The 60948-nt window shown below is 43.6% G+C and overlaps 1 protein-coding gene, 1 long non-coding RNA gene and 1 pseudogene across 2 annotated transcripts in view; all 3 read right to left on the bottom strand.

Annotated features, from left to right (window-relative positions):
* Positions 1–919, bottom strand: part of LOC128439742 (uncharacterized protein K02A2.6-like) — a 2169-nt gene extending 1250 nt beyond the window's left edge. The window contains exon 1 of the mRNA XM_053422131.1: positions 1–919. This exon is cut by the window's left edge and continues 1250 nt beyond it. Within this exon, the coding sequence (XP_053278106.1) occupies positions 1–919 (919 nt within the window).
* Positions 920–23794: 22875 nt separating this feature from the next.
* On the bottom strand, positions 23795–60553 carry LOC128440802 (TRPM8 channel-associated factor homolog; annotated as a pseudogene).
* On the bottom strand, positions 27559–30896 carry LOC128440803 (uncharacterized). The gene is made up of 3 exons (XR_008338579.1): positions 30305–30896; positions 29525–29578; positions 27559–28884 (listed from the first exon to the last, which is right to left on the bottom strand). It is a non-coding gene; the product is annotated as an uncharacterized LOC128440803 (long non-coding RNA).
* Positions 60554–60948: the final 395 nt, after the last annotated feature.

Genomic DNA, 60948 nt, shown 5'->3' on the forward strand with positions numbered 1-60948 from the left:
TTAGTGCAGCGTCGAGGTTTCTCAGGTGCTCCTGTTCGTCTTTACCAGTGATGAGAAGGTCATCGAGGTAACACTGGACACCGGTGAGCCCACTCAGTATCTGGTCCACAGCTCTCTGGAACAAGGCCGGGGCTGAGGTGATCCCAAAGGGAAGCCTCCGGTACCTGAACAGTCCTTTGTGAGTCACTATTGTCAACAGTTCTTGTGATTCTTTGTCAACATGCATTTGAAGATAGGCCTGACATAAGTCTATCTTACTGAATTTCTGTCCTCCAGCTAAACCAGCAAACAGATCATCAATGAGGGGTAATGGATACTGTTCAGCTGTCAGGACAGGGTTAACAGTGACTTTGAAGTCGCCACAAAGTCTGATGGATCCGTCTTTCTTCATGACTGGAACAACTGGTGTAGCCCATTCACTAACACTTACTGGGTCCAGTACTTCACTCTTGACTAGTTTGTCTAGTTCAGCTTCAACTTTTGGCTTTATGGCATATGGAACAGGCCTGGCTTTGAAGCATTTGGGCTTACTGTTTGGTTTCACTGTCAATTTAACTTTTATGTCCTTCATACTACCAAGTTCTCCTTTGAACACTTCAGCATGTTTCCTCAATAGTCCTTGTAGGTTTATGTCCTCAACTTTTGCAACCATATGAATTTCCTGCCAGTTTAATTTGATCTTTTCCAGCCACGTGCGTCCTAGCAAAGCTGGCTGACTGCCCTTCACAATGTAGAGTGGTAGCTTTACCTTCTGTTTGTTGAGCTTCACTGTTACAGTCACAATTCCTCTCACTGGTACAGTCTCACCAGTGTACGTTTTCAGCGTGATCTTCGTTGGCTGTGGTGTGAGGTGATGTAGTTTCTCCTTGTATACAACCTCAGACACCAAGGATACAGCTGCTCCTGTGTCCACTTGCATCTGTACTGCTTTGCCGTCCAGTAGCGGTGTAACCCAGTATCCATGCCCATCATCTGAGAAAGACAAAACATGCACAGACTCTTCCCCTTCCGATGGGGTGTCACTTTGGTCTTCCTCTTAGTGTTCCAGTTTGTGCACTTTCTTTTTGTACTTCCTGAAGTCACTTTTCCTTTGTTCAGTATTTTTGTTTGACTGACCATTTTTAATTTTACACACGCTCAATGTGACCCTTTTTGCCACAACTTCTGCAGTCTAAGTCTTTGCACCAACACTCCTCTGCTTGGTGACCTGGTTTCCCACAGCGATAGCATGGCTTGCCACCTACTGTTTTGTATCTGAAATCCGTAGACACCTTATGCACTTGGGTTGATGCACTTAGCTGCTGAGCATCTTTGTTTGCCATTTCCATTGAAGTACTCACTTCTATTGCCTTCTGCAATGTTAAGTCACTCTCAGTCAATAGACGTTTCTGGATTGTCCCACTGCGCATGCCACACACTAACCTATCACGTATAGTGTCATTTAGAGAACGTCCAAAGTCACAGTGTTCTGATAATTGTTTCAGTACAGCCACAAACTGTGAGATTGACTCCCCCTCCTCTTGATTTCTCTTGTGGAACCTGAACCTCTCAGCAATGATCAGTGGTTTAGGAGAATAATGTGCTCTTAAAGTAGCCACTATTTCATCATAACTTCTGTTACCAGGCTTTTCAGGTGTTACTAGGCTGCGCAGTAGGTTGAACGTTTTTCCTCCCATGACAGTCAAAAACGTTGGCACAATAACGTCCGCTTTGATGCTATTTGCTAACAAAAAGTACTCAAAACGTTCTGTGTATGAACTCCATTGTTCTACAGATTCATCAAATGGTCCTATATTTCCAATCAGTGCAGCCATCGTGTCACTGTTACTCACTGCCCTTATGTCTCAACCTTCGCGAAGAATCTCTTTTCTCCAGCGGCGCACTTTTCCTCTCCTGCTGACGTGCCGTTGGAAGCCGACGTGCCGTTGGAAGCTGATGAGCCGTTGGAAGCTAACAAGCCGTTGGAAGCTAACGGGGACGAGCCGTTGGAAACTTACGAGCCGTTGAAAGCTTCGAGCCGTTGGAAGCTAGTCGGCTTCACTCTTCACCAGCTACCTCTGTTGAGATATCTATGTTTCTCTGTATCTTGTGATTATATTTTACCTATATCCTGTGAACAAATATTAACTGTATAATCCATATAATCAATAATGCTACAACTGTTTCTTATATTTAGAAGGATGTATAATCCTTTTGACTCAGACGCAGGGTCAGGCCCAGAGCACGACCACAGAAAGAGCAGGTGTCAACCTGAATGTCAATCTGACCCAAAATACAATTCGGAGAAAAGTGTGTGATGGAAATTCATCTTGAGATTTGGAATAATGAAAGCACGGATGCTCAGAAAAGAGAGAGGACGTGCCAGAACTAATACAATAAGGTGCTTCATGAAATATGGTGAGAAAAAGATATGAAATCCTCCGGAAAAGTATTATCTGCTGGGTCTCTCCACTGTGGCAGGCTCCCTGTTTGCCAAGGCCACAGTGGTGGGACACCTGGTCAGTTGAAAGTGATGTGCTTGCAAAAAACTGCACTTTGAGGAAACAGTGTACATCTGGCCAATGGCTGAATTCCCTCAGGGAAAAAGAACCGCCTCTGTGCCCACCCTGTGTCTGATTATATATACTGTGGACTTAGGATTGAACGGGGCTTCTTCTCGACATGATCCACTGAACCTGGTGACGTGTCCGGCAGAACCCCAGAGACTCTCTGTAAGTATTTCAGTGAATACAATAAATGTTCAATTTCCAGAACTTCATGTATAAGTGTCTAATTATTCCTTCTCAAATCCTGGATCAACAAACACGCTTGTCCAATCGCCGGAGGCGAGTTCAAGTTTAAAAGCCTGGCGACGACACCTCCTCGTGTCTTCTCCTTATTAAACTCGTACTTTTCACCGAAAATAATAAAACAAACGTGAGAACGTTTCTTCCTCGTCGCCAGTTTTGTTGTATAGTACACTCTATACCGATACAACTTAAGTAGAGATGAGACAGGAGACCGTGATGGAAAAGACGTGCGCACTTTACTGTGAGTTTCACAGGACAGAAAATAATTAATAATAATTATTATAAGCAGTAGGCCTATATAGACCAGTAAGATATACTATGGGCTGCATTTTGAGTGCCAGCAGGGAGCAGAAATCCTATTTCAACTACCTTTCACATGCTTTAGCGCTCAGCGCGACACAAAGATGTTGCCTATAATACAGCATAAAAGTAAAATTATTGCAACAAAGTAAAAAGATTAGACAGACACATAGCTTCACATCAACGTCAACTTCAATACTCTGAATAAAGAGCTTTAGGAGATGTAATGCTACTTTAAACAGCTGCTCAAATGCATATGTGACTTTAAATACTCACGTTTCAGTTGATCACAGTAAATCTCATCCTCATAAACTCTAAGACTTTTCCTTGCTGGCTGGAACGGCGCATTTCGGTTCATGTCGGTTCATGTCGGGTCAATAACTCCATACGGTCCCGTTAGCATCGCCTGCAGGCTAGCGGAGCTAAACCAACAAGCCATGTACAGGTACCTGCTCATCACTACTAACACAATACTAAACTTGAATTACCACAGAAACGGGAGCGCAGACGTCTTTAGCAAGCCGAAGATCAAACCGTATTATTCATCCGATCTGTGAGTGAAACCTATCCACAGATTGACGGGGGATAGCCTGTTAGCCTGTTAGCTCCGGTGAAGCCGAGCAGACAACAGGGTGGGAGCTGGAGTCGCGTTTCGCATTATTAGAGTCGAGTTGCTAGGCAGATTTCGTGGGACACATCTGAAAGGGCCCCATCTCCGCCCATCTCTCAATTTTAACTTCGGCCTCATTGTTGTTTCCATAAGCTTGGGCCGTTGCCCCAGAGCAGAGACGTACGGCAAGAGAGAAGCAATTCACAGAGCAAGCACACAGACAGAAACACACACGAATCAAATGACTCCAAAACAAGAATATAATGCCACAACCTACCTGTGGATTACGATGAAAAGTTGCGTTTTTTTTGCTGTTGGTCTGGTTGGTCTGACTGAGATGTTGATTGTACCGGCTGTGGTGATCGGATCTTGAAATGGTTCCATAGGTCGAATCACAAGGATCTTAGCTTTCCAAAGATACGTCGCATCAGTTGTACGAAGCAGTTTTGTAAATAACCACTGAACCTCTTTCGAAACCAAGTCGGACCCTGCTGAAGCCGCCAGGATTTCTTTAAAACTGGAGCGTTAACTGGAGCCAAAAACGACTGACGTCATGCACGCAGCAATTACGTAGTGATATTGAAGAAGAACATTTGTTATAATGATTTGAAATTAAACGTTTTAGAAATCAAAAAAGGTAAATTCATAAAATTAAAAAAAAGATGCGTCGGTTTAACATTTCAGTGTCGACGTCATCGATGACGTCGACTAATCGCGGCAGCCCTACGTCCAGGCAGTGGCGGAGCTGTGGAACGAGAGAACCGCACACTCAAAACAAAACTTGCAAAGTGCTGTGAAGACACAGGTCTTGCAGGGACAAAGGTCCTGCCTCGGGTGCTGATGTACATGAGGATGAGAAAACGAACCAGGTCTAATCTTTCACCTTATGTGATTCTTTTTGCAACTCCGCCCCGCATTGGTGTGGATTCTACCTATTCTCCGCTTTGATCCACAGACTTGTGTGATCATAACATGTTGTGCTATTGTGCTAACTAAACTTCTTCTCTTTCAGACATCAGGAAACAGGTTGCATCCTCTTTTCCTCATCCAGCTACTGAACCACTTCACAAACTCCAGCCAGGTGACTTAGTGGTGGTCGAAGACTTCCGGAGAAGGAATTGGCGTTCACGCAGGTGGCAAGGGCCTTACCAGATACTGCTCACAACCCACACAGCAGTGAAAGTTGGTGACAGAGCCACCTGGATCCACTCCAGCCAATGGCCACCACCGCCATGGGCGGCCTCAGGTAAGATACTGATTGCACCTAATGCAGCACTTACCTGCTTCAATCGGACCTATGGTAGCATTGTGTTGGTGCAACTTGTCCTATGTTCTAAAATAGGAAGCGTTTAGTTTAAAAAGGCATGGAGGTATTGATGGCTGATCTACTGAGTGGGCCACATGGTTTTCATCGTACTACCATACAAACCTAGCCTGACATTGTCACACTCACAATTCTAGTCAGAATGTGAGTCTGATACCGCTCCATTGGGCTGTGATTATGGGGCGTGTTTCAACCGAACCAGGAAAAAAAAAGCATCTTGTCTCAATTGGATAGACCTACAACCAATCAGAGCAACGTATTATGTGACGTATGTTAAGCGACTCATTGTGAGTTATTTACTAACGCCGGGTTCACACCGGATGCTGAAGTGCAGCGCCAAGCCTTAAATAACAGCTGGCTCCCATCCACTCCCATGTTAAACCTTTGTGCTGGTCACACCGGAGGCTGAAGCACCGCGCTGCGCCAAGGCTGCCTCGCTGCCAATAGACGTTGAGTCTATTTGTTGCGCTTGATGCGAGCGTATCGCGCCAGGAAACACAATGAAAAATGATTTTAAACGATATTGATGACATATTTTATATGATATAAATGATCAAATATGCATCCCATCCTTTGAATTCCCCTTCTGTTGTCCTGGAGTTTTAATTTTACCAATGACGTTATTAAATGTCCCCCTCTGCCCATCCACTACAGCCACACAAGCAGTGATAAAGATAAAAAGAGAGAAGGGGGGGCTACGTATTCTCCACATAGGCTTGAGTGGAGAATACGTAATTTACCCTCGACACCCGACATTTAACGGAGCAAACAGCGGAGAACTTCTTCAACATGGATGACAATAAATGAATAATTGAAGTGGAGAAGTGCAGTGAGTTGTATGATCCTTGGAACATGTTGTATAAAGACAACACCAAGAAAGACAAATGTTGGGATGCTGTTGCTTACTGTTGGAGCAACAAATAAGTATATGCTTTTATACTACTGGATCAACTGGTGATATTATTAGCACTGCCCGGCGGTTCAGCGTCCGGTGTGAACAGCCAAGTGCCGGCGCGATAGGGATTAGCGTGGCGCGGTGCTTTGGCGTCGCCTCCACGTTCTGTGTTCCTCTTTCAAAATGAATGCGCTGTCGATGCGCACTTTGATGACGTGGTTGATTACGTTACCGTTGAGCATCTGTCCCTCATCCCCAACAGAGCGACTCCAGACCGAACTTCCCGACCTCAAATGTTGTGGGCGGGGCTAAGTTCGTCTGGCATCCAGGCTAATACAAACCAGTAGCCAGTCAGATTTACCTTGAGCCTGTTATGGCCAGCCCAGTTTATTAAGTTAAGTTGGCTGGAGATTTATAACTTATTCTTGTTATGTGTTGTTGTTATTGTTTACTCACCTCTCCTCTCGTTTCAGACTCCTCACTCCCTCCCTCGTGTGTGTGTGTGTTCCACCTGGGTGATTGTCAGCTCCTCCCTGATTGTTTGCACCTGGTCCTCATCACCCGGTGTATTTAGTCTGTGCGTTCCTGTGTGGCGTTGCCAGTTCGTCTTTGTTTCTCAATGTTCCTAGCGTTCCAGCAATTCCTCCTGATAGCCTTCCTGTTACCGATCCCTGCCTGCTTAACGGTTTACGTCTCTGCCTTTTCCCTGCCGGATACCCTGCCCTGTGATCAACTGCCCTCCCGTGTACCGACCTTGGACTGGAACGATTACGAACTCTGCCGCTGCCTGTCTCCTGTGGAATTATTGTACCCGTGTTTGGACTGCCGTGACGTGTACCAATATTCTACAGTAAAGCTGGTTAATTGCACCTTCTTGTGTCTCCGAGTCGTGCGATTGGATCCACACACCTGTCTGCACTCGTTACAGTACGAACTGGCCAATAAGATGGATTCAGCCGACTCCGGTTCCGGGCGCACTGTCCTGCCGGCACCATTACTGCAGCAGACGGAGGAACAATTTAATGCAGTTCACCTCGAGATGCAGGGGATGTCGGAGCGCCAGGAGAGCATTCACGGCCAGGTTAGTTTCTTGACTACTCAGGTCCAAAGGCTCATGGATCGTCTGGACACCTTCATCACTCCGAGTGCTGTTCCAGCTCCGGTCCCAGCTCCAGCTCCAGCTCCACTTCCCGCTGCTTCCCCGCCTGCTGTCCCGCCACGTCTCTCACGTCCCGAAAGATTTTCCGGGGACTCTGGCGACTGTCGGTCATTTCTGGTTCAGTGTGGGCTTCATTTCGAGTTGAATGCGCCAGCTTTCCAGACGGAACATTCCAAGGTGGCGTACGTGATTTCGTACCTCTCTGGCAGAGCAGAGAGATGGGCGACAGCTGAATGGTCAAGAAACTCACACATCTGCTCCTCGGTTCAGCTGTTTACAGAAACTCTAAGCAAGATCTTCAACTCCACTAATCCCGGTTGAGAGGCGGCGAGAGCACTGATGGGATTTCGCCAGGGCAATCGGCGTGTCTCGGATTACGCCATTGAATTCCGCACATTGGCAGCCGATAGCGGGTGGAATCAGGAGTCCTTGTTCGATGCGTTCTTATATGGGTTAGCAGAGCCCATTAAAGATCAACTCATCAACTGTGAGTTGCCAGAAGATGTGGACTCGCTCATTGCTTTGGTGGTCAAGATCGATAGACGTCTCCAGGACCGTGGGAGATCCAGACCGGAGTATTCTGCTCCTGTCCAGAGGGGGCAGTCGACTTCCGCTCAGCAGTCCTGGCAAGCTCCGGCGCGGTTCACACCCATGGCCGGCACAACAGCGCCTTATGCTGGAGCGGAGGAGCCAATGCAGCTGGGACGCACAAAGCTCAGTCCAGAGGAGCGTCAGCGTCGACTCCGTGAGGGTAGATGCATTTATTGTGGGCAGAAGGGTCACTACCTCTCAAACTGTCCAGTGAAGGACCAGGCAACGGCAAGATATACACTGGTGAGTCACACTACTGTGTCTTCTGTTCGACCTGTCATGCAAGCCAAGCTCATCACACCTTCTCAGACTGTCAGTTATCCTTTCTTGGTTGACTCTGGGGCTGATGAGAATTTTATGGACTGGAGGTTAGCGAAGAAATTAAATTTAAAATTAATTCCTCTGCCAAAGCAATTGGAGGCTCACGCCCTAGATGGACGTTTATTATGTAAAATAACGCACCGGACTGATCCAATTCAGATGATTATTTCCGGGGAACATTCTGAAGTTTTGAGCTTTTTTCTTTTTGACTCTCCATCACACCCTCTCATTTTGGGTTTTCCATGGCTCTCTAAACACAACCCCCACATGAACTGGGTCACAGGGGAAATAACAAATTGGGACAGAAACTGTTCTGTAACCTGCATTCGTGCTGTGTCTATATCCAAGATATTCCACTCTTCTGATATTTCTTCTCCCAAGTATCTAGAACTTCCTGCGTCTCGATCTGCGGTCAACTCTCCCCGCACGATTTCATCGGACGCTGATTTCCCAGATCTCTCCCGAGTTCCCCCATGTTATCTAGATCTCAAGGAGGTCTTCAACAAGACACGGGCTACCTCTTTACCACCTCATCGACCTTATGACTGCGCCATTAACCTGCTACCAGGTACTTCACCCCCTAGGGGGCGCCTCTATTCCTTATCTTCACCGGAGGTAAAAACTATGACGGAATATATTGACTCCTCCCTGGCGTCAGGACTCATTCGGCCATCTTCATCTCCTGCTGGAGCTGGGTTCTTCTTTGTGGCCAAAAAGGATAAGACGCTCCGTCCATGTATTGATTATCGGGGATTAAATGGGATTACCATCAAGAATCGATATCCTCTGCCCCTCATCTCCTCTGCGTTTGAGCTTTTGAGGAATGCTAAGGTCTTCACCAAGCTGGACCTGAGGAACGCCTTTCACTTGGTGAGGATAAGAGAGGGGGATGAGTGGAAGACAGCCTTTAATACCCCAAGTGGTCACTATGAGTACCTGGTAATGCCATTTGGGTTATGTAATGCACCAGCGGTTTTCCAGGCATTAGTTAACGACGTACTTCGGGATATGTTGAACCAATATGTCTTTGTTTATTTAGACGATATCCTCATCTTCTCCCCAGATGAGGAGACTCATGTCCAGCATGTTCACCAGGTTCTTCAGTGCCTTCTCACCCACCAACTTTTTGTTAAAGCAGAGAAATGCGAATTTCACGTGTCCTCTGTCGCCTTCCTAGGGTTCATCGTCTCTCAAGACAACATCCAGATGGATCCGGCGAAGGTGAGCGCAGTGACAGAGTGGGCTACTCCCACTTCTCGCAAACATCTCCAACGCTTTCTGGGGTTTGCAAATTTTTACAGACGTTTCATTAGGAACTTTAGCACTATTTCATCTCCATTGCATAAACTGACCTCCTCGAACATAAGGTTTCAGTGGTCACTACCGGCTGAGAGAGCCTTTCAAAGATTAAAGGAGAGATTTACTACTGCCCCAATCCTCACGCTCCCGGACCTTAATCTTCAGTTCGTCGTGGAGGTTGATGCCTCAGACGTAGGAGTCGGGGCCATACTCTCGCAAAGGTCAGAAGTGGACAAGAAACTCCATCCCTGCGCTTTTCTGTCTCGGAAACTTTCGCCCGCTGAGCAAAATTATGATGTTGGGAATAGGGAGTTACTAGCTATTAAAGTGGCTCTGGAAGAATGGCGTCATTGGTTGGAGGGGGCAGAACAGCCGTTCCTGGTTTTGACTGATCATAAGAATCTCGAGTACATCCGATCCGCCAAACGACTAAATTCCAGACAGGCCAGGTGGGCCTTATTTTTTAATCGCTTTAATTTTTCACTGTCCTATCGTCCTGGTTCAAAGAATACAAAAGCAGATGCACTGTCTCGTTTGTTTGACCCTGGTTCTGCTCTGAGATCTCCCTCTACTATCTTGCCTCCATCCTGTGTGATAGGGGCCGTTACCTGGGATATTGAACAGAGGGTCAGACAGGCAAATGTTAATGGTCAGGTGCCGGACGGATGTCCCCCGAACCGGTTGTTTGTGTCGATTCTACTTCGTTCCCAGGTCATCCATTGGGCCCATACCTCTCGGGTTTCTTGTCACCCTGGGATACGGCGGACTCTCTTTGTGGTCAAACAACGCTTCTGGTGGCCATCCATGGAGAGAGAGGTCAGGGAATATGTGATGGCCTGTCCTGTTTGTGCTCGGAACAAGAGTTCGCGACGGCCACCCTCTGGTCTCCTGCAGCCACTTCCTGTGCCCCATCGCCCCTGGTCTGACATCTCTCTGGACTTCGTTACCGGGTTGCCTTCTTCGAAAGGTAACACCACTATTTTAACAGTTGTTGATAGATTCTCAAAGATGGTTCATTTTATTCCCTTGCCCAAGCTGCCTTCAGCCAAAGAGACTGCAGAGGCTGTTCTGTTGCATGTTTTTCGCATTCATGGATTTCCGAAGGATGTGGTGTCAGACCGGGGTCCACAGTTTGTTTCTCAGTTCTGGAGGGCGTTCTGTTCCCTCCTCGGTGCCACAGTCAGTCTCTCCTCCGGATACCATCCCCAGTCAAACGGTCAAGCGGAGCGGATGAACCAGGAGTTGGAGACCGGACTACGATGCCTGGTCTCTCAAAACCCGGCCACCTGGAGCAATCATATCATCTGGGTGGAGTATGCACACAACACATTACCCAGTGCATCTACCGGCCTGTCTCCATTTCAGTGTGCCTATGGCTACCAACCTCCACTGTTCCCCGACTTAGAGGAGGAGGTCAATGTTCCCTCTGCCCAGAGGTTCGTCCATCGGTGCCGTAGGATCTGGAGTGGGGTCCGGGAGGTCCTTCTAAGAAGCTCCGTCCGTACAAAGGGGGCGGCGGACCGACGACGGACCCATGCACCCACGTACAAAACAGGCAATAGAGTCTGGCTGTCTACTCGTGACATTCCCCTACGTGTGGAGTCCCGCAAGTTGGCTCCTCGGTTTATTGGTCCGTTCCCCATCTCCAGGATTATCAACCCCTCTGCAGTGCGACTCCAGCTGCCCAGTTCTATGAGGGTGCATCCCACTTTTCACGTGTCCCGGATCAAGCCTGCATTGGAGAGCCCGTTGGTTCCTCCCACCAAGCCTCCTCCTCCTCCCAGGATCATCGATGGAGGGCCGGTGTACACAGTCAAACGCCTCTTGGCTGTTCGCCGCCGCGGTCGCGGTCGCCAATACTTGGTAGACTGGAAGGGGTACGGCCCTGAAGAGAGGAAATGGGTGTCTACAAAGAACATTGTTGACCCGGACCGCATTCTAGACTTCCACCGTCTACATCCTGACGAGCCTGGGACGTCCAGTGCCGTCCCTAGGAGGGGGGGTACTGTTATGGCCAGCCCAGTTTATTAAGTTAAGTTGGCTGGAGATTTATAACTTATTCTTGTTATGTGTTGTTGTTATTGTTTACTCACCTCTCCTCTCGTTTCAGACTCCTCACTCCCTCCCTCGTGTGTGTGTGTGTTCCACCTGGGTGATTGTCAGCTCCTCCCTGATTGTTTGCACCTGGTCCTCATCACCCGGTGTATTTAGTCTGTGCGTTCCTGTGTGGCGTTGCCAGTTCGTCTTTGTTTCTCAATGTTCCTAGCGTTCCAGCAATTCCTCCTGATAGCCTTCCTGTTACCGATCCCTGCCTGCTTAACGGTTTACGTCTCTGCCTTTTCCCTGCCGGATACCCTGCCCTGTGATCAACTGCCCTCCCGTGTACCGACCTTGGACTGGAACGATTACGAACTCTGCCGCTGCCTGTCTCCTGTGGAATTATTGTACCCGTGTTTGGACTGCCGTGACGTGTACCAATATTCTACAGTAAAGCTGGTTAATTGCACCTTCTTGTGTCTCCGAGTCGTGCGATTGGATCCACACACCTGTCTGCACTCGTTACAGAGCCTCAGTGTACCCCCAAGTTTAGCCTGTATCATTGATTACGAGGCAAAAACCCATGATGACGCTAAGACGCAAAGGGAATTTATGACACATGACACACGGAGCTTCTCTTTCAGGCTTGACCTTCCTCTTCTCCATCCTTATCACATCAAAGTAAGTCATATCTCATCAGTACATGTTACTAACTTGACCCCTTCCCCGAGTCACTTTGCTTTATCGCCCGCAGATCCGGGCCCGCTGTGGCCGCACCATGGATTACGATTTGTGGATCACGCATCAGAGGTCGCAATGGTGGATCCACCATGTATGCCATGTAGACTGACTGACGTCGATTCTGGTCTAGCGTATAGTTTCTGACATAGGGGAACCACAACAAATCGCGGGAGTTGTTTTTTTCCAGAGTTTTTTGACATGCCAGATACCCAAATTAATGTGTAGAAGCACTACAAAAGTGGAATTTTCGGGGGCGCTAGTGCGCATGCAAAGGATGTAGACGTGTTTAGTTTGCGCCCCTTTCCGCGACTTACAAAATCATCTTTATACCGCGTCTTTTTTGCCTATAGACCACAAGTGTGTGTGTGTATATCTCCCTAAGAACTCTATCAAACTGAAAATCCAAAATGCCAAAGCCAAACTTCTCCAGCAAAGCCAAATCCACCTACAGTCAAGCTGCCGGAGCTGGAGCCAGGGCCGCCGATAGCTGCAGCCTTGCTGGCGATTCTCCCACCAGGTCGGACATGCCCCCAGATAAAACTTATGAAATGTGTAAGGAGCTGTGCAAAGAGGTATCAGAGTCAGTCCTGCGCTGCACGCAATGAACGTTTCGATGCCTTTAAGGCTAAGTTTCAGTCACTCGCAGCCTCGCAGGCCGAACTGCAAGCCCTTGTAGCTAGCCAGGAGCAAGCTACTAGCGACCTGGACATCCGCATGCTAGCACTTGAGGCTAAATGCACTGAGCTGACGGAACGCAACACTTAGCTTCGAACACTTTCTGCCGAACACTTTCCGCATCCAGTAAAAGTCAACCGGGCGCACCGCTCCCTCCAACCAAAGCCGGCTGCGGGCGCCAGACCGCGTACCATCCTGGCGCGCATCCATCACTTTCAGGAGAAGGTGTTGATTCTTCGCCTCGGCAGACAACAGTCCATGGAGTACAAGGGAGACAAGATCCTTGTCTTCCCGGATTACACCAGCGAGGTCATGGCTCAGCGCCGCGCCTTCAGAGAAGTGCAACAGGCTCTGCGCAACAATGGAATAAAACACACTCTGCGATACCCGGCCAAGCTTTATGTTTACCCCCGGGATGGCGGAGCACCCAAGATCTTCGCGGACCCGAAGGAGGCGGCGAAGTCCCTGGAAAGGAATAATGTACGAGAAGGAGAGTAGATCCATACACTGATATTCTTCATTTAATTCACGGTTGCGCCGAGGTGAGGCAACTATTTGTTCAAAGCAGCTGACCAGCTGCTCACAGCATTGGGACTTTTTGCATATTGTCTTATATACACTATATTGCAACGGTCCACTTTGAACTGCTGCCATGTTTGCACAACTTGAGGTGCTGATACTGTTTATACTTTCACTGCTTTAATTGCTTTATATCGCGGTATCATATAATTAATGTTACAATATTATCGCGGGGAGGGGGCTAGTGGTAACATATTCTAGTTACTTGCCCAGTAGCTCCCTTTGAGATGAACACGGGATGCTACGTACCAGGTTCGGGGAGGCACAAGGCGGGGTGGGAGGGGAGGGATGTTACCGTTCTCTTCTTTTTTGTCTTTTACTGTTTTTCATATGGTCAGTGCTTTACTTTACACTATTTGGTCGTAGGGGACACATTTGTCTTATGGAAGGGGCAATATCTCTGTAGAATGATTTGCTATTGATGAACAGGGTGGTGAAATCTGTGAGCTTCAATGTGAATGGGTTAAACGGACCTATTAAACGGAAGAGGGTACGAACACATTTGAAAAAATTGAAAATAGACATTGCCTTTATACAGGAAACCCATCTGACGCCCCTGGAGCATAGAAAATTGAAAAGGGATTGGATAGGGCATGTAATATCATCATCCTTTAACTCTAAAGCCAGGGGAGTGGCCATCTTGATAAATAAGAACACACCTGTAACAATAGGAGAAACCATTGTTGATACATTGTGGAGATATGTTTAAGTGAATTGTCAGATCTACTCAGAACCCTGGACCCTCTTAAATTTGTATGCACCCAATTATGACAATGAGTCATTTGTACAGGATATATTCCTGAAGGTGTCGGCAGGACGGCAAGACATTCTTATAGGGGGTGACTTTAATTTCTGCCTGGATCCTGTTCTAGATAAGTCAGCTCTATCGGCATCCAAATCTAAAGCAGCCAAAATCACGGTAGAATTCATGAAGGAACTAAACTTAACTGATGTGTGGAGACAAATGCACCCTCAAACCCGAGATTATTCTTTTTACTCTGGTCGCCACAACTCTTTTACTCGGATTGATCTTTTCCTGTTGTCGACACAGCTGATCCACAGAGCAGTAGAATCTGAGTACTTGTTTAGAACATTATCAGATCACTCACCTCTGACCCTGTCGATTTATATGCCTGAGAAAACTACTAATATGTATAGGTGGCGTCTGAACCCTACTCTCCTTCAAAAGCCAGATTTCTGCAAATTTATAAGAGATCAGATTGGGCTATTCTGTGAGACAAATTGTGCTTCTTCTCCCAATAGTTTTATATTATGGGACACACTAAAAGCCTTTTTAAGGGGACAAATAATCTCTTACACCAAAGGTATCAAAAAGAAATACATGGCAGAAATGGAAGATTTGGAAGCAGACATTTTGAAACTGGAAAAGGAGTTTCAACAATCAAGATCTAAAGATGTACACCAGTCTTTGGTAAATAAAAAGCTTAGATACAATACTTTGCATACTTACAAAATTGAAAAAAACATTCTAAGAAGCAAGCAGAGATACTATGAATTGGGAGAGAAGGCGCACAAAATTCTGTCTTGGCAACTGAAAAAAGAAGAAACCTCTAGGACGATTAATTCAATCCAAACTGAAACAGGTTCTGTATCACATAACCCAACAGAAATTAATGATGCATTCAAACAATTTTACACACATTTATACACATCAGAACCACCAGAAAATCTGAGTAACATTGATACATTTTTGTCCATGATTGAGCTGCCCAAACTTGGCCAAGAAGATCAAAATAATCTTGATCTGCCCTTTACACAAAAAGAAATTGAAAAGCTCTGGGCTCATTACAAGCAAACAAATCACCAGGAGAAGATGGGTTCTCTAAGACTCTAAGACTCGAACGCTCCCTGAGTCATTCTCTAGAGCCATAATTACTGTTCACAAAAAAAATAGAGATCCTTTGAAATGCTCGTCATATCGGCCGATTTCATTGTTAAATAGAGATTATAAATTAATTTCCAAGGCCCTGGCTAACAGACTTGGCCAATACCTGACACAACTAATAAATCCAGACCAGTGTGGCTTTATTTCAAAGCGTTCCTCAGCTAATAACCTGTGTAGGCTTTTTTATATTATTCACTTAACAAAATCTGAAACGGAACCCAGTATAGCTGTGGCTTTAGATGCTGAGAAGGCTTTTGATAGGCTAGAGTGGCCATACTTATTCAAAGTGTCGGCCAAGTTTGGGTTCGGTCAATTATTTATTAGCTGGGTTCAAACTCCATATCATAAACCCCATGCAAAAATCAGCACCAATGGACAGATTTCATCTACATTCCCTTTAAGCAGATCAAGTCGACAGGGATGCCCTTTGTCTCCAGCACTTTTTGTCTTAGCAGTTGAGCCTTTGGCTGAAGCAATTAGACAAGATCCTGATATAAAAGGCTTTCAGGTGGGTCAGGCAGTTCATAAAATTAATTTGCTGGCAGATGATGTTATTCTGTACTTAAAAGACCCTGATTACTCTCTTTCCAAATTACAAACTGTATTAAATACTTATAGTAGTGTTTCAGGCTATAAGGTGAATTTGGAAAAAAGTGAAATTATTCAATTGACAAATTTGGATCACTCTGAACTCCAGCGAACAAGTCAATTTAGATGGCCTATGGATGGTATAAAATACCTTGGTATATTTGTAGACAACAACCTCAAAAACCTGTACAAACTGAATTACCTCCCACTGCTCAGTAAGATTGAAGATGATTTACGTAGATGGATGGGCTTGCCTCTCACTTTGATTGGAAGAGTGAATTGTATTAAAATGAATGTACAACCGAGATTGCAATATCTGTTTCAATCCCTACCCATTCCATTGCCACAATCATTCTTCAAAGCTCTCAATAGATACGTCAGGCAATTTTTATGGAATTGTAAAACACCCTGGATATCTTTGGAGAAGCTAACATGGAACTATGGCTCGGGGGGACTTCGACTGCCAAGTTTTAAAAACTACTACCTGGCAGCTCAACTGAGGTTCATCTCAGCCTTTTTTGAGGGCAGTGGCGCCCCTTCATGGACACAAATCAGATTGCACCTCCTGAATGAAAAGGTCCGCAGTGACTTCTTTTATAAGCACAATTCTAGAACTGTAAACAACAGGACAGATAACCCTATATTGAGGCATCTGATAAAAATGTGGTATGAGGTTCACATAAGTCTTAGATTGAGGGTGGGGCTGTCACCTAAAACACCTTTAAAGCTAAATTAACTTATACCCATGACTCTTGATAATAAGATTCTGGACAGATGGCACCATAAGGGAATCCAACACTTGGAAGATTGCTTCGACAGAAGACTTTTCATGCCATTTGAAAACCTGAAGAGGAAATAGAACTTGTCCAATCAAACCTTTTTCTGTTATCTCCAATTAAGATCCTTTCTGAGGGCTAATTTGGGTCCTGAAATGACTCTGCCTGTTATGAATGATGTTGAAAGATTTCTTTGTGATGGGAACACACGTAAATTTATTTCTAAAATGTATTGCCTATTGTTGAATGAAGGCCCAAAACCAGGTGTGCATAAGTCTAGAATTAAGTGGGAGTCAGATCTCAATGTTACAATTGACGAACAATTTTGGACAGAACTATGTCAAAACAGCTTTTCAACTATTATCAATGCCCGCTACAGATTGATTAACTATAATATTCTACATCAATTATATCTTACCCCAGAAAAATTACACTCATTCAAATCTAACCTGTCAGAAATGTGTTTTAGATGTGATACTGAAGTTGGTTCCTTTTTGCTTGTACCTGGCTTTGTATGAAAGTTAGGCCTTTCTGGCATGATATCTGCTCCACTTTAACCAGGATCACGGGAGTAAATGTTCCAGTGGACCCTGAACTTTGTTTATTGGGGAAGTTGCTCTATGTGTGGCTAAGAAGTGAATTGCAGTGTCATGGAAATCATGGAAATCTGACTCCCCTCTTCCTATTGTCAGGTGGTCTGTTGAGATGAATAGTTGCATCCCCATGGAAAAAATCACTTATTGTCTCAGAAAACGATATAACACCTTTTTGAAAATTTGGCAGCCATATTTAGACCATATTGGTACATCTCTTACACCAAATACTCAATGACTTAATGTAGTTGTTTGTATTGACCTTGAACATTGACCTTTTTTTTTTGAGGGGGGCGGGGGGCACTTTGTCCTTTGTTATGTCTCTATACTGTTGGTATTGTCGTGTATTCGTTAAACAGTAAAACATGTTGACATGTGCTTAAAACATAATGATAGGCTTACACTTATGGTGCTTGCCCTCTGGACACTCAGACATTCTCAGAGAGTCCACCAGATGTTTGTCTTATTTACTCTTTACCTTTTGGGATGGCCTTTGACCTAGGGAGTTGTCTTGACCAGCTGATGGATAGAATGTTTTTGACCAATGTGTCTATATGTTCGGACACAAAAACGTGCCCTTACCTGAAGTCAAGGGAGGAACCAATGTCCCTATATAACTGTGTGTAAGACCGCTGCAAGTCAGATTTTCACCATTTGGCTGCGTGATGTCTCCGGGTTTCTAGATGCCCGTCCTGACCTGTGAAACTTCTGTGTAATAAACTTTGTTATACTGAAGGTACTAGGTCCTCGGAGTCCTTTCTTCATCATCAACAACTTCTACAACATCATCGACCTCTCGGCTACATAGAATATACGATAGTATACTGATATGTTTGTTTGTACACATTACATATGAAACTGAAAATAAAATATTTCAAAAAAAATATGTCCTCTTTAAGGAAAGAGGATGTCACACCATGTTAAATCCCTGTGAGACAAAATGGGATTTGTGAATATGGGATATACAAATAAAATTTGATTGATTGATTGACTTCAGTACCGTGTCACAAAATTCACACCATCTATCGACCAGGGTTTCCGCAAGTAATCCCCAGTCCTCCCAGGTTGGCCTGGAAACCAAAGAGGATGGCTGTTTTGGTAGAAGATTGAAACGTGATGCTTTTGATGCTGGTATTAGGCCATATCCTGAGCTGTATTGGATTTGTGATGATATTAGACGTTCCCTCCCTGGTAATAGGAATTGTTTGTGTGCTATAGCCCTGTTAGCTAAGGAGGTCCATTTTATACCGGTTTCAGAGAATGTTGTTAGTGATCTGTCCGTCCTCCCTCCCCGGTCCTGCGACCATTTCACCTGTGCGGTGGTTCCCTTTGGCAGCTTTGATAGCGCCATTACCTAAGATTCCATTGGCATGCCCAGAGGCGTTCCTGATAAATATAAGGCGCATAATGAAATTGCTAGTGGGTTTGTTCACCTGGTTCCGTTCATTGGTGCTTCTTTTGAAATTCAGAAGAACACAGAATGGATTAATTCTATTTACTCTAATCACCAACGCTTCATTAACCACACAACTGACGCGATCAAAGGTCTTGCGGACCAATTGTCCCCAACCTCCCTTGTGTCCTGGCAAAATAGGATGGGACTGGACTGGTTGTTTGCTGAAGAAGGAGGCATATGATTCATGTTCGGAGTTGCTTGTTGCACCTACATCCCTTGTCTCCAGAGCCATTGCTGCCTTAGAATCCCTTAGTAAAGAATGGACAGAGAATTCCGGCGTCGCCCACCCCTTTGATTGGCATTCCATACAGGATTTTTTCAATAACTCAAAGCATTCTTATCTCTGTTTTTCGTTGCAATTGCTCTGTGCCTTGGTATCTTTTCCCTTTGTGGATGTTGTATATGCCTTGCGTTCGTGGCCTCATCACCCGTACAATTGATGCAAGTGTTACCAAGACAATGTTGTCATATCAGCCCGTACCCTCCTCCGTCACGGACATTCCTGACTTATTCCCCATCCCTCCCCACCTGGACAGCACAAATGATTCTGATGACGATACTAAATGTTATTTTCTCCCCTCAGCTTGCTTATGTGATTCTTAGTGATTTCACTAGACAAAAACCGCTACTGCAATTATTCTCTCGACTTCATATTTTATGATGCCTTAATTTAAATCTCATTGAATTTTTAAGGTTGATGTAAGTTGCTTCATGAAGTTTGTACATACTTACATACTTGTACATGCAAGAATTTTAAAAGTTTTTTGCTGGATATTTTCAAGCTTAGATATACTATGTTGTGCAATAATGCTTTCAAAGTGATACCATAAAATGGTGTGCCTTTCGGCATTCAATAAAGTTTGGTTATCAACATAAAATTGGTTAAAGTTTCCTCGGGGCACCACCCTTCAAAGGAAGGGAAAAGATAGCCAATTTATTGATTGAGTCTCATAAAAGTAATAACTACAAATTTGGAACTCTGATTAACAATAAAATGAATAACTGTAATCAAATTTACCATCTAGATAGTTAGCTGGAAGGATATGGAATTCACTTATGCAACATTAATGAAAGAACATTTGCGAAAGAAAAACATTTATTATGAATATAATAAAGTATAAAAACACAAATTACTAACAATGTACTAACTAAACCAAGATGTCTATTTAAGTCAGATGGCTTCCGAAGACGGTGGCTTAATTAAAAGTTCACACCTTCCTTAGCATGCTTTCAAGCTGGTCGCTGGCCACCCGAAAGAAGGAAGAGAGGCTGGCAGCCTTGCTCCTTGGAAGGTTGGTGGAAAGAGAGAGAGGAGGGGGAGACCTGGCCTTATAGTGGCCTGGTGACCTCACAGGTCATGGGGCCAGAGTGACCAATTAGAGCTGAGCCTGGTGGCTTTTTCACACCTCTTGGTGAAGTTGTCCGGACTAAAAGGACATGCAGCATCCTGGGAGATGGAGTTCAGGAGGTTTTCTCAAGAGCAAAGAACATGCTGTTTTCAGGCTTTGACTACCATGTAGGCCGAAGAGAAAGCCTGTGGTTTCACAAAATCCATGTCCCAACAACTATATGTTGACATTTAACGTTTTATTACATTTTAATATGAGTTACTTTTGCCGATCAATACAGCATGTTCAATTTTGATGATGGTTAATGAGATTTCCTTCCATTTTTTCATTTTAAACGCATGCTCTAAAATAACTTGCCATGCATTGATGTTCTAGAATGTCCCCATGGTAGATGTGAGCCTGTACGTACGCAAACTGCGTGGGTTGAAGAATCCTCGATATTCTTCTCTGTTGATCGGAAATTGTTATATTTATTGCTGATTAGAAAACTATTACAGGACAGCATCAGCATTGAGCTTCAGATCAATGATTTTGATCACAATAGCAAACGAACTATTTACAGAACAAGTTTTGCAACAATGAATACAACACATGCTGTTGCAATTATGAAGTGAAATGTAATAACAAGTGTTTTCATACTCAACATAACTTTCTTTTTTAACTTTGACATTTTTTTATGATTTTTTTATTTTTAAATTTATTTCCACACCAGGTGTGTGTGTGTGTGTGTGTGTGTGTGTGTATGAGTGAGTAAGAGAGAGACAGAGAGAGAGAGGGGGAGTGTGTGTGTGTAGCTTAATTTGTAATATTGTATTATACCACTACTACCTAGAAAGTGTCAGACACTCAGTGCGTGAAGTAAAATAAAACTGGTTAGAGCCAACTGACGGTTTAAAAAAAAAAAAAAAACTCCAACGACCGGCAGAGAGAGGGAGAGAGAGAGAGAGAGTAGCCAGACGCTAGAGAGTAGTCAGACACTCAATGCGTGAAATAAAAAAATAAAAACTGTTAATAAAAAAAAAAATTATAATCTCCGACAGGCAGAGACGCAACGCGAGTCGCTTTCTACCAGCACCACGTCTGAACGAACCCACGTTTAACAGAGCTCTACTGGTTAATAAGTAAGTACAAACTGAAATAAAAACAAACTTCAAGCTGAAGAAACCCTAAACGTTAACGGAAAAGACCCGTGAACCTGAGTGACTGAGAGACAGAGAGCTGTTCTGTGAGTGAGTGAGCAGAGCGGTGTGTGAAGGGGAGGAGCGCTGTGACGCTGTGTGAGGATTTTCATTCAGTCCGAGCACAGATATTGTATAACTCGTATAATACTCGTGCTCGGCAAAAGTGCTTTATCCGGCTCATCTCTAATAAAAACCCTCCTTTTTAACTTCTCGTGGTTGCACTTCGAGCCATGTTGCTGACTGTGTAAACCTCTGCAGAGCTAGTAATTAAACCTCTAAAGACAACTCCGGTCTGAGAAATTAATTATTTCAAATCTCATGATAAATTTCCACGACAACACGCTATTAATGCCAGCAATGATCAGACATCAGCACCTGTCTGCTAACATTCTCATGTGTGAATAATAAACTTCATGGTGGTTTTGCATGGGCTGGTTGGACATGCTGAGAAGTTGTTCAGGTTAATTATACCTAGATGTACTGTATGTCCCATCAGGCTGTCCGGTGGGAATACACAGAACGAAAAAGAAAGCACTGATGACTTTGTATAAATGCACATCTTCTTCATTACAATCAAGAAAAAAAAAGGTGATCAGATATTCTCATTAACATATACAGTTTTATTTGCTTACCTGAAGTGAAGGTATTGTTCTGCTTGTATTATCAGACTGGAGCCAAGACAGGCAGTAGTAGCTATATTTGCCCCGACACACCGATATGAGTTAGACCAAGAAAAACAGGAGTATTTCAGGGATGTAACAAAAAGAGGAGGGAATTCAGTGACATAACTCACTGACAGGTTTTCGTCAATCTCTTAACATTCTCAGCATGTCAATACCTGTCTACTACATAGAAATGCATCCTCGCTGAGAATGTATGGCTTTCCTGTTTGGTAAAAGTGAATATATGTAGATCTTGAAAAAATAATATTGTGTAAACAACCACCCGAGGCCCTTGTGTTTTCGTTTTTGAAATAACCCTATGATAATTACACAAAAATGTGATGAGATGAGCATGTTGAAACAACGTATATCATTTGATCCGTTTAACAGAAACCTATATTATAAATAGTTGTCTGGCTTAAATGTGAGAATTACCGGGAGCATTTTGATAATCAGTAATCACGTATCAAGTATTTTTTATCATTGTCATCTGAATATATTTGAGATTTCGACAGTCCACTGTACTAGCTTTATGGTAGCTCTGCAGGCTCCAGTCAGAGAAATGTATGGAATCTGTCCAAAATCTTATCTCAGTCTTCAATCGTAAATTTGTAGCAGTAATTATCTCAGAGGATATTTGCAGTTATACAATTACTTTATGTGTTAAGTCTTTTTGTATATATATATATAACATTTTGAAATAATAATCGAATGTGTATATTAACTAACTTTCTGCCAATTTTGGTAAGAATTTGAGCATGTTAAAGCCCTCAAAAAGCCAATTCATTTGCCTGAATAATAATAATAATAATAATAATAATCCTTACAATTGCAATAGGGTCTCACCTGACCTTTGATCAGTGCTCGGGCCCTAATAAATGTGTAAATAAATACATGAACAAAGTAAAATATATATATAATGTATAAATAAATGTATCAATATACATTTGGTCATTTATTGAGGCATTTAACTATATATTATGTATATCTAATAATTTATCCTTTTATTCATGTATTAAAAAAATATTTATGTATTTATAGAGTTTGTTTTGGCCCAGAAACCCCTACAAACATAATGATTTCGATGAGTGATACTACAAAAAATACCACTACTACAGCCTGTTAACGTTTACATCATAAGAACATTCAGCAAGAAGGCAAATTAAAAGAATAGCTTAAACGCAACAGTTCCATTTTGGAGAAGTTTAGCCACATTTAGCCTTTTATTAACACCAGTAATACATATTATGGTCAACAGTAAACACCTTTCAAATCATCTTTATTTTCATCTCACACCCTCAGTTTGCATAACATTTTAACTTTAGTTAAAACAATAAAGAACAACCAAACTAATGCATCAGCCTGATATTTAATCACAAATTCACAACCTTCAATTAAGGTTATTTTTAAAATATTTCCAGATTTAGTTATTTAGCATACAAATTAGTACAATTGTTCTATCAATAATCAACTGGCACAGCCATTTCACTAATAGCAACATGTGAAGCCAATTATCTGAACTGCATTATAACATTTTGGTTACATAATTGGTGGATGAGTGGAATTATTGGATTTGCACAGATTTGTCTTAATGAAGATGCTTTAGAAGGGCCGGCTTATTATGCATGTGTCTAATTGATCAAAAACATCAGAAATAGATTTTAGTGACCCAGCCATCAATAGACACAGTTGTATGAACTTGAAAGGTTTATTTTTTACATGAAATCCAGTGTGAGAAAAGGACCATCTCATTTAGTCAGACTGACTTATTGTTACTCAGTAAGAGGTTCAGATGAACCAAACTAATTCACCCAAGAGCTACTAAATAAAGAAGCTGTAAATATATTGTCAGCTATAAAACTTCTTTTAAAATAGTATGGAGACATGGTCAATTACATCAAAAGAAAACAGTCAGTTAAAGATATTTCCTCCTAAATACCCAACGATTCATACTCTTAGGACCCATCTCTCTGCACATCAATCAGCATTACACTGCAGCTCAGTCATACTGGACCATTGGGTGGTCGCTCCAAGAGGGCAGGTTGGAGAGTTTCTCTTCTGTGGCTGGTGTGATGGGCCAACCCCAGCTCTTGAAGAATCCAGTCAGGTTCATCTCCACAGTCCGGGAGAAAGTCTCAGCGTACAGGTTCATCTTTCCTTCGTTGTCATTGGGAAAGTCGCTCATCGTGGGGTAGGCAGCAAACACCTTCTTAAAGGCGTCCCAGCCAAACTTACCCTGGAGCTACATGCACGGAGAAAGAAGTAGAGGAAATGTAAGAAAATTGCAGTGTTGATGCCTCAATGTGCTGACTTGGCTTAGAGACTTTCAGTACCATTTACATTTTTGGCCTTTGGCCTGTGTGTGGTTTTGTTCAAATGGTATTTATAAGGGGTAATACAAAAATTATTCTCTTACCTGCATATATGTCTCCAGGGCCACCCACATGTCCCATTTCCTGAGTTGCCTGCCCCCCTTAGCAAACTCCGCTGCTCGATAGTTTCGGTTTGCTAAAGTCATATTTGGGTGAGCCTGCAATGAAAAAGATGATTAAGAAACAATATAATATCCATGGACACCTTAATAATTCTCTAAATATAAGAATATAGAATATAAAAATAGCTGCTTTTAGTCATTTCTATGAATATAAAATATATCATAAATACACTTTAACAAAGCAGATCTACTCCACCTTTGCTCTGTCCATCCCAAGAACCTCTTCATGCACATACACTGACCAGAGGTTGCATGTACACTCAGTGGTGTTGGGTGGGAACTCCCAGCACCCTCTCTGCTGGTTGTGTCCCAGTTCATGGATAGGCCCCCATATTCCTACGTTCCTGATATGGTCAACTTTGACCAGTTCAGCCGCAACAGTGCTGTGTATCATTACAGGGTAACCTGCATGCATCCAACCTGAGCAGGAGAAAATTAAAAAAAGCACAGAGTTTTGTATTAATGCTATGAGGATTACTATCATAGGTATGGTAGAGAAACACTTTACAACTAGGGCTACGTTGTAGCACTTGCGGGCCCGAGCACCCGCACGTTGAAGCCTGTTGCGGTCGGTGGAGAGAGCGATCGATGACCAAGCGCACATCATCGATCGAGCATGCACTTCTCCACGTTAAATGCGTTTTGCGCTCTGCGGCAGTAGGTTTGCCAGTAGGTGGCGCCATCACTATTATTACGCACAGACATATATATCTGTTCATGTAGGCGCTCTGATGTAGCGTGAGCAATTTTGTGTCAATTGGACAATGTTAACACAACTTAATTTTCACACTGATCAGTAGGTGGCGCTATGACCCTGAACTAATATTTATATGTGGAGCTGTTCAGAATAGTATTGTGATCATAGGTCAGTAGTTTGGAGCCGGTTGGATAATGCAGAGTGGATTAACAAAGTACTTCCTGTTTCCTGGCGAATCAGTAGGTGGCGCTATGACACTGAGGAAATATTGACACATAGAGCTGTTCAGGCTTGGACTCTGACCATGTGACAGAAGTTTTGTAGTGATAGGACAATGCACAGTGGAGTTATGATAACATCGTGTCCTTTGGCGAAGGAAAATCCTTCGCCGCACATCAATGTTTACACGGTTTGAGGAAACGTCACAATTCTGACCATGATCTAATGACTTGACTGATCTGATTTGAGCTGTATATTGTAAATCAGCCAGGAGCAGTTCATCAAAGTATAAAACATGTCACTTCCTGTAGCCACCAGGGGGCGCTGTAATTTCAAGTCATAATTTCTGTGTAGATGTCATCAGGATGGCACCCTTGTCTTACATGTCTAGTTTGGACTCGATTGGACAATGTATGTCCGAGATACAGAACCTCGTGTTTTGATGGCGTTTAATCAAACTCAAGACGCCACGCCACGGTCACACGGTGTGACGAAAGGTCAATCTCTTAATCACTTTTTATCTCCATCTTGTTGTGATGGCAATGATCTTAATTTGAAGTCAATCTGATGAAAGCCCTGGGACAAGTGCATCAAGTAAAAATGTGGAATATGGAAAAAAAATGGCCACTTAATCCAAAATGGCGGCCTCCCTGTTTGGTCAAGCATACCTATCCAAGATATTTTTTTGTTTGTTATGAAACGACACATGTCCCGATAGATTTGTATAAATGTCGGCCATCGTAGTGCCGGGGTTGCCCTATAGGGGGCGCTGGTCAGTTTTTTTGCCACGCCCATTTCTTAAAACCATATGAAAATCTTCAGGGGGGGGATGTTGTTGCACACATGTAGTTTGAGTGAGATAGAACCATGAACACTGAAGTTAAAGCAATTTCGTGCTTCACGGCGAGGTGATGAACTTTGATGCAACGCCATTAATATGGCGTTTGACGAAAAGTCACAGTTATCTTATGCCTTCATTATCAATGTCTTGAGACCCATTTGGTACAGTTTGACATGGTTGAGATCAGTGGATGAGGAGGAATACATCCAAGTGTAAGACAAGCAAAAAACAAGACATTTCCTGTTGCCACCAGGGGGCGCTGCGGTTTTAAGTCATCATTTATGCATAGATGTCATCAGGCGGGGACTATTGTCTTACATGTCTAGTTTGGACTTGATTGGAACATGTATGTCCGAGATACAGATGCCCGTGTTTTGATGGCGTGTAACCAATTTTTAACGCCATGCCACGGTCACACGGTGTGATAAAAAAAAAATCCCTCAATCATTTTTTATCTCCATCTTGTTGTGATGACACTCATCTGAATTTGAAGTTGATCTGATGAAAGCCCTGGGACAAGTACGTAAAAGTAAAAATGTGGGATATTGCCAAAATGGCCACTAAAAGCAAAATGGCGGACTTCCTGTTGCGTTTTTCATAATGCTCCATGAGACTTTTTTTCATGACTGGTCACGATACACCTATATCCAGATTTTGATGAAAATCCGTTATGTGGAAACCTAGGGGCTGGTTCCAGGGGGCGCTGTAGAGCCATTTTGCCACGCCCAATTCCAATTACTCCAGAATACTAAAATATCCGCAGACCTTGAATTTCCTGCAAAGTTTCATAACTTTTTGAGCATGTCTAGACCCTGAAAAAGCCCCCCAAAGGGAAATAATAATAACTAGGGCTACGTTGTAGCACTAACGGGCCCGAGCACAGGCAATTTCTATTCTGTTGCGGTCGGTGAAGAGAGAACGTTCAATGACCAAGCGCTCGTCTCAGCGTTGCATGCGTTTGTGCACTGCGGCAAGGATTATTGCTTCACTTCCTGTAGCCAGCAGGAGGCTCTATTAACTAGAGGTAAGTAACCTTGAAACCATACAACCAAACCTATTGCTTTAACTATCACCATATACTTACATGCCTCAAGGCTTTTTTAATATAAAATTGTTATAAAAGTTAGTTTATTTAACACGTCTAATGAACACATTGAAGCAAGTTAACTGCAGAGTCGTATGTTTGGCTGTGACTTTGTTTTATTTTAATAAGTTAATATCAATACGCTACATGTGTAAGTTGCATGTGATAATAACTATGTTTCACCATTATTCTGATACAGGCTGATATATCCACCATTACTATTTTCACATCGTTAGTCAGTTAATTATATAATTATGTTTTCACACTGAGGGAAGTGGAGAGACTTGATGTGGACTGTTATCAACAGCTCTGTGGGAGATCATCACCTTGAATATTACAGATGAGGTAGAAAGACATTTTATCTGTGTACAATGTTGTATTTCTTTCTCACGTTTTATCAAAAGCGATTTAAAGTATGTGCATTTAACCATTAGTATACAAACCCAGACCCCAGTACATCGGTTCTATCTGAAATATGTGGTGCTTCATACACAACACAAAACATTCATAACAGTGCGCTTCTGCTCCTCATTAATGCAGCTCCTGATGTCCTCAGCAGCAACATGGTGGAGATTTGCAGCTTCATGCTGGTCAACTGGAAGACAACTGATTAAGATTAAAAGATTAAGATTAAGATCCATTTATTCGTCCCAAACACATGCACAGACATGCAAAGGCACACTCATGCAGGTAGGGAAATTTAATCTCTGCTTTTTACCCATCTGGTGCAGGACACACAGAGCAGTGAGCGACCATGTACGGCGCTCACGGAGCAGATGTTGGGGGAGTGAGGTGCCTTGCTCAGGGGCACTAGAGAGGGTAGGGAGACTCTTGGATTTTTGGACAGATCAATCCAGGTTTGTCTTTTGTTGTCTCTCCGTGGAGTCGAACCGGAGACGAACCAGAGACCTTCTCTGCCCATAGTCCAAGTTTCTGCCCTTTACACATCACTCCATACGTTGCTCCCTTAACTACAGATGGCCTGCGAATGTCATGGAGTTTTACAGTGAATTAGACAGTTTAGATATGATTTTAATCTCCACACATCAGTGTTGTAAACAGTTCTCAAATTAATTATATAATTATGTTTTCACACTGAGGGAAGTGGAGAGACTTGATGTGGACTGTTATCAATAGCTCTGTGGGAGATTATCACCTTGAATATTACAGATGAGGTAAAAAGACATTTTATCTATTTTTACAATGTTGTATTTCTTTCAGTACTTTTATCAAAAGCGACTTAAAATATGTGCATTTAACCATTAGGATACAAACCCAGACCACAGTACAACGGTTCTATCTGAAATCTGTTGTGCTTCATACACAACTCAAAACATTCTTTAACAGTGCGTTTCTTCTCTTCATAGATGAGGAACTGCAGCACCTGACGTCGTCAGCAGCAACATGGTGGTCAACACGTGGACGACTGCATCATCATCAGAAGCTACACAACACTTCTAAATTCCTCCCTTAAATAAAGATGGCCTGCAACTGTTTGGTGGTGGCAGTCATTGCTAAGTGGCATGGATAAGAATTCATTTCTATCTTCATTATGGTTGGTTAAAATAATAAAAACTTATAACAACAATGTGTATCTTTTGCTTTCTGATTTGATACACTTTAGATAAGAACCCAGTGTTTAATATTTGTGCTTTGCCATAAGAGACAAAACATGGTCAATTGGTCATCACAGCTGTGTCCTTCAGGCTCGTCCGTCCCTAATAAAATGAGAGGAAACATAAAAATACTCAGATCATAATCATTTCATCTTAGGAAATAGGTAGTGTACATCATTTTCAAATTCTCTATGAACACTGTCTGTTCTAGTAAAGTTACAAGGCTATAATGTATTTATATTTAACAAAATAATTCAGGGAAGTCTGCCTGAGATTAACGATGTAAACACTAGTAGACACGGTTATTTTTCACTGTAACACGTGACAGGACATCAACACTGTGACTCTGAATAAAGAGCCTTAGGATACGTAGTGCTCCTTTGCACAGCTGCTCTTACAATGTGTAGCAAGTGCTAAATCTCCATTAGTAAAATAGTAATGAAAATCACCCTTCACATAATTGAACATATATTTTCCATGTGAACCGCTTTAACACAGTTCAATTCCGGAGCAAAATGTAACTTATAAAGTATTTATTAGAGTTACATATGAACAAAGTGTGTATTCTTATTTTCGGTGGATATTCAACTATGTATTTGAATATGCTTTTGGATTAAAACGTGCACTACCATGACAATGAATGTTTAGTATGGAGCTATTTCACATTAAAAGTATTGCATTATAATTTAACACATTATGTATTATGTGCAATACTTTGTAAGTAATGAAAACAGGTCTGTACCTGGAGTCAGTGTTCAGTCTGGTTGGATTCAAGTTGTGTCTCACGCTGGACATCCTAGAGGAACATTGAACACAAATACACAGATATGTTAAGTCATACATGTGCCATGTTATCTGCTTAACAGACTTTTACATGGTAATAATAAAATATTAATTCAAAGTTAATCAGATCATAATCATTTCAGCTTAGGAAATAGGTAGACGTTACAACACTACTCTGAAGAAAGAGCTTTAGGACACGTAATGCTCCTTTGAACACCCGCCATGTAATGCAGATGTGACTTTAAACACTCAGGTTTCTCAGGTTTCAGTTAGCATCGCTAGCCCGCTAGCGAAACTAACTTACAAGCCGACACACAGTCTCCTGTCTCAGAGTCATCCGCATAAAGTAACGCTTATATCTGCTGGGTGGACCCGCTCATGTCGTTTCATGTCGGTGTTTGTCGGTAATAACCCCAATCGAATCGAAGAACAGTTACTGCACCCATTCGAAGATATTGTTAGCTTGCTTGTTAGCGAGCTAGTTAGCCTCCGGCGCTAGTGAAAATGAAGCCGACACACAGTCTCCTGTCTCAGAGTCATCCTTATAAACGAACGCTTATCTCTGCTTGGTGGACCTGGGTTCATGGCGGTTGTTTCGGTAACAGCTGGCATTCGCATCGAACCCGTTGATATACACTGAGCTGGTATGTAGCTCCCGGATTAGCGTCCCGTAGCTATCACGGCTGATTCAAAGGCACCCTGCGAATCACATCGAAATAAAATACTTAACGTGACTTACCACAGAAACGGAGGCGCAGACATCGTTACCGTGACCGTCAGGAGAAGGAGCAGAACATCAAAGTGTGTAATTTACCGGGTATGTGGGTGTAAGCCATTTCATGAGGCGTTCACGTGTAACTGGTGAAAGCCGAACTCACAACACACAGCACAGCTTACACTGTGACGTCACGTGAATTTCAAACATCTATATCGCTTAAACGAGGGAGTTAAAATAAAATACACCCCCCTCAGAGTTGTCATGAAGGAAGAACTTAGCGATTGAGACTAAAACCAAAGTTTGAGCAATGCTGTAAAAGGTTTAATTCTCCTCTAAAGTTGGCCACCCTGTAAACACAGTCTGTTAATGCATAGATAACACAAAGCATGGTCTGACACTGCCATCTAGTGACTAAATATTGCAGCACATCTGCCAGATATAGATGTTTTCATTCCTCAAACTGGAAGCCACACCACGGTCACACAGTATTATGAAAAGTTGCAATTTCGTTAACTTTAGATCTTCATCTTGTTTTGAACACATGCATCAAATTTTTACGTTGATTTAATGAAGGCCCTACGAGTAGTGAATCAAACTGTAACACATAGAAAAACAAGACATTTGCTGTTGCCACCAGGGGACGCTGTGATTTTAAGTCACGATTTCTGTACCGATGTCTTCAGGTCGCGACTCTTGTCTTATGTGTATAGTTTGGACTCGATTGGACAAAATATGTCCAAGATACAGGAGCCCGTGTTTTGATGGCGTTTAATCAAACTTTGAGGCCACACCACGGTCAGACGGTTTTGCTAAAACTTAATCCTTCAATAACTTTAGATCTCCATTTTGTTGTGATGACGATCGTCTAAATTGTAAGTTGATTTGATGAAAGCTGTAGGAGGAGTACTTAAAACAAAAAATATCGAATATGACCAAAATGGCCACTAAAGTCAAACTGGCGGGCTTCCTGTTGCGTTATTCATAATGCACTGATGGACTTTTTTGTGCATCTAGTCATGATACACAATAGTCTTTGTTTTTTTTGAAGATCGGTGAATGCTAAATGAGGGGCTTTTCCGTAGGTGGCGCTCTTGAGCCATTTTGCCACGCCCTTTTCAAAATACTCCAGAATACGTAAATTTTCGCCGCCTTCGAATTTACTGCAAACTCCTACAACTTTTTGAGCACATTAAAGCCCTCAAAAAGCCAATTCATTTAAGCTAAGAAAAATAATAATAATAATAATAATAATAATCATTTCAATTTCAATAGGGCCTCCCACCGATTTCGGTGCTCGGGCCCTAACTAGGGCTACGTTGTAGCACTTGCGGGCCCGAGCAACCGCACGTTGAAGCCTGTTGCGGTCGGTGGAGAGAGCGATCGATGACCAAGCGCACATCATCGATCGAGCATGCACTTCTCCACGTTAAATGCGCTCTGCGGCAGTAGGTTTGCCAGTAGGTGGCGCCATCACTATTATTACGCACAGACATATATATCTGTTCATGTAGGCGCTCTGATACAGCGTGAGCAATTTTGTGTCAATCGGACAATGTTAACACAACTTAATTTTCACACTGATCAGTAGGTGGCGCTCTGACCCTGAACTAATATTTATATGTGGAGCTGTTCAGATCAGTATTGTGATCATAGGTCAGTAGTTTGGAGCCGGTTGGATAATGCAGAGTGGATTAACAAAGTACTTCCTGTTTCCTGGCGAATCAGTAGGTGGCGCTATGACACTGAGGAAATATTGACACATAGAGCTGTTCAGGCTTGTACTCTTATCATGTGACAGAAGTTTGGTAGTGATAGGACAATGCACAGTGGACTTATGAAAACATTGTGTCCTTTGGCGAAGGATGATCCTTCGCCAAACATCAATGTTTACATGGTTTGAGGAAATGTCACAATTCTGACCTTGATCCAATGACTTGACTGAGCTCATTTGAGCTGTATATCTTAAAGCAGCCAGGAGCAGTTCATCAAAGTATAAAACATGTCACTTCCTGTAGCCACCAGGGGGCGCTGTAATTTCAAGTCATAATTTCTGTGTAGATGTCATCAGGATGGCACCCTTGTCTTACATGTCTAGTTTGGACTCGATTGGACAATGTATGTCCGAGATACAGAACCTCGTGTTTTGATGGCGTTTAATCAAACTCAAGACGCCACGCCACGGTCACACGGTGTGACGAAAGGTCAATCTCTTAATCACTTTTTATCTCCATCTTGTTGTGATGGCACTGATCTTAATTTGAAGTTAATCTGATGAAAGCCCTGGGACAAGTGCATCAAGTAAAAATGTGGAATATGGAAAAAAAATGGCCACTTAATCCAAAATGGCGGCCTCCCTGTTTGGTCAAGCATACCTATCCAAGATATTTTTTTGTTTGTTATGAAACGACACATGTCCCGATAGATTTGTATAAATGTCGGCCATCGTAGTGCCGGGGTTGCCCTATAGGGGGCGCTGGTCAGTTTTTTTGCCACGCCCATTTCTTAAAACCATATGAATATCTTCAGGGGGGGGCTGTTGTTACACACATGTAGTTTGAGAGAGATAGAATCATGAACACTGAAGTTACAGCAATTTCGTGTTTCACGGCGAGTTGATGAACTTTAATGCCACGCCATTCATATGGCGTTTGACGAAAAGTCACGGTAATCTTATGTCTTCATTGTCAATGTCTTGGGACCCATTTGATACAGTTTGACATGGTTGAGGTCAGTGGATGAGGAGAAATTCATCCAAGTGTAAGACAAGCAAAAAACAAGACATTTCCTGTTGCCACCAGGGGGCGCTGCGGTTTTAAGTCATCATTTATGCATAGATGTCATCAGGCGGGGACTATTGTCTTACATGTCTAGTTTGGACTTGATTGGAACATGTATGTCCGAGATACAGATGCCCGTGTTTTGATGGCGTGTAACCAATTTTTAACGCCATGCCACGGTCACACGGTGTGATAAAAAAAAAATCCCTCAATCATTTTTTATCTCCATCTTGTTGTGATGACACTCATCTGAATTTGAAGTTGATCTGATGAAAGCCCTGGGACAAGTACGTAAAAGTAAAAATGTGGGATATTGCCAAAATGGCCACTAAAAGCAAAATGGCGGACTTCCTGTTGCGTTTTTCATAATGCTCCATGAGACTTTTTTTCATGACTGGTCACGATACACCTATATCCAGATTTTGATGAAAATCCGTTATGTGGAAACCTAGGGGCTGGTTCCAGGGGGCGCTGTAGAGCCATTTTGCCACGCCCAATTCCAATTACTCCAGAATACTAAAATATCCGCAGACCTTGAATTTCCTGCAAAGTTTCATAACTTTTTGAGCATGTCTAGACCCTGAAAAAGCCCCCCAAAGGGAAATAATAATAATAATAATAATAATAATAATAATAATAATAATAATAATAATAAAAATCCTTACAGATTCAATAGGGCCTCTCACCATTCGGTGCTCGGGCCCTAATAATAAAAATCCTTACAGATTCAATAGGGCCTCTCACCATTCGGTGCTCGGGCCCTAATAACTAGGGCTACGTTGTAGCACTTGCGGGCCCGAGCACCCGCACGTTGAAGCCTGTTGCGGTCGGTGGAGAGAGCGATCGATGACCAAGCGCACATCATCGATCGAGCATGCACTTCTCCACGTTAAATGCGTTTTGCGCTCTGCGGCAGTAGGTTTGCCAGTAGGTGGCGCCATCACTATTATTACGCACAGACATATATATCTGTTCATGTAGGCGCTCTGATGTAGCGTGAGCAATTTTGTGTCAATTGGACAATGTTAACACAACTTAATTTTCACACTGATCAGTAGGTGGCGCTATGACCCTGAACTAATATTTATATGTGGAGCTGTTCAGAATAGTATTGTGATCATAGGTCAGTAGTTTGGAGCCGGTTGGATAATGCAGAGTGGATTAACAAAGTACTTCCTGTTTCCTGGCGAATCAGTAGGTGGCGCTATGACACTGAGGAAATATTGACACATAGAGCTGTTCAGGCTTGGACTCTGACCATGTGACAGAAGTTTTGTAGTGATAGGACAATGCACAGTGGAGTTATGATAACATCGTGTCCTTTGGCGAAGGAAAATCCTTCGCCGCACATCAATGTTTACACGGTTTGAGGAAACGTCACAATTCTGACCATGATCTAATGACTTGACTGATCTGATTTGAGCTGTATATTGTAAATCAGCCAGGAGCAGTTCATCAAAGTATAAAACATGTCACTTCCTGTAGCCACCAGGGGGCGCTGTAATTTCAAGTCATAATTTCTGTGTAGATGTCATCAGGATGGCACCCTTGTCTTACATGTCTAGTTTGGACTCGATTGGACAATGTATGTCCGAGATACAGAACCTCGTGTTTTGATGGCGTTTAATCAAACTCAAGACGCCACGCCACGGTCACACGGTGTGACGAAAGGTCAATCTCTTAATCACTTTTTATCTCCATCCTGTTGTGATGGCACTGATCTTAATTTGAAGTTAATCTGATGAAAGCCCTGGGACAAGTGCATCAAGTAAAAATGTGGAATATGGAAAAAAAATGGCCACTTAATCCAAAATGGCGGCCTCCCTGTTTGGTCAAGCATACCTATCCAAGATATTTTTTTGTTTGTTATGAAACGACACATGTCCCGATAGATTTGTATAAATGTCGGCCATCGTAGTGCCGGGGTTGCCCTATAGGGGGCGCTGGTCAGTTTTTTTGCCACGCCCATTTCTTAAAACCATATGAATATCTTCAGGGGGGGGCTGTTGTTACACACATGTAGTTTGAGAGAGATAGAATCATGAACACTGAAGTTACAGCAATTTCGTGTTTCACGGCGAGTTGATGAACTTTAATGCCACGCCATTCATATGGCGTTTGACGAAAAGTCACGGTAATCTTATGTCTTCATTGTCAATGTCTTGGGACCCATTTGATACAGTTTGACATGGTTGAGGTCAGTGGATGAGGAGAAATTCATCCAAGTGTAAGACAAGCAAAAAACAAGACATTTCCTGTTGCCACCAGGGGGCGCTGCGGTTTTAAGTCATCATTTATGCATAGATGTCATCAGGCGGGGACTATTGTCTTACATGTCTAGTTTGGACTTGATTGGAACATGTATGTCCGAGATACAGATGCCCGTGTTTTGATGGCGTGTAACCAATTTTTAGCGCCATGCCACGGTCACACGGTGTGATAAAAAAAAAATCCCTCAATCATTTTTTATCTCCATCTTGTTGTGATGACACTCATCTGAATTTGAAGTTGATCTGATGAAAGCCCTGGGACAAGTACGTAAAAGTAAAAATGTGGGATATTGCCAAAATGGCCACTAAAAGCAAAATGGCGGACTTCCTGTTGCGTTTTTCATAATGCTCCATGAGACTTTTTTTCATGACTGGTCACGATACACCTATATCCAGATTTTGATGAAAATCCGTTATTTGGAAACCTAGGGGCTGGTTCCAGGGGGCGCTGTAGAGCCATTTTGCCACGCCCAATTCCAATTACTCCAGAATACTAAAATATCCGCAGACCTTGAATTTCCTGCAAAGTTTCATAACTTTTTGAGCATGTCTAGACCCTGAAAAAGCCCCCCAAAGGGAAATAATAATAATAATAATAATAATAATAATAATAAAAATCCTTACAGATTCAATAGGGCCTCTCACCATTCGGTGCTCGGGCCCTAACTAGGGCTACGTTGTAGCACTTGCGGGCCCGAGCACCCGCACGTTGAAGCCTGTTGCGGTCGGTGGAGAGAGCGATCGATGACCAAGCGCACATCATCGATCGAGCATGCACTTCTCCACGTTAAATGCGTTTTGCGCTCTGCGGCAGTAGGTTTGCCAGTAGGTGGCGCCATCACTATTATTACGCACAGACATATATATCTGTTCATGTAGGCGCTCTGATGTAGCGTGAGCAATTTTGTGTCAATTGGACAATGTTAACACAACTTAATTTTCACACTGATCAGTAGGTGGCGCTATGACCCTGATCTAATATTTATATGTGGAGCTGTTCAGATCAGTATTGTGATCATAGGTCAGTAGTTTGGAGCCGGTTGGATAATGCAGAGTGGATTAACAAAGTACTTCCTGTTTCCTGGCGAATCAGTAGGTGGCGCTATGACACTGAGGAAATATTGACACATAGAGCTGTTCAGGCTTGTACTCTTATCATGTGACAGAAGTTTGTTAGTGATAGGACAATGCACAGTGGACTTATGAAAACATTGTGTCCTTTGGCGAAGGATGATCCTTCGCCGCACCTCAACGTTTAAATGGTTTGAGGAAATGTCACAATTCTGACCTTGATTCAATGACTTGACTGAGCTCATTTGAGCTGTATATCTTAAAGCAGCCAGGAGCAGTTCATCAAAGTATAAAACATGTCACTTCCTGTAGCCACCAGGGGGCGCTGTAATTTCAAGTCATAATTTCTGTGTAGATGTCATCAGGATGGCACCCTTGTCTTACATGTCTAGTTTGGACTCGATTGGACAATGTATGTCCGAGATACAGAACCTCGTGTTTTGATGGCGTTTAATCAAACTCAAGACGCCACGCCACGGTCACACGGTGTGACGAAAGGTCAATCTCTTAATCACTTTTTATCTCCATCTTGTTGTGATGGCACTGATCTTAATTTGAAGTTAATCTGATGAAAGCCCTGGGACAAGTGCATCAAGTAAAAATGTGGAATATGGAAAAAAAATGGCCACTTAATCCAAAATGGCGGCCTCCCTGTTTGGTCAAGCATACCTATCCAAGATATTTTTTTGTTTGTTATGAAACGACACATGTCCCGATAGATTTGTATAAATGTCGGCCATCGTAGTGCCGGGGTTGCCCTATAGGGGGCGCTGGTCAGTTTTTTTGCCACGCCCATTTCTTAAAACCATATGAATATCTTCGGGGGGGGCTGTTGTTACACACATGTAGTTTGAGAGAGATAGAATCATGAACACTGAAGTTACAGCAATTTCGTGTTTCACGGCGAGTTGATGAACTTTAATGCCACGCCATTCATATGGCGTTTGACGAAAAGTCACGGTAATCTTATGTCTTCATTGTCAATGTCTTGGGACCCATTTGATACAGTTTGACATGGTTGAGGTCAGTGGATGAGGAGAAATTCATCCAAGTGTAAGACAAGCAAAAAACAAGACATTTCCTGTTGCCACCAGGGGGCGCTGCGGTTTTAAGTCATCATTTATGCATAGATGTCATCAGGCGGGGACTATTGTCTTACATGTCTAGTTTGGACTTGATTGGAACATGTATGTCCGAGATACAGATGCCCGTGTTTTGATGGCGTGTAACCAATTTTTAACGCCATGCCACGGTCACACGGTGTGATAAAAAAAAAATCCCTCAATCATTTTTTATCTCCATCTTGTTGTGATGACACTCATCTGAATTTGAAGTTGATCTGATGAAAGCCCTGGGACAAGTACGTAAAAGTAAAAATGTGGGATATTGCCAAAATGGCCACTAAAAGCAAAATGGCGGACTTCCTGTTGCGTTTTTCATAATGCTCCATGAGACTTTTTTTCATGACTGGTCACGATACACCTATATCCAGATTTTGATGAAAATCCGTTATGTGGAAACCTAGGGGCTGGTTCCAGGGGGCGCTGTAGAGCCATTTTGCCACGCCCAATTCCAATTACTCCAGAATACTAAAATATCCGCAGACCTTGAATTTCCTGCAAAGTTTCATAACTTTTTGAGCATGTCTAGACCCTGAAAAAGCCCCCCAAAGGGAAATAATAATAATAATAATAATAATAATAATAATAAAAATCCTTACAGATTCAATAGGGCCTCTCACCATTCGGTGCTCGGGCCCTAATAATAATAATAACTAGGGCTACGTTGTAGCACTTGCGGGCCCGAGCACCCGCACGTTGAAGCCTGTTGCGGTCGGTGGAGAGAGCGATCGATGACCAAGCGCACATCATCGATCGAGCATGCACTTCTCCACGTTGCATGCGTTTTGCGCTCTGCGGCAGTAGGTTTGCCAGTAGGTGGCGCCATCACTATTATTACACACAGACATATAGATCTGTTCAAGTAGGCGCTCTGATGTAGCGTGAGAAATTTTGTGTCAATTGGACAATGTTTCCGCAACTTAATTTTCACACTGATCAATAGGTGGCGCTATGATCCTGAACTAATATTCATATATGGAGCTGTTCTATTCAGGATTGTGATCATAGGTCAGTAGTTTGGAGCCGGTTGGATAATGCAGAGTGGATTAACAAAGTACTTCCTGTTTCCTGGCGAATCAGTAGGTGGCGCTATGACACTGAGGAAATATTGACACATAGAGCTGTTCAGGCTTGGACTCTGACCATGTGACAGAAGTTTTGTAGTGATAGGACAATGCACAGTGAAGTTATGATAACATCGTGTCCTTTGGCGAAGGAAAATCCTTCGCCGCACATCAATGTTTACACGGTTTGAGGAAACGTCACAATTCTGACCATGATCTAATGACTTGACTGATCTGATTTGAGCTGTATATTGTAAATCAGCCAGGAGCAGTTCATCAAAGTATAAAACATGTCACTTCCTGTAGCCACCAGGGGGCGCTGTAATTTCAAGTCATAATTTCTGTGTAGATGTCATCAGGATGGCACCCTTGTCTTACATGTCTAGTTTGGACTCGATTGGACAATGTATGTCCGAGATACAGAACCTCGTGTTTTGATGGCGTTTAATCAAACTCAAGACGCCACGCCACGGTCACACGGTGTGACGAAAGGTCAATCTCTTAATCACTTTTTATCTCCATCTTGTTGTGATGGCACTGATCTTAATTTGAAGTTAATCTGATGAAAGCCCTGGGACAAGTGCATCAAGTAAAAATGTGGAATATGGAAAAAAAATGGCCACTTAATCCAAAATGGCGGCCTCCCTGTTTGGTCAAGCATACCTATCCAAGATATTTTTTTGTTTGTTATGAAACGACACATGTTCCGATAGATTTGTATAAATGTCGGCCATCGTAGTGCCGGGGTTGCCCTATAGGGGGCGCTGGTCAGTTTTTTTGCCACGCCCATTTCTTAAAACCATATGAATATCTTCAGGGGGGGGCTGTTGTTACACACATGTAGTTTGAGAGAGATAGAATCATGAACACTGAAGTTACAGCAATTTCGTGTTTCACGGCGAGTTGATGAACTTTAATGCCACGCCATTCATATGGCGTTTGACGAAAAGTCACGGTAATCTTATGTCTTCATTGTCAATGTCTTGGGACCCATTTGATACAGTTTGACATGGTTGAGGTCAGTGGATGAGGAGAAATTCATCCAAGTGTAAGACAAGCAAAAAACAAGACATTTCCTGTTGCCACCAGGGGGCGCTGCGGTTTTAAGTCATCATTTATGCATAGATGTCATCAGGCGGGGACTATTGTCTTACATGTCTAGTTTGGACTTGATTGGAACATGTATGTCCGAGATACAGATGCCCGTGTTTTGATGGCGTGTAACCAATTTTTAACGCCATGCCACGGTCACACGGTGTGATAAAAAAAAAATCCCTCAATCATTTTTTATCTCCATCTTGTTGTGATGACACTCATCTGAATTTGAAGTTGATCTGATGAAAGCCCTGGGACAAGTACGTAAAAGTAAAAATGTGGGATATTGCCAAAATTGCCACTAAAAGCAAAATGGCGGACTTCCTGTTGCGTTTTTCATAATGCTCCATGAGACTTTTTTTCATGACTGGTCACGATACACCTATATCCAGATTTTGATGAAAATCCATTATGTGGAAACCTAGGGGCTGGTTCCAGGGGGCGCTGTAGAGCCATTTTGCCACGCCCAATTCCAATTACTCCAGAATACTAAAATATCCGCAGACCTTGAATTTCCTGCAAAGTTTCATAACTTTTTGAGCATGTCTAGACCCTGAAAAAGCCCCCCAAAGGGAAATAATAATAATAACTAGGGCTACGTTGTAGCACTTGCGGGCCCGAGCACCCGCACGTTGAAGCCTGTTGCGGTCGGTGGAGAGAGCGATCGATGACCAAGCGCACATCATCGATCGAGCATGCACTTCTCCACGTTAAATGCGTTGTGCGCTCTGCGGCAGTAGGTTTGCCAGTAGGTGGAGCCATCACTATTATTACGCACAGACATATAGATCTGTTCAGGTAGGCGCTCTGATGTAGCGTGAGAAATTTTGTGTCAATTGGACAATGTTTCCGCAACTTAATTTTCACACTGATCAATAGGTGGCGCTATGATCCTGAACTAATATTCATATATGGAGCTTTTCTATTCAGGATTGTGATCATAGGTCAGTAGTTTGGAGCCGGTTGGATAATGCAGAGTGGATTAACAAAGTACTTCCTGTTTCCTGGCGAATCAGTAGGTGGCGCTATGACACTGAGGAAATATTGACACATAGAGCTGTTCAGGCTTGGACTCTGACCATGTGACAGAAGTTTTGTAGTGATAGGACAATGCATAGTGGAGTTATGATAACATCGTGTCCTTTGGCGAAGGAAAATCCTTCGCCGCACATCAATGTTTACACGGTTTGAGGAAACGTCACAATTCTGACCATGATCTAATGACTTGACTGATCTGATTTGAGCTGTATATTGTAAATCAGCCAGGAGCAGTTCATCAAAGTATAAAACATGTAACTTCCTGTAGCCACCAGGGGGCGCTGTAATTTCAAGTCATAATTTCTGTGTAGATGTCATCAGGATGGCACCCTTGTCTTACATGTCTAGTTTGGACTCGATTGGACAATGTATGTCCGAGATACAGAACCTCGTGTTTTGATGGCGTTTAATCAAACTCAAGACGCCACGCCACGGTCACACGGTGTGACGAAAGGTCAATCTCTTAATCACTTTTTATCTCCATCTTGTTGTGATGGCACTGATCTTAATTTGAAGTTAATCTGATGAAAGCCCTGGGACAAGTGCATCAAGTAAAAATGTGGAATATGGAAAAAAGATGGCCACTTAATCCAAAATGGCGGCCTCCCTGTTTGGTCAAGCATACCTATCCAAGATATTTTTTTGTTTGTTATGAAACGACACATGTCCCGATAGATTTGTATAAATGTCGGCCATCGTAGTGCCGGGGTTGCCCTATAGGGGGCGCTGGTCAGTTTTTTTGCCACGCCCATTTCTTAAAACCATATGAATATCTTCAGGGGGGGGCTGTTGTTACACACATGTAGTTTGAGAGAGATAGAATCATGAACACTGAAGTTACAGCAATTTCGTGTTTCACGGCGAGTTGATGAACTTTAATGCCACGCCATTCATATGGCGTTTGACGAAAAGTCACGGTAATCTTATGTCTTCATTGTCAATGTCTTGGGACCCATTTGATACAGTTTGACATGGTTGAGGTCAGTGGATGAGGAGAAATTCATCCAAGTGTAAGACAAGCAAAAAACAAGACATTTCCTGCTGCCACCAGGGGGCGCTGCGGTTTTAAGTCATCATTTATGCATAGATGTCATCAGGCGGGGACTATTGTCTTACATGTCTAGTTTGGACTTGATTGGAACATGTATGTCCGAGATACAGATGCCCGTGTTTTGATGGCGTGTAACCAATTTTTAACGCCATGCCACGGTCACACGGTGTGATAAAAAAAAAATCCCTCAATCATTTTTTATCTCCATCTTGTTGTGATGACACTCATCTGAATTTGAAGTTGATCTGATGAAAGCCCTGGGACAAGTACGTAAAAGTAAAAATGTGGGATATTACCAAAATGGCCACTAAAAGCAAAATGGCGGACTTCCTGTTGCGTTTTTCATAATGCTCCATGAGACTTTTTTTCATGACTGGTCACGATACACCTATATCCAGATTTTGATGAAAATCCGTTATGTGGAAACCTAGGGGCTGGTTCCAGGGGGCGCTGTAGAGCCATTTTGCCACGCCCAATTCCAATTACTCCAGAATACTAAAATATCCGCAGACCTTGAATTTCCTGCAAAGTTTCATAACTTTTTGAGCATGTCTAGACCCTGAAAAAGCCCCCCAAAGGGAAATAATAATAATAATAATAATAATAATAATAATAATAATAAAAATCCTTACAGATTCAATAGGGCCTCTCACCATTCGGTGCTCGGGCCCTAACTAGGGCTACGTTGTAGCACTTGCGGGCCCGAGCACCCGCACGTTGAAGCCTGTTGCGGTCGGTGGAGAGAGCGATCGATGACCAAGCGCACATCATCGATCGAGCATGCACTTCTCCACAATAAATGCGTTTTGCGCTCTGCGGCAGTAGGATTGCCAGTAGGTGGCGCCATCACTATTATTACGCACAGACATTTATTTATCTGTTCATGTAGGCGCTCTGATGTAGCGTGAGCAATTTTGTGTCAATCGGACAATGTTAACACAACTTAATATTCACACTGATCAGTAGGTGGCGCTATGACCCTAAACTAATATTTATATGTGGAGCTGTTCAGATTAGTATTGTGATCATAGGTCAGTAGTTTGGAGCCGGTTGGATAATGCAGAGTGGATTAACAAAGTACTTCCTGTTTCCTGGCGAATCAGTAGGTGGCGCTATGACACTGAGGAAATATTGACACATAGAGCTGTTCAGGCTTGTACTCTTATCATGTGACAGAAGTTTGGTAGTGATAGGACAATGCACAGTGGACTTATGAAAACATCGTGTCCTTTGGCGAAGGATGATCCTTCGCCAAACATCAATGTTTACATGGTTTGAGGAAATGTCACAATTCTGACCTTGATTCAATGACTTGACTGAGCTCATTTGAGCTGTATATCTTAAAGCAGCCAGGAGCAGTTCATCAAAGTATAAAACATGTCACTTCCTGTAGCCACCAGGGGGCGCTGTAATTTCAAGTCATAATTTCTGTGTAGATGTCATCAGGATGGTACCCTTGTCTTACATGTCTAGTTTGGACTCGATTGGACAATGTATGTCCGAGATACAGAACCTCGTGTTTTGATGGCGTTTAATCAAACTCAAGACGCCACGCCACGGTCACACGGTGTGACGAAAGGTCAATCTCTTAATCTCTTTTTATCTCCATCTTGTTGTGATGGCACTGATCTTAATTTGAAGTTAATCTGATGAAAGCCCTGGGACAAGTGCATCAAGTAAAAATGTGGAATATGGAAAAAAAATGGCCACTTAATCCAAAATGGCGGCCTCCCTGTTTGGTCAAGCATACCTATCCAAGATATTTTTTTGTTTGTTATGAAACGACACATGTCCCGATAGATTTGTATAAATGTCGGCCATCGTAGTGCCGGGGTTGCCCTATAGGGGGCGCTAGTCAGTTTTTTTGCCACGCCCATTTCTTAAAACCATATGAATATCTTCAGGGGGGGGCTGTTGTTACACACATGTAGTTTGAGAGAGATAGAATCATGAACACTGAAGTTACAGCAATTTCGTGTTTCACGGCAAGTTGATGAACTTTAATGCCACGCCATTCATATGGCGTTTGACGAAAAGGCACAGTTATCTTATGCCTTCATTATCAATGTCTTGAGACCCATTTGGTACAGTTTGACATGGTTGAGGTCAGTGGATGAGGAGGAATTCATCCAAGTGTAAGACAAGCAAAAAACAAGACATTTCCTGTTGCCACCAGGGGGCGCTGCGGTTTTAAGTCATCATTTATGCATAGATGTCATCAGGCGGGGACTATTGTCTTACATGTCTAGTTTGGACTTGATTGGAACATGTATGTCCGAGATACAGATGCCCGTGTTTTGATGGCGTGTAACCAATTTTTAACGCCATGCCACGGTCACACGGTGTGATAAAAAAAAAATCCCTCAATCATTTTTTATCTCCATCTTGTTGTGATGACACTCATCTGAATTTGAAGTTGATCTGATGAAAGCCCTGGGACAAGTACGTAAAAGTAAAAATGTGGGATATTGCCAAAATGGCCACTAAAAGCAAAATGGCGGACTTCCTGTTGCGTTTTTCATAATGCTCCATGAGACTTTTTTTCATGACTGGTCACGATACACCTATATCCAGATTTTGATGAAAATCCGTTATGTGGAAACCTAGGGGCTGGTTCCAGGGGGCGCTGTAGAGCCATTTTGCCACGCCCAATTCCAATTACTCCAGAATACTAAAATATCCGCAGACCTTGAATTTCCTGCAAAGTTTCATAACTTTTTGAGCATGTCTAGACCCTGAAAAAGCCCCCCAAAGGGAAATAATAATAATAATAATAATAATAATAATAATAATAATAAAAATCCTTACAGATTCAATAGGGCCTCTCACCATTCGGTGCTCGGGCCCTAATAATAATAACTAGGGCTACGTTGTAGCACTTGCGGGCCCGAGCACCCGCACGTTGAAGCCTGTTGCGGTCGGTGGAGAGAGCGATCGATGACCAAGCGCACATCATCGATCGAGCATGCACTTCTCCACGTTAAATGCGTTTTGCGCTCTGCGGCAGTAGGTTTGCCAGTAGGTGGCGCCATCACTATTATTACGCACAGACATATATATCTGTTCATGTAGGCGCTCTGATGTAGCGTGAGCAATTTTGTGTCAATCGGACAATGTTAACACAACTTAATTTTCACACTGATCAGTAGGTGGCGCTCTGACCCTGAACTAATATTTATATGTGGAGCTGTTCAGATCAGTATTGTGATCATAGGTCAGTAGTTTGGAGCCGGTTGGATAATGCAGAGTGGATTAACAAAGTACTTCCTGTTTCCTGGCGAATCAGTAGGTGGCGCTATGACAATGAGGAAATATTGACACATAGAGCTGTTCAGGCTTGTACTCTTATCATGTGACAGAAGTTTGGTAGTGATAGGACAATGCACAGTGGACTTATGATAACATCGTGTCCTTTGGCGAAGGAAAATCCTTCGCCGCACATCAATGTTTACACGGTTTGAGGAAACGTCACAATTCTGACCATGATCTAATGACTTGACTGATCTGATTTGAGCTGTATATTGTAAGTCAGCCAGGAGCAGTTCATCAAAGTATAAAACATGTCACTTCCTGTAGCCACCAGGGGGCGCTGTAATTTCAAGTCATAATTTCTGTGTAGATGTCATCAGGATGGCACCCTTGTCTTACATGTCTAGTTTGGACTCGATTGGACAATGTATGTCCGAGATACAGAACCTCGTGTTTTGATGGCGTTTAATCAAACTCAAGACGCCACGCCACGGTCACACGGTGTGACGAAAGGTCAATCTCTTAATCACTTTTTATCTCCATCTTGTTGTGATGGCACTGATCTTAATTTGAAGTTAATCTGATGAAAGCCCTGGGACAAGTGCATCAAGTAAAAATGTGGAATATGGAAAAAAAATGGCCACTTAATCCAAAATGGCGGCCTCCCTGTTTGGTCAAGCATACCTATCCAAGATATTTTTTTGTTTGTTATGAAACGACACATGTCCCGATAGATTTGTATAAATGTCGGCCATCGTAGTGCCGGGGTTGCCCTATAGGGGGCGCTGGTCAGTTTTTTTGCCACGCCCATTTCTTAAAACCATATGAATATCTTCAGGGGGGGGCTGTTGTTACACACATGTAGTTTGAGAGAGATAGAATCATGAACACTGAAGTTACAGCAATTTCGTGTTTCACGGCGAGTTGATGAACTTTAATGCCACGCCATTCATATGGCGTTTGACGAAAAGTCACGGTAATCTTATGTCTTCATTGTCAATGTCTTGGGACCCATTTGATACAGTTTGACATGGTTGAGGTCAGTGGATGAGGAGAAATTCATCCAAGTGTAAGACAAGCAAAAAACAAGACATTTCCTGTTGCCACCAGGGGGCGCTGCGGTTTTAAGTCATCATTTATGCATAGATGTCATCAGGCGGGGACTATTGTTTTACATGTCTAGTTTGGACTTGATTGGAACATGTATGTCCGAGATACAGATGCCCGTGTTTTGATGGCGTGTAACCAATTTTTAACGCCATGCCACGGTCACACGGTGTGATAAAAAAAAAATCCCTCAATCATTTTTTATCTCCATCTTGTTGTGATGACACTCATCTGAATTTGAAGTTGATCTGATGAAAGCCCTGGGACAAGTACGTAAAAGTAAAAATGTGGGATATTGCCAAAATGGCCACTAAAAGCAAAATGGCGGACTTCCTGTTGCGTTTTTCATAATGCTCCATGAGACTTTTTTTCATGACTGGTCACGATACACCTATATCCAGATTTTGATGAAAATCCGTTATGTGGAAACCTAGGGGCTGGTTCCAGGGGGCGCTGTAGAGCCATTTTGCCACGCCCAATTCCAATTACTCCAGAATACTAAAATATCCGCAGACCTTGAATTTCCTGCAAAGTTTCATAACTTTTTGAGCATGTCTAGACCCTGAAAAAGCCCCCCAAAGGGAAATAATAATAATAATAATAATAATAATAATAATAATAATAAAAATCCTTACAGATTCAATAGGGCCTCTCACCATTCGGTGCTCGGGCCCTAATAATAAAAATCCTTACAGATTCAATAGGGCCTCTCACCATTCGGTGCTCGGGCCCTAATAATAATAATAATAATAATAATAATAATAATAAAAATCCTTACAGATTCAATAGGGCCTCTCACCATTCGGTGCTCGGGCCCTAACTAGCTGTGCATGCAGTCTCACCAAACTACACGTCTCAATGTATGTTATGTCACAAAACTAAAATTAACACAATTAACACTCACTCTAACCCTAACTCTATTTGAATCTTTAAAAAATTTTAAAAGGACAGTTTTTGCTCCATGATAGACTAATGATCTGTCCATGATGTACCCTGCTTTTTATCAATAATGAGTTGTTACTTGCTCAATTTCTCACGGAGTCCTTTACCATTTCAAATACACTTACCGTGGGAAATCTGCACGTCTGCTACAAAGCGTTCTTTGCGGGGAAATTTGTGTGGTTTTGCAGCCAGGTCAGCAATGGCCCTCATCATTTCATTCCAGAGCGCTGCCAACTCGTCAGGGCGATCCAGGTCCCGAACCACATTTGATGGCACAGTAAGGATGATGTTGTAAAAAATTCCAACTCGGCCCAGGGTGAGGGAGCATTGCGCAACAAGGACCACTCTGCTGCTGTTGTCACACCTGAAGAAAACGAAGTAGGGCTATTCGAACGTTGGTTTTGAATTATTAACATTATGTGACATCTATAAGGTGACCGTTCATGGTTTTCTAGACTGCTTGAAAACGTCAAGGGATTGTCTAGCCTGACGTTGCCATACTCACAATTTTAGTCAGAATGTGAGTCTGATACCGCTCCATTGGGCGTGTTTCAACCGAACCAGAAAAAAAAATGCCTCGTCTCAATTGGATAGACCTACAACCAATCAGAGCAACGTAGTATGTGACCTATGTTAAGCGACTCATTGTGGGTTTTTTACTAACGCCGGGTTCACACCGGACGCTGAGGCGACGCCGAAGCGCAGCTAAGCCTTAAATAACAGCTGGCTTCCATCCACTCCCATGTTAAACCTCTGTGCGGGTCACACCAGAGGCTGAAGCGCCGAGCAGTACCAAGGCTGCCTAGCGCCGTGCAGAGATCGTTTCGGCGTCGAGTCTATTTTTTGCGCTTGACGCGAGCGTATCACACCAGGAAACTCACTGAAAAATGATTTTAAACGATATTGATTACATATTTTATATGATATAAATGATCGAATATGCATCCCATACTTTGAAGTCCCCTTCTGTTGTCCTGGAGTTTTAATTTTACCAATGACATTATTAAATGTCCCCCTCTGCCCATCCACTACAGCCCCACAAGCAGTGATAAAGATAAAAAGAGAGGGAGGGGGGCTACGTATTCTCCACATAGGCTTGAGTGGAGAATACTTAATTTACCCTCGACACCCGACATTTAACGGAGCAAACAGCGGAGAAGTTCTTCAACATGGATGACATCAAATTAATAATTAAAGTGGAGAAGAGCAGTGAGTTGTATGATCCTCGGAACAAGAAAGACAAATGTTGGGACGCTGTTGCTTAATGTTGGAGCAACAATTAAGTATATGCTTGAATACTACTGGATCAATGGGTGATATTATTAGTGCTGCCCGGCGGTTCAGCGTCACTTCAGTGTCCGGTGTGAACAGCCCAAGCGCCGGCACGATAGGGATTAGCGCGGCCTCAGAGTTCTCTGTTCCTCTTTCAAAATGAATGCGCCGTCGATGTCTTCTAAAACAGACTCAATGGCAGCATCTACACATCTCAGCTCTCGAGTGGCAGGCATGTTTGTTGAAAACAAATTCAACCCAAGCGCACTTTGATGACGTGGTTGATTACGTTACCGTTGATCATCTGTCCATCATCGTATAAAGTCCGCCCTGACAATCTGATTGGTCCAGTCACTTTCGAACCGGGCATAATTTCTCTCCAATGGAGCGACTCTAGACCGAACTTCCCGACCTCAAATGTTGTGGGCGTGGCTAAGTTCATCTGGCATCCAGGCTAGGGATTGTCAGTAATGGTCCATAGAACTGTAAATCTCCATTAAAACAATGATGAAACAATGCAAAAGGTCCATGAAAAGCGGAGGCTAATGAAATAAATCTGTCAGTTTGAGCATCTAATAAGTAAATAGCAACCTGACGAGAGGACAATGGAGTAGCTGTGTTCCGATCCTTATGGATATTTTAAAAGTGTATTTATTGTTCATTTGACCCAAGTCCATGTCCCCTGTAAGAGTTAACGTGGCACAAAGAAGGGTGAGGTAAGTTTTAAATGGACACTTGCTCAATCAAGGTCACAACACTGAAATTGTCTCAGCAAACAAGAGATGTTTAATGAGAACTATAAGGACATAATAAGAACATTTTAAATTAAATTATCTTACTCTATGTTGCTCTGAGTCCCAGAACAACCATAGTTATCCCACACACACACACATCAGCAAACATATAGCATAGCTCCAAACAACACGTACTCACCACATTTATAATATGGCACAGATACACCCATCTGCACTGTGACATGTACCCCCTCCACTTTTGCTTTGGGTGGGGCCACCACGTAGAGGAGTCCACCCCAGAGGTTGTACACCTGCATCATCTCTGTGGTTATGGGAAATTGTTCATGAACACTTGGTGCTCTCTTCAACTCTGCATGATTCAGCCTGTCTGTTTGACAGCCTATCTGGATCTGAGGATGACAAGGAATATGTTTTGCTGCTTTGAAAACAGGACTGTGGAGCAGTAACTATATTGTTTGATGCATGACTGCCAACAGTCGTTACCAGTCCTACTGCGTACAAGACACACCTGCTTCATGTGATAGCTATTAAGGATTTGTATTGCTTTATCAGATTTCGTTTTGATTCTAAAAATCTTCATTTTACTATCCACTTGCACTAGATTGTGTAGACTTTACCTTCCATCCATTGTTGACTATGTCTGCTGGTATGGTCATGTAGGTCTTCATTCCAGGTGAGAGGTAGAGACCTGTACTGATCCACTCCTCCAATTCTGAGACACACACACACAGAGAGAGAGAGAGCAAAGGTCACATTCTGTGGTATTTGCATTAAAAAATATATACAAGAGACATTTCAGCATTCTTGTTATTAGGAGAAAGGCTGTACCAAGCAGCTCCATAGGTAAACCTTTATTCAATGTTTAAATCAATTTCTGGGTCAAAATGTGACCTAGGCTCATTTTGATTTAATGCTAATGACACTGTTACAAAGTACTGTGCTCTTGTACAGGTCAGTGAATACTAGTCCAAATTACCCTCTATCACCTCATATTTGACAAAGGAAGCAGTGGAGACAGATTCCATGAGATGTCATTATTTTTAACTTAACTTTCCTGGTTACGAACCTGAAATCTTGAAATGTGGGTTCCCTATGCTTTAGAGTAAGCTCTTTTAATTTATTCTCCATTTGTGTTGTCTGTTTTTAATGAGGTTGTCTTGGTTTAGTTAAACAAATATAATAACAGTGAGATCTGTGTGCACATATTGTATACAAGTCTGACCTGCTGTGTTAACATTAAGCTTGATCCTGTGGTTATAGATAACTGGCATCAAATGATTATCCTTAATGAGGTAGGGCAGGAGAGCATCGGGATCCGGGCAAACTTTGTACACCTCTGTCCCCACACTGAGGAGAAGTTGGTGTTTGGGGCTCTTCACAGGACATCCTTCACACACCTCGAAAGACAATAAATATAGTTAACAATGTTGTTACGGTTTGGTGGAGGAGATGGACCCAGGATGCAGAGGTTACAAACAAAAAAGGTATACAATATAAGAAAAGGCTTTAAACAAGACAAAAACAAAACACTAAGACTAGCAGGCAAGTTCTGGCGACAAAGCGCACAGAGAACAAGGAAGCAGGAGAAGCTGGTCGAGACAGCAGAAACAGACAAACCATATCTGACACGTGTGGAAATGAGTAGACAACGAGTACTAACTGACAAAGGGCTTGGGGAACACAGGGGCTTAAATAGAGAAACAGAGGGAAGGCAGGAGCAATTAACCACAGGTGAAACACATGAGGACTGGGAAGACAATCACCGAAAGGAAGTGAAGATAGAAACCACACACAAGGGACAGATACTACAAGATACTACAAAATAAAACAGGAAACAGAAAATCCACTGATGAGACTAAAATTAACAAACTAAAATGTCAGGACATCACAGTACCCCCCCCTCAAGGACTGGATCCCAGACGGCCCATAACCGAGACGGGTGGGAGGAGGGGAGAACCGGAGGAGAGAATCGGGGAGGTGCCCAGGGTCTCAAGCCGACGGCTCCGTGGCCGCTCCGGGGCTGAGCACAGAGGCCCGGGAGGACGGCGCCGTGGCCGCTCAAGGGCAGAGTTCTTAGGCTCGGGAGGGCGGCACCGTGGCCGCTCGGGGACAGAGTTCTTAGGCTCGTGGGGGCGGCGCCTTAGCCGCTCAGGGACAGAGTTCTGAGGCTCGTGGGGGCGGCGCCTTAGCCGCTCAGGGACAGAGTTCTGAGACTTGGGAGGGCGGCGCCGTGGCCGCTCAGGGACAGAGTTCTTAGGCTCGGGAGGGCGGCCCGGAGGCCGGTCAGGGACAGAGTACATAATCCCAGGAAGACGGCACCGTAGCCACTCAAGGGCCGGGTTCAGAGGCTCCACATGTAATGAGCACCGCGGCGCAGCCCTCAGCCCCTGACTTGGTGCTGAAAACGGAGCTGCAGCAGCTCGGACATCTGATGCCGGAACCGCTGTGACGTCGCTGGGGAAACTCAGGCGCAGGACAGGGACCGGAGCAGACTCCGCAGGGACCTGAGACGCCGGAAGAGGTGACAAGCCGGCCGGGAAACCCCAGCTTGGGGCAGGGACCGGAGCAGGTGCCTCGAGGACCTCTGACGCCTGCAGAGCAGAGACGCCCGCCGGAAGCCGCCGCAGAGCAGGGACTGGAGCCGATGCTGGGGTGAGTACCTCTGACGTCAGAGAGTGACAGACATCAGCTGGGAGCCGACGGCGCGGAGCAGGGACTGGAGCCGACGCCGCTGTGAGGACCTCTGACGTCAGAAGAGAAGAGACATCAGACGGGAACCTCCGCCGTGGAGCAGGGACTGGAGCCAACGCCGGTGTGAGGATCTCCGACGCCGAAACACAGGGGACGTCAGCCGAGAGCCTCCGGCGTGGAGCAGGCACTGGAGCAGGGACTGGGAAAGCCGCCGCTGTGAGGACCACTGACGTCGGAGAACGCAAGACATCAGCTGGGAGCCTCCGGCGTGGAGCTGGGACCGGAGCAGGTGCTGCAGCAGACGCCGCTGTGAGGACCACTGACGTCGGTGAACGAGAGACATCAGCTGGGAGCCTCCGGCGCGGAGCTGGGACCGGAGCAGGTGCTGGAGCAGACGCCGCTGTGAGGACCACTGACGTCGGAGAACGAGAGACATCAGCTGGGAGCATCCGGCGCGGAGCAGGCACTGGAGCCAACGCCGGTGTGAGGATCTCCGACGCCAAAACACAGGGGACATCAGCCGAGAGCCTCCGGCGCGGAGCAAGGGACTGCCACACTGTCGGGACTGGAGGTGGCTGGTCCCTGTGAGCATGCTGCTGGAGGGATTGGCTTCTGCTGTGGATCCCCCCTCTCCAACGTCCGCAACCCGCCACAGGAAACCCCTTGAGGTTGCGGGGTCCCCAAAAGGCCCTGCCGCTTCCAGCGTACAGGACTACGGCTGGGGCTGGAGCCTGCGAGCTGGCCTTAGAGATGCTGGGGCACTGCTCCGACCTCTGCCACCAACCGCAGACCTCTGCTGCAGGCTGCGGGGTCCACCAAAAGCCAGGCGGGTTCCAAAAAACGGGTTAGAGGAAGGGACTGTATGGCTGCGCAGCTTCCTCAACCTCTCCTGCACCTCCGGGAGGTATGGCACGGTGTGGCTCACCCACGGTCGATCCTTCAGCCAGGCCTTCACTACCAAGATCTCCCTCAGGGTCTCCGCAGGGTCTGGGGATCATTCCTCCAGCTCAGACATCAGAAAATCAAAATAATAAACTCTTTCAAAAAATAAATTAACCTCTGCTGGGTCCATAGTTTGGTCGGTTCGTTCTGTTACGGTTTGGTGGAGGAGATGGACCCAGGATGCAGAGGTTACAAACAAAAAAGGTATACAATATAAGAAAAGGCTTTAAACAAGACAAAAACAAATCACTAACACTAGCAGGTAAGTTCTGGCGACAAAGCGCAAGAAGAACAAGGAAGCAGGTCGAGACAGCAGAAACAGACAAACCATATCTGACACGTGTGGAAAGGAGTAGACAACAACGAGTACGAACCGACAAAGGGCTTGGGGAACACAGGGGCTTAAATAGAGAAACAGAGGGAAGGCAGGAGCAATTAACCACAGGTGAAACACATGAGGACTGGGAAGACAATCCCCGAAAGGAAGTGAAGATAGAAACCACACACAAAATAAAACAGGAAACAGAAAATACACTGATGAGACTAAAATTAACAAACTAAAATGACAGGACATCACAGTTGTTCTTTATCAACTGGCTGCTTGATAGCTGTACCTTAACCATTACATACATCATATGATGTATGAGATTACTAGTATAATGCTTTGGCAAAGTTCAATATCCAAAAAAGTCAAAAAATATTTGTGCTACTTTATTGGAAAATTCTATAAATAAGCACTGTTTTATCTACTCACCTGTGGCATGCCCGACTTCAATATGATATCAGTGAGGGTGGACAGGACCTGTGCATAGGAGTAGCTGTCATAATCTTTCATGGTCAAGTAGGTGGAACAGTCCGTGCTCAGCTTTTTCAGACATTCCTCCTCATGCTTGATAAGTTGTTCTCCTTTGGTGACATGTCCAGCAAAGCGGTGTGTGTAAAAGGTGGCGGAAGTGGTAGGTGTCTTTGATGGCCTGGCTGGCTACAGGGGCCTTGTATACACCACCACTGATTATTTCTCCCAACAGGCTCAAGCCCATTTTGTTCAAGATCTTGTTCCCTGAAAAACATTGGAGCAGAGGTAATCTTCTGTAACAGTTTGTAGATGTGATATTTAGTAACTTCTACATTTAGATTATACAGGATTATCTCAAATATTAGACAAACATGCATGCCCATTGGCAAAATGAAGATACCTTGTCTGTCTGAGTATTTTTTGGGGATATTTAAAAGTGCTACAAGTCAGCCATCTGGTCTTCTACAATGTTGAACCAACAGTATCAAGCTCAATCCTGTCTCTGCTCTGCAGCAATTCAGCTCCCCTGCAATGTTGTGAGGATCCTTGTGCATTTCCAACCACCCAATTCCAAGCCTGCTGTTTCCTCAGGTTCAGAAGCCTCTCTGAGCTGCCGTTTACGCAGGTTTCTTGATTCGATTGATTCTGTGGGTAATTGGCTTGTCATTAAGAGTTAATAAACTGTCCAGTACTCATTTGACTTTGCTTGTCATCAAATATATTCTGCTGCATTAAACAGCTATATTGTCATTGAACCAACAGCTGGCTGAAACTTTATAGCCCCAATAAGTTTATTTAAGAAATGCTTATTAAATGGCTCTATACCTTCTGAAACCTCCTTGCTTGCAGCTTTTCAATGTTCTTTTAAAGAAGGTGATGTCTCATGATGAACATCACGCTTGTAACCATGCAGGCATCCAGAAAGGGGACTCTCCTCTCTGTGTATGCTTTACCTGTGCTGCCTCTCTGTTCTTGCAACAATTAATATGCAGCAAGGTGAGATTCAAGATTCAAGATTCAAGAATTTTATCATCAAATGCACAGAGTTAACATTTAAGCAGTTGCTGGCAGTGACATGCTTGAGTCATAGGCTCTCTTCTAGCAATGCTCAAGAATTAAAAAAACAAAATTTAAATAAAAAAGTGTAAAATAGAATATCAAAAATGTAAAATATGAAATAAAATATATATAGCTAAATATATATATATATATATATATATATATATATATATATATATATATATATATATATATATATACAGCTGAAGAAAGAAAAAACAGTAGTGCAATTTTGTGCAATAGTGCAAATATGCCATGGAGTTTAAAAGTCTTATGGCCTGGGGGATGAAACTGTCTCTGAGCCTGGTGGTGCGGGCCCCGGATTCTGCGGTACCGTCGGCCAGACGGCAGCAGGCAAAAATCTTTATTGCTGGGGTGAAAGGGGTCTTTAATAATCCGGTTGCTCTTCTTCCTGCACCGCTGGGTATAGAGGTCCTCCATTGATGGTAGCGCCGTCCTGGTGATGTGCTGGGCAGACTTCACCACCCTCTGTAAAGCCTTACAGCTCAGGGCGGTGCAGCTGCCATACCAGGCAGCCAGTCAGGATGCTCTCTATGGTGCACCTGTAGAAGTTGCAGAGAATCCTGTCATCCATGTGGAGCTTCCGCAGCCTGCGGAGGAAGAAGAGTCGCTGCCTGGCCGTCTTCCTGGTGGAGTCTGCGTGGTCCACCGTGGTCCCGTTGATGGAAAGGGGGGCGCATTCTTCTCCTCGTCTCTTCCTGTAGTCCACGATCGGCTCCTTCATTTTGCCGACGTTGAGATGGAGGTTGTTGTCCTGGCACCAAGATGTCAGGGCTCTGACCTCCTCTCTGTTGGCCTTTTCATCGTCGCCGGTGATCAGGCCTATGACAGTGGTGTCATCAGCAAACTTGACGATGGTGTTGGAGCTGTGGGTGGCCACGCAGTCTTGCATGAACAGGGAGTACAGGAGAGGACTGAGCACGCAGCCCTGGGGGGCACCGGTGTTGAGAGTCAGGGTGGAAGATGTGGTGCTGCCGAACCGCATCGCCTGTGGTCTGCCCGTCAGGAAGTTCAGGATCCACTCACGGAGGGCGATGTTGAGCCCAAGGTCTCTGAGCTTGGTGACGAGCTTCAGGGGCACTATGGTGTTGAATGCTGAACTGTAGTCGATGAACAGCATTCTCACATAAGTGTCCCTCTGGTCCAGGTGGGAGAGGGCAGTGTGGAGGGTGAGGGAGATGGCATCTGCAGTTGACCTATTTGGCCTGTAGGCGAACTGAAGAGGGACCAGAGAGTCAGGGAGGGATTAGGTGATGAATGGTTGGACCAGCCGCTCAAAACACTTCATGATGATGGAAGTGAGTGCTACTGGGCGGTAGTCGTTCAGGCAGAGGATTTTAGTTTTCTTGGGAACAGGGACAATGATGGTCTTCTTAAAACATGCGGGGACTACAGACTGGAGCAGTGACAGGTTGAAGATGTCTGTGAAAACATCTGCCAGCTGATCTGCATACACTTTGAGAGCTCGGCCGGGGATCCCTTCAGGTCCAGGTGCCTTGCGGGTGTTGACCTGGTTAAGGGATCTCCAGACGTCTGCCCTGGATATGACGGGGGGGGCAGCGGTCTTCCTGGGCCTCTTCGATCTCCACAGCCGGGGAGTTACTCTCAAAGCGTGCATAAAAAGTGTTCAGATCCTCTGGGAGAGATGCAGACACTAAATCAGCACTTCTGGTTTTCGCTTTGTAGTCTCTGATGGTTCTCAGTCCGGCCCACATGTTCCTAGTATTGGAGCCCTTGTAATGGGACTCCACTTTGTCCCTGTAGAGTCTCTTAGCACTGCTAATAGCACTCTGGAGCGCGTGCCTGGATTTCCTGTATTCCTTCAGATCCCCTGAGATGTAGGCAGCAGTCCGTGCTTTAAGTTTAGCATGGACGTCCCCATTAATCCAGGGCTTCTGGTTTGGAAATGTTCATACAGAAATCCTGGGTACAACGTCATCGATGCATTTGCTAAAGTAGCAGATGACCGCGTCCGTGTACGTGTTGATGTCATCATCTTGGAACACGCACCACTGTGCTGAAGCAGTCCTGTAGAGCCGAGTCTGATTGGTCGGTCCACCGCTGAATGGTCCGAGTCACCGGTCTGTCACGCCTGAGTTTCTGCCTATAGGAAGGCAGCAGCAGAACTGAGACATGTTCTGATTTGCCGAATTCTGGGCGGGGAAGGGCCTTATACGCACCCCGGAAGGGAGTGTAAACATGGTCCAGCTGATGTACTGGTAGTATCTCGGCAGGACTTTCCTCATCTTGGCCTCAGGCCGTGATGTCTCTGCCCTGTCGATAACTGTATGCAACTCGTCCAGTGCCTGGTTAGTGTTGGCGTGTGGCGGAATGTACACTGCTGTTATAACGACCGCTGTAAACTCCTTCGGGTATATTAGGCCGGCATCTGATCATGAGGTGCTCCAGGTCCGGAGAACAGCCCGGAGAAATAATCCTCACATCCGAGCACCACAGATTGTTCACCATGAAGCAGACACCTCCTCCCTTGCTCATACCTGAGTTTGTTGTCCGGTCCTGGCGGTGAATGGAGACACCCTCGAGAACAATGGTGGAGTCCAGGATCGAGGGGTCGAGCCAAGACTACGGAAAACCAACACGTTACAAATTTTAATGTCCCGTTGAAATGTCATCCTGCTACGAAGTTCGTCCAGCATGTTGTCCAGGGACTGGACATTAGCCAGAAGAATGCTCGGTAGAGGAGGCCGGTTTTCACGTTTCCTCAGCCGGACCAGGAAGCCGGCCCGCGACCCTCTTTTCCTTTGTCGTCGCCTCCGAGTTCCAGGTACCGCAGGTAAGCCGCACCATGGGTAGTCTCCTTTTTTTGTTGTTGGTGGTGGTGAAAAAGTGTTTTTTACCGTCAACCCGATGGACAGAAGTTGTTCTCTATCATATATGATGATAGGGCTCGCTTTACCGGAGTGCACAATGCAAAATAAAGTAGAATAAATAACAGAAAGATAGAAAAAATATAAAAAAAGAGCAGAGCTGTGGGAGAGGGCGAGACACGTTAGCCTTCCTCCGCACCATCCTTTGCACTGCACAGTGCTGTTATACCCAACAGAGTTCTATCTGTGTGGAGTTTGCATCTTCTCACTTTTTCAGTGTGCGTTTTCTACAGATTCTCCAGTTTCCTCCCACAGTCTTTAGACATTCAGAGAGAAATTACCATAGGTGTGTCTGACCTGCAATGGGCTGGTAACCTGTCCAGGGTATACCCTGTCTCTCACCCAAAGTGTGTGTGTGTGTGTGTGTGTGTGTGTGTGTGTGTGTGTGTGTGTGTGTGTGTGTGTGTGTTTGTTTGCTTATGTCAAAAGGGCTGCAATTGTGTCTCTCAATTATAGGAGGATGTAATTGGAATAGTTTTGTGTTGTGTCTGATATGAGTTAAAACAACTACATGTAGATTTGTACAGCAGTACCTTTAACAGATAGGATGCATTGTGTTATTATATCATGAACTGTGCAGGTGATGCATTATCGTACCTGCAAATTCTGTTAATGGGTTTTGTCCAGAGTGTGTGTGTGCCCAGTACCAGGCATGTCCACCAATCAGAAGGCCTCCTCCCTCTGCCACAAAGTTCTGGATATCCTCCATGTGATCACCGCTGTATGCTGTGCACACGAATACACTCAGGTCTTTCCTGAAGTTTGTCTTCTCACACTTTAACCCTGACTTGCTGAGGATTCCTAAGGCTTGATCGTGCAATACCCCAATGACCCCATTCCGGCCTCCATCCAACCAGTGAACGGCATTACTCCAAAATTGCGTCATTGGCTGTTATGAGAAGAATTATTTCAAAACAGAAACAGTAGTTAATCAACATTGATAAGCATTCGAGACATTAAACTGCTGGGGACTAAAAACATTTAACAAGATAGAATTGGAAAATAATTATATCTACTGTCTCAAAAATATAATACTATCCACAAATGATAATGTATACCTGCACTTATTGAGAAAATTCTCATCATATGCTCATTTTGACTTAAGAAGGCAGAAATTATAAGTCAAATCGTTAATGTAGACTTTGTACCTCTCGTGCAAGAAGTCCTTCATGTGAAATCAAAATGACCCGTCCCTGTCCATAGTAGGTTCCTGCCAGGAACGCCTTTCCATTCTCTGTGGTCCCAATGGAAAAGGCAAGAGGGCCATGGACCAGAACCTCTGAAAGTGCCGCTCCCTCTGGGAGGTCGAACTCTGAAACCCCCTTGAGTAAGAACTCCAAGTCATCCTCAAAATCCTCTCTGTTTCTGTATTTGAAAGGGGGGAGACGATATGCAAATTAAAGATTCAGAAAATCATAGGATTAAAGTAACTGCTAAGTGTTATCTTCTTTATGCATCTGTGCCGGCAACAGCCATGGGGCAGAGAAATTATGTTTTTCGGGTTATCCAACCCATTCTGGTGAATTTCTTCAAATTTAGTACAAACATTAAATTCAACTCAAGAATGAATTGAGAAGGTGGTTGAAGGTCAAGGTCACATTGACCTAATATTAGATCGGAAAATGTATGTTGACTGAGATTTGGCACAGACATAGAACTGCAGGTAATCCTAGTATAATTTAAACAAAATGTTGGTTCTTTGATTTTAGTTCAGTGCCATCGAGCATATTAAATTATACAAATACGATATATAATTTACTTTATATAGTTCTATATAGTTCTATTTTTTACAAATGGTGACATGCATTGAAGACAAAAATAACCAGGGAATGGTAAAGTTACACTTTAAGCATCCTAACAAATAATTATTACCTTAACAAACAGCCAGTTATGTAATATTACTTCCGAATATTATTATTTTTAATAATTAATTTTTTCTATAAAAATAAAATTTGCCTTTATCACGAATCTATCCAAAAATTATTGCAGCAAATAGCTTTAGTGATTAATTAAATTTAATTGTTGATTATCAGATCAAGTAAGAACTAAAAACCCAAAATCTTTTCTGTTTCTGTATTTGAAAGGGGGAGAAGTAAACAAGATATTTATAAAAGTTATAGTGAGATATAGAATTTTTGAAAAGCACCAGTGACTGTTTTAAATCATACTGTTTTTCTTGACCAAAAAGGTTAAAGGATGAATAATAATAATATTTATTTACTATGATTAATATATTTTAACATAAATTGGTATCATAATATAATGAAAACAATTCGGTAATAGCTTCAGTGTTAGCTTCATTATTGTTAAAAATGTAATAAATGTGCAGAAACTTTTCAAATAAGAGTTGTCTCTTTACAAAGTGAAATCTTTCTAAATGTGCAATAATCGATAAGTGTATTCACTCACACTACAGCCATCCAGGAGGATGGGATTTTAGGATAGACAGGCAGGTACTCTGCCTCAGCCTGATGATCAGAGAAGTAGATTCCTGCCACACCAGAAAACTTGTTCCCTTCAAACACAAGCAGTGTGTTTTCTTTTGGGTGACTTGCAGCCCAGCTCCACGCCTGACCTGCTATCAACACTCCTCCTCCAGCTTTCATGAATGCCACTAGATCCTGCTTGTGTGCACCCACACTGTAGGCATCTGTCACATACACACCAACCCCCAGATTATCACTAAAGGCTCCCACCACTTTGGCTTGGAAGCTGGATTTGCTGAGGTTCTCAGCGACTGACATAACATTTTGATGATCCCTACAGACAGGTTATCGGATCCATCTCCTCTCAGCCAGATCAGAGCATTCTCTACAAGAGCTGGGAGGGTCCACAGGTAACTCTCATGACCCAGAACTACAACCCTTCCACTGCCGTACAGAGACGCAGCCATCGGGACCTGGCCTTTGCTGTTCATTGCCAAAGGAAAGGCATGGTCTCCAGTCAGAACCAGTTCGCTGGGAACACTTGGGCCACGGATGTCCAGCTCTTTCAAGCCTCTCATCAGAGACATGTAGGCCCCTTCATGGTGGTTTTGCATGGTCTGGTTGGACATGGTGAGAAAGTTTGATGCTCTGAAAACCGACAGAAAAACAGGAAAAGAGTTGACTCAGACACAATACTGACTTTGATAACATATGACACTAGTTGGTCTGTACTGTGGGGGAAAAGAAATATGATCCATTACAAAGTCAATTTCAACTTACAACTGGAGACAAAAGGCTATAACGTACTTTTGTCTTGGTTTCAACAGAGGCCAAAGAGTTTGCAATAATTACTGAGACGAAAGAAGGAAAGAAAGAAAATAATCAATTGTAAAAAAGTTTCTGCTTGTATAATCAGACTGCTGCAGACATCAGACGGTTTTCAAGAGAGCCACTCTCATGCAACATATATCTTATCGAACAGATGAGACAATATAAACGAGAGAAGCAGTATGGGCGTGGGTATTTAAGC

This window comes from Pleuronectes platessa, chromosome 5, assembly GCF_947347685.1.
Source record: "Pleuronectes platessa chromosome 5, fPlePla1.1, whole genome shotgun sequence".
Lineage (NCBI taxonomy): Eukaryota > Metazoa > Chordata > Actinopteri > Pleuronectiformes > Pleuronectidae > Pleuronectes > Pleuronectes platessa.